We start from the raw sequence: 71,747 nt of genomic DNA, 5'->3' as shown, positions 1-71,747 counted from the left end.
CCACGTGGCCCCACAGCAGAGGGCAATCGATGCACCTTCCTGCTGATTCCTGCACATCCCTTGGGGGTGGGGTGCGCAGCGATCTCAGCACGCTCAGCACCTCACACAAGCTCTGGCTTTTTCCCTCTCAGCACCTGGCCCTGGGAAGGGGGCTATTCCGGACACATAACCTCAGGGGTAGCAGTCCCCATGAAACCTTTCCCTGTATTGACCTAGTACAGCAGCTTCCAGTCTGCTCTGCAAACTCTAGGGGGGCCCCTGCCCACAGTGACTCAGCTCCAAGAGCAGGAGTGAGAACACAGGCCAGCCCAGGCCTTGGTTCTGCACTGGGATGTTTGTATTTTGCAGCCAATGGAAAACAGACCAGAAATGCAGATGTCACACAGGTTTGGTTTGTTTGGGGCCTTTTGGGAACTTACTTCTTCTAACTGCTGATACACAACCAGAATCTTTTAATATTAAATACTTACAATGTCCCTCATGGGTAATTAACAGTTTTCCCCATTTTAAAGCTGAGGAAGCCGAGGTTCACAGGAGCTTGGTAGCTTACCCCAGGTCACTCAGCACGATGACAGCATCAGAACTATTGCTCTTGGACTTCCCCTACTTCCCTGGGCCCAGGTGAGCTCTGCAACCCAGCCAACTATGCTGAAGCCTGCTGAGAAGTCAGGACAAGCCCCAGGGTGGAAGCTGTTTGTGTGTGCTTGAGGCAGCCCTGGGTGTCCCTGCCCCAGGTAACTGGGGCCACAGCAGCTCTTGCAAAGTAGCCCTGGGTGCTCCCTGAGGGGATCGCCCCCTTCCCGCCCCTTGGGAGTTCTGGCTCCCAGACCTTGCAGAGGCCTACGGGAGGGCAGCTCGGGCTTTCAGTTTGTAATGCTTAGGCTTGGGGAAAATCACCTGCCAAATCACAAGCAGCAGAAGAGGGTACACCAGGAGTCAGCAAAATTGTGCTGGAAAGTCACACTTTGGCCAGATAGTAAGTATTTTAGGTTTTGCAGGCCACATAGAGGCTCTGTCACATACTCCTCTCTGTTTTTCCTTACAACCCTTTAAAAGGGTAAAAGGCATGCTGAACTCATGGCCAAGAGAAAGCTGGGATTGGCCCTCAGGCCCCACAGTTTGTTGACCCCTGGTCTAAACTGTCCCCATCCCCTGGGGCTGAAGCCGAGGTCTGGGCTTATATAAGTCCCAGGAACTTCTGCGTTTATCCTCTTGGCCAGAACTGCTTCACGCCAGCTGCTGTAAATGAAACGGTGTGTGGAAGCATTTTTAACTGAGTACATGGCCACCCTGAGCCAAAACTAGGGTAGGTGCTAGGGCGGGAGCTAGAGCAGGGCTCAATAGGCTGGAGGCAGGAGCCAGGGCAGAGCCAGGGGCTGGGCTGTGAGCAGAGCTGGCAGGGGCTGGGTGCAGCTGTACGGAGCCAGACCAGATCCCACACTCCCCTCAGTGAGAATCAATAACTATTTGAATTTCTTTCATCTGCTCAGGGATAGCAACACAGGCAAACATGGGAAGGGAAAAGACATTGATCCTTCCCAGCTGCTGCCAACCCCTCCCCACTGTTCTCACCTCCCCCATCTTGCCATCTGGCCTCCCCTCCCCCAGGCCTCTCCGCTGGACATCAGCTCACTATCCCACACTCAGACAACGGAGGGACCTCCAACGCAGCCAGCATATGAGGATATTTTTGTCCCGACAACAACGGAGCCCATCCAGTTAGTATACACAAGAGGACTCCACCTCTCAGCTCACCCCAAGACTGGACAAGCCTGGGCTTTTCTGGGTGAACCCCCACCTCCCAGAGCAGCCCGGCTCTTATGCCCTGCAGCCAGTCTCCCATCCTGCTAGCTTCAGGAATCCATTTTCATATTCATGAATCGGAGAGACAAAGCAGGTATTTCACGATCGGTTTCTTGTGCAGAGAGTGATTTCAGATTCAGCCAACACTGGAGTGGTTCCCTGAGGTGTTGGATAATGGATTTCGTGGGGAGAGGCTGGAGGCAGGGAGCCTGGTTAGAGGAACGAGGCAGAGGAACTGATGGGACGTAATGGTGGCCTGGAACAGGGTACAAAGGAGAAGAGGAAACGGATTGAAACATGTTTGTGATATAATGATTTGATGAGGGAGAGGGAGGACCCTAGAATGATCCCCAGGTTTCTGGTTTGGGTGGGTGGGTGGTAGGTCATTCACTGAGAGAGACAGTAGGAAGAGAGGTGAGTTTGCAGAGAAATAGGGTGAGCCTAGCCTCGGATACACTGAGTTGGAATTGCCTCGGTATCACGAAATGAAAAGGTCTCTAGTGGGTTGTTGCATGAGTCTAAATCTCAAGGGGCAGCCTGCACTATAAACATAAAATGGGCATCCTCGTATCTGCCCCGTCTTCTCTGAGACCCTTGCCATCTGGCTACCCGGCCCTTCTTGTTTCAGTTCTCTGCTGACCACTCTTTCTCTTTCGGGGAAGGCTTCAGACCCTGGATCCTGGCCTTTTTTCTGCCCAACCCATTCCTGATGTCTTCAGTGACCAGGTGGGGAATCCTTCCCACACCACACTGTCTTGTCAGTTCTTGACCTCATCACCTCTGGTACTTGTCACACTTGAGGGCTGTCACCACCAGGAACTACAGCACCTCTGAAATCACTTATTAAAATACCCACTCTCCAACTGAAATGTATTATTACCATTCTAGTTTTTATGAGTACCCTTCTTTGATCTAACCGAAACTGTAAGCCATTGGTCCCTCCACTTTCTTCCTTTTTTAATATGACTTAGAAGTTGTCTTTAGCTGCATGTAATAGAAATCGACCAACATGGCTTAACCAAATAGGAATCTACTTTTCCCTTCTCTAGCAAGATATAGATTTGAGGAGGTCATCAAACTCCTTATGTTTTGAGGGTTGTGTTCATCTCCATTGTAGTAAATAGTATTACTGACCCTAACGTCTTGCCCCTCCTTGTAGCCATGCCTTTTATAGTGTGACTTTACATTTCTTTCTACTAAAGAAGAGAATTATGTCCCTACCTCATGGCTGTGTGTAGGCCATGCTTTGGCCAATAGGATGAGGCAGAAAATGACCATGTGGCAGCTAATAGAGACCTTGTGTATTTCCACTTGGTCTCTTGGGCTTCTTTCATTTCCCGTAAGAACATGCCCCATAAGGAGGATAAGAGACACTTTGAGCTGCACCACCCAAGCTGCTGCAGCCCGAAGCAGAACTGGCCAACCCAGTCTTCCCTAGATCAGCTCAATCGCAGACAACCGGGAGGCTCATGAGACACTAAGTTTGTTTTGCAGCATTATTGTGGCAATGCTTAACAGATATGCTCCTGATCTGAAGATCATAGTTTTACCTACAGCCTCTCTATCTCATCCAAAGAAAGGAAGACAAAGAGCAAAAGGTGCATCCCAGATGAGATTTCCCCTCTTTAAAACCCCACACAGAAGCCACACCCAGCAACTTTTGCTGGAATCTCATTGGCCAGAACTATTTTGCAAGCTACTTTAAATTGAGAAAGGCTGTGCAGAGAAGGGAGTATTTTTAACTCAGCACACTGCTGCCCCAAGACAAATCAAGGTTCTTTTGGTACCTGACTTGACTCTCCTGCTCATCTAGCTTAGATTCCATCGTTTGTCATCACAGTTTGTCTTTTCAAATGTCCTCAGCTCCCTTCCCGTCCTTTCCGTTGTTATACTCACATGCTCACAGCAACCCAAACTTGAACTAGCCCAACTCTCCCCTTCTTTACAACTTGCCCCATGAGGCTAAATGTGCTGAAGAAATCACACAACTGAATAGCTCGCGTTGCCATGGGACGATGACCACCTCTTCAAAAGGCGACGCCTGGGAATCTTACTCCATGTCAGTGCAGTTCTACATTCCCCACACTCCACATCTTCACCCCTCTCTTCACACCTCCAATCTCCCCTCCACCCCTCCATCCTCAGCAGATCGATTTTTCCTACAGTTCACAGAGACACAGAAACCATCAGATTGGACATTTCCTCAACTTCCCACCACCAGATCTTTTAATTTGCCAGTGCCTGCCCTTGACTCACCAACTCCTGCTCATTCTTCGTGGCTAAGTCTATATGTGTTTTTTCGTAAGGTCTCCCAGGAGCCCCACTCTCAACGAGATGACGTTTCCTGGATTCGCATACCCATAGCACCCTGTATTTCCTCGTTACGGCACTTATTATCATTATATATAATCATATAAAGATTTGTGTAGTTCTTGCCGGTTATCTTTTTACCCCATTTATATACTCATTCACCAAATATGTGCTGAGTGTCTGGCTTTGTTTTAGATGTTGGAGAGGCAGCAATGAACATGAGGCTTACATTCTAACCTATGAGTTTCAAGAGGAAAAGGACCATGCTTATCTTTCTCATGTGCTTTCCAAGTGCCTGACACCGACCAGGAGCCCCCAAAATAGCTGTTGAATCGCACGGCTTTTAAGGAGGTAGTTAAAATCAAAAGGTTAGATGAGCAGGTAGTATGTTCCTGCTATGGCTGTAGAGAGCACGAATATTTAAAGATAAGGAGAAAGTAACAACAGCTTACCACTAACAGGAAAAAGGAGCCATTAGACAAATAGAGGAGAGCCAGTCACATGCAATGTCTCAAGAGCTAAGAGGGAAGAGAGTTCATGAGAGAAGGAGTAATCAACTGCAGTAACGGCAACTGCTCTCTCTCCAGTCATGTAAGGACTAAAGCTGGACTTGTCTACAGGAGAACATAGACTGCTTTTACCGGAGAAAGGTAATGGCAGCCAAAGTTAAACTGTTGCCAGGTGGGGGATGCATGGGAGTTCAGGAAATAAACTTCACAGGTGTGAAACAACAGCTCTCTTTAAGAAGCTTGTCCAGGTAGTTGAGGGAGAAGTTGGTGAATCTCACTCAGACTCATAGAATCATAGATCTGAAAGAGTTGGTCAGCAAACATTTAATGAGCAACTACACTGTAGCTGCTTATTGATACAGGTAGTGAACACTGATCTAGTCTGGGGTGCACAGCAGAGATGAACTCCCTGTGCTTTAGTGGAGAGATATAGAAAATAAACCCTCACATAAGGAAAAAGATCATATGAAGAAGATAAGAATGATGAGCTAGAGGGTGGCAGGCCTCTGCCAGCTCATCAGAGGGTTAGAGAAGGACTCCTTGAGGGGGTAACACTTGAGGTTAAACTGAAAGAATTCAAAGAAAGCAGACAGTAAAAATAAATTTTTTTAATTTTAAAAAAAGCAAGTGTGAAGGCCCCAAGGTAAGAATATATTCAGCATGTTTGATAAATAGTGAGGAGGCTATAGATCAACTGTTGGTCTATATACCAGCACTGAACAATTAAAATTAAAAAATTAAAGGAACCATTTATAGTAGCATCAAAATACTTAAAACACCATTAATCTAGCAAAGTATTGCAGTATCTGTCTGCTAAAAACTACAAAAATGGAATAAAGAATTAAAATATAAGCTGAGTAAGCGGAGAGATTTGTGGTGTTCATGGACTGGAAAAGTATTATTAAGATATAAATTCTCCCCAAATTGATCTATAGATTCAGCAAAATCCCTATCAAAATGTTAGCATTTTTTGTAGAAATCAACAATCTGGTTCTAAGCTTTATGTGAAAAAAACAAAGGAACTAGAATAACCAAAACAATTTTGAAAGACAAGGATAAAGTTGAAGAAATTACACTACCTGAGCTAAGATTTATTACCACAAAGCTAGAGTAATCGAGACATTTGGTGATGGTGAAAGGATGGGCACAAGGTCAGCACGCCAGAGTAGTGTCCAGCAATGAACTCCTACGTATGTGGTCATTGCTTTGTGACAAAGAGGCAAAGGCATCAATGAAGAAAGGATAACTTGACAAATAGTGCTAGAACAATTGCACACCTATGTGCTGACAAAAAAAGAAAGAAAATCAGTCCATGCCTGGTACCATCTACAAAAACTTTGCAGATGTGATACCAAAATAATGATGCATGAAAGAAAAAATTGAAAAATTGTACTTCAACAAAATTAAAACCTGCTCTTTGAAAGACACTGTTAAGAAATTTTAAAAAGCAAGCTTCAGACTGAGAGAAAATATTTGCATATTTGCAAAGCATATCTGATAAAGAAGTAAAGAACTCTTAAAACTCAGAAATAAAAAAAAATAAACAATCCAATTTTAAAATGGAAAACATTTTGAAGACATTTCACCAAAGAAGACAAATGAATGGGAAAAAAAACCCACAACACATGAAAAGTTGCCTACCATTATTAGTCATTAAGGAAATGTAAATGAAACCTAAAATGAGTCACAACTATTAGAATGACTAAAAATTATTTTAAAACAGGCAAAACCAAGTGCTGACAAGGATGCAGAGCAACTGGCACTCTCATACATTGCTGATGGGAATGCAAAACGGTATAGTGACTTTAGGAAACAGCTTGGCACCTCCTTATGAAATTCAACATAACTTGCCAAATGAACCAGCAATCTCACTCCTAAGTGTTTACCCAGGAGAAATGAAAACTTATGTTCACACAAAAACCTGTATGCAAATGTTTGTGTTAGCTTTATTTGTAATTGTCAAAAAATGGCAATCATCTAGATGTCCTTCTGTAAGTGTGAATGGATGAACAAACTGTGGTCTGTCCATACAGAAGAGCATTACTTTGCAATAAAAATAAACATATTACTGATACCTACGGCCACAAGGATGAATCTCAAATACATTAAGCTTAGTTAAAGAAGCCAGACTCAAAAGGTTACGTATTGTTTGATTCCATTTATATTATATTCTAGAAAAGGCAAAATTATAAGGAAAAAACACAGATCAGAAGCTATCAAGGAGCTGAGGATAACAGGAGTGGTTGACTATGAAGGGGTTCAAGTGATTTGGGGGGACTGGGGTGGTAGAAATGTATATCTTGATTGTGGCAGTGACTAAACAATTATATGGGATTGTCACAACTCATCAAACTACATCCTTACAAGGGTGAACCCTACTACATGTAAATTATATTGAGTTTTAAAAACTGATTTCTAGGTTTCTTGATCATTTCAACCAAATTCAAGCATCCAACAGAAGTTGGTTTCATGAGGGAGGGAGGAAGGAAAGGAAGGAAGGAAATGAATAAGTACATATTAGAATTGACTGATGAGTGGTGGCTGGCTGACTAGATGACCAGCTGGTTGGACAGAGAGATGACCGTCATCAGAGTGGAAGGATGGACTGGGATGGACAGGGCAGGAGGCTTCAGAGGACAAGCAGGTGGTCAATGGCAAGAGCCCTCACTGGACTCAGAGTTAAGCTGCTCGGGTTCCAGCCCCAGGTATGTGACCTGGGCAAATCCCTATTTCTTCTCGTGTAAATGGGAATAATAACCGCTTCTCCAAGTTGACTTAGAGAATTTAAGTGAACTTATTCACTTAACCAACATTCATTTAGCACTGGCTCTGGGCCAGGCTTCCTTCTAAGTGCTTTCCCTATTTTAGTTCATGTAATCCACACAACACTTTCATACTCCTGGTTCACAGACAGGAACAGAGTGACTTACCCAAGGTTACCCAGGGAGCAAGTGTCGAACGCTGAACACCATCCCACAGCTTCACCCAGAATGGGGTCATCACCCGCACTGATATTAGGTTCAACCAGAGGAAACTGCCGATATTTAGCCACTTGTGACTTACAAAAGTGGCATTTTTACCTGGTTCAACCTAATAATAATACTATTAGTAACCGCTGTTTATCCTGCGGGCCAACAGTACCCCTTGATTGGCTTGGCATGCATATCTTACTTAATGTTCTCAAAGAAACACTCTGAGAAAAGTATTAGTGTTCCCGTTTTACAATGAGGAAACTGAGGTTTTGAGAGACAAGCCTCTTGTGTATATTCCAACAGTAACTGGCAGAACTGAGGCTGAATTCTGTCTGTGACTTCAGAGCATAGAGGACTTCTTTCCCTGCCAGGGAAAAGGCAGGTGTTGAGCCAGGTGCTCACCTCCTATTCAGCAGTTTCTGGAAGTCCTGGAATCCACCCTAGTCCTTCCAACCTCCCCCCACCAAGCCCTACTCCCCAGAGGGCTCAACAGATAAGGGTGAGAATCCAGGAGGGAGAAGCTATTGGACTCCTCCTTTCCAGAAGTTTAGGGCTCTCTAAATTCTTTTGCCTAATTAATATTTCAGGGCCTGATAGGTCCAGGACTGTTATTTCGTTCCTTCACCTCCTCACATTCCTTAGCCCTCTCCACCTCTCCCTCCAGGGCTTTGTGGCCCTGCAAGGCCAGACTCCGCCTGGTTATGAAAGGTTTAAGCATCCAGGCGGCCCTGTTTCAGCAGCTGGGTCCTAAGCCTTGGCCTCCGCCCCAGCCCCTGGCGGCCCCCCAGCCCAGCTTCGGAAGATGACAGGAAGGCAGCCTTGGTGACTGCCAACTTCTTGTTCCTCCACTGGTGCATGCTGGGGTCTCAGTGACTCAGACCCCCCACATACAAGGCTGACCCTTGCTCCCAGCTTCTCAGGGCCCAAGCCCAGGCCGCTCGGAAATGGCTGTTGCTGCTATGGCAACAAGGCTTTGTACTGTCTGCCCTGAACAAAGAGGGTTTTCTTGTCCCTGTTTAGGTCCCAGAGTAGGGGAGCAGCTGCTGTAGGACGGAGGCTGGGAGGATGCTCCCCGGGGGCTGACAAGCCCTTTGCCCAGCGTGCTGTGAGCACCAGGCAGCTCAGAGAAGCCCACTTCATCCCGTGCACTTCGGATACTCAGAAGCAGGGAACGACTAATCCATAGTTGTCTCCTTTCTCCTGTGGCAGACCTCTGAGCAGCATTTTCCATGCCCATGGGGATGTCCCCTTATGTAGACTTGTGGAAGAGAATGCAGAGTATATAGAATCCAGCCCCTTTCTCTAGTCCAGTGAATCTAAGATATGTGTGCTGGAATGTATCCTAGCCCATCCCACTGAACATTCAGAGGGGGTAGGAATTTCTCCTTAGGAATCACACAGCCAAATTCAGCTGGGCTGGAGCTGGCAACTCTTTCTCCTGACTCTGAGTCCAGTCCCCAGCCCAAGTTCCCTACCACCTCCTTCCAGGCACTGAAGTCTGTGCTTCAGTCTCAGTGTCCTTCCTTCGGTTGTCACAGTAACCAGGTGGCTCCTGGGCATCCATCCTGACACCGAAGATCCCTGAGGGGCTCACAGTGCAAGATGTGTAGCCAAAGGATGACCTCTGAGCATCTAGCACATGCCCAGCTTTGGAAAGTCACCCAAGTTAGGTAGCAGATCCCATGCACAGGGCAGCCAAGAGGTTCTTGGGTCCAAAAGAGTCACAGAGGCAGAAGGATCAAAGATATGGGTCAAACCTTGAGCTGAGGACTGATGGCAGGTTAAGACCCAGAAATGGTGCAGGAAGTCAGCAGGCCCGGCAGAGGCCAGCATGAGCTGAGATCATCTTGTGTCTGAGGCAGGCTCCACCTCCCTCCAGGCCTCACCTGGTTGCACCAGCCGCCCCCCAGCCACTGATGGGCAATGCGGCTTCCTTCTGGCACCAATCAAGAGAACTCTGCAGGGAACCCCTGTAAGTGTCTAATTTTGAATGCATGGACAGGAATCGATCCTCTTCTATGATGTTTCTCTGTTGTTTCTAAGTAAACTGCACAGTGAGAAGTTTTCCTGAGCTCTCGTGAAAATAGCAGACCGCTGTGAAACAGGAGAGCGTGGTTCCTGCAGCAGCGTGGGCATGCCTGCATCACAGCAGCTCCTCCGTGAACTTGCATAGTGACTTTGGACAAGGTAATTCTCTCAGCCTCACTCTCCTCATCTGTTGCATGCAAAGGTCTAGGAGACCTCTGAGCTCCCTCCCAGCTCTGAAATTCTGTGGGACCAGGATTCCAGCTGTTTCATTTGCTGTTAAAATTTAAGTGATTTGGGTCTGTTTGGGGAATAGTGTATGAGTATTCAGCTAGGCTTTAGGCTTTTGTATTTTCCATATATATATTCCATATATATATGGAAAATACAAATATAAACATATTTGTTTGAATATATATATAGTCTCCATATCTCTTTTCTTAGAGTCAACAGTCCACTGGCTCTGAAGTCTGAGTTCATATCCTTTCCACTACTTTCTGGATACGTGACCTTGGGCAAAGCACTTTCTGACCTGTTTGGGCCTCAGTATCTTCTGGAATCTCTGACCCAAGACTCCTTGGCTCAAGGGGCATCCTCCAGCTGCCATGCATGGAGAGAGGACCACAGGAGCAAGACACAGCAAGGAAGACATCGGTGGGTGGGTGGAATGTGTGGGGCTGAAGTCACAGGAGGAAAAAAGAAGCTCTGTTCTCTGGGGACTCTTCGTCGCCCTGTGGGTGGACTGCACCCAGTGACTGTGCAGGCAGATGACCCAGGCTTGGGCAAACATGGTCTCTCTCCTGAGATTTGGGACTTGGGGGTGAGGTCAAGCTAGTCAGTTCCTTCACAGGTCTGGAACTGTATCTGCGGTAAGTAAACATCCAACAGGGGTCCAGCGGATGGTCAGCCAGGGCCAGAGCACGGAATTCTGGGGCACAAAGTACATGGAGGCCCAGGCTGCAGGTCAGGGCCTCAACATGTGGACAGGGGATCCAGGGCCCCCAAAAACAGGCATGGGACTCAGGGAAAGCCTGAGAGGACCCACAGCCATGGGACAACATGTGAGTGCTGGTGCCCAACCTCTGGGCTCCTAGACACCTTGTCCCAAGCGGGGCCAGAGCAGAGGTGAGTCTATGAGTGGGGGCAGAGCAGCCCCCAGTGCAGAGAAGAGGCTCCAGGGCCAGGACAGGTGAGGAGATGGAGGACTGCCCCATGCAGGTGAGACAGCCTGACTGCCCAGCTCAGGCCGCCTCCTCGGCCCTCCGGAGCCCTCCGGGGTCCGCAGCCCAACAGCCTCGAATTAGCCTGCCATTAGTGGTGATCCGTCCCTCCTGAGCGCTGTGCCATTCCATCACACCGTCTCAGCAGCCAACATTAGGAGGTAACTGCGCTCACAACATATGTCATTACTCATTAAGGGACTTTTTCTGGATTATGGCTGGGGCTTAATGACTTGTTAAAGATGTTTAACACTTACAATTTTGTTTTTAATTTAGGAAGCAGCATGATCAAACTGCGCCCTGAGACTCTCTGCTCGATTTGGTGAAATCTGGAGATGGGCCGGCTCCGAGGCTGTCTGTGCAGGGGAGGTGATCTTAAATTGAATTGCAGCCCTCCAAGGGGTGTTTGCCCCGTCAGCGGCTGCCAGGAGCTGACATGTTAATGGGGCTGAGGAAACAATGGGTTTCAGAGGTAATTGCTGAAGCAATGACTTGCAGGCAACATTTGACTTAAAAAGAAGTGCTGCCGCCGCCGCTGGGAGGGGCAGGCGGGGGGGCTCTGCTGCAGGCCTCTCCCCAGATCCCAGCCAGGTTTGCTAACCTGCAGAGCTCAGGCGGGTCTGTACTCCCCTGCAGCCCCAGGGCTGGCCCGAAGCTTCCTGTCCCACTGCCCAGTCACTGTCTATTGACCACACTGGGGGTGTTTCTCAGGGGATGGCCAGGCAGAGGGACTGGAATGTAAAGTTCCTGGTGAAGCACCCCACAAGTAGTGAGCTCTGGAGTGGGCCGCGACTGAGTCCACGGTGTCCCTACCATGCAGGAGTTAGTTAACTCGGTGGTTTGGGCTAAGCCACATGGTCTCCAGGCCTCAGAGGGCCCCACCTGTGTGACTCCATAGACCTGTTGAGAGATCAGTGACATACTCTAGTCAAATGCTCAGCCCTAGGTCAGGACCCTAGTCCGTCACAGGGAAGGGTAGAAATGGCCGCCATTTCAGGAGCACTTTCTAGCTCCCAAAGTCCCTTCTGAGCACGTTATATGTGTTAACTCCCTGAATCTACCTCGTAACCCTCCCAGGTAGGAAATAGCAAGCCCATTTTACAGATGAGGGAACTGAGGCTCCAAGAGCTGAAGTGCTGAAGCCAGAATCCAGCTGACTCCCAAGTCCTCAGCCAGCACATTAGAGCTGTTACTAGCCAGTCTGACTGGCTAAGTGGCTTACTGTGTGCACATTGGGCAATGGTTACGCCACAGCTGGTGGTCCTCCCCGTCACAGCACAGTGGGGCTTCTTGTAGAGTCCCAGCCTGTCAAGAATACTAGGCCCTCTAATATGGAAGAGTAATCTGAGGTCTTGAAGCCTCTTTGCTCATAAAGAAAAAATCTGGAGAATCATACAAGAAATTTCAGTCAATGTGCAGCTGCCTGCAATAGGAAATAAGTCAGAAGTACGTCTGGGCTTAGTGAGTTTAACATCAGCCTTAGACAAGGGAGTGGGAAAGAGGAATGGACCCTGAGCCTGGCTCCTTGGGAACGACATGCCAGACTCAAGTTGAGAGAAGCAGACAGGGTTGGGGTTAAGGCCCTGAGTACAACCGAGGCTCATCGGAGGGGCTGGAGGAAAAGTTCATTAAGTCATTCGTGTATGCACGTGTGTATTCATCCAATAAACATTCACCCAAGTACCTGCTAAGCATGTGACTCTATGCTGGGGGCAGTGTAGAAAGGCAGAGGTCCCTACACTCCTGGAGCTCACAGCTACCGTCAGCCAGAGCTTAGTAAGTGCACCAAGGGCAGGGAATCCAGGGGAGGGGAAATCCAGCCCCCTCCATCAGGTGTAGGGGCAGAAAATATACTCGGGCCATGGCTAAGGCCCTTTGCTTCCCACCCCAAGGCCTCTGAGGAGGAGTGTCCCCATCACACTGATGGCCTCGTTTCAGCCGTGGGAAAATGACTGCAGGGCACCCAGCCAGAGCAGAGCTTCCTGACTCAAAGGGCAGGGTTGTCCACATCCATTTGCCAACCTCTCCAGGCCCACTCTCCACCATACACATACACACACAGACATAGACACACATGCACACAGACATAAACATGCATGCACAGGCATACATTATACACAGACATACTCATACCAGACGTACACACAGACACACACCCAATCAAGTACACGAGCTTAACTTCCATGCTTTTGTACCTGCTTTTCTTTCTTCCTGGAAAGCTTCCCTTCTGCCACTCATCCCTCCAACCACAACTCGAAGTCACCTCCTCTGTGAAGCCTTCCCAGCCCACCTCTGCGTTTTCACAGAACTTTGCACCAACACCTGTGACAGGATGTGACTGTTGGTTCATGAGCTTGCTCCTCCCACAAGACTCAAGCTCTGAGGGATCAGAGCCCGTACCTTGTTCACCTTTGTAGCTCAAGCATCAAGCACCAGGTCGTGCAAATGGGTGTGAAGGAGAGGGAAGGAGGGAGTAGAAGGAAGGGGAGAGGAAAGAGAGGAGAAAATGGGAGGGGATGGAAAGGGAAAGATAAGCAGCCAGCTGTAGCCACTTTCTGCTGTGGCAGTCATGCCATTAGCTCAGAGTATTGTAACAACCTAATAAAGTTCAGGGGGGTTGTTGGGGTTGTTTATATGGAGAGGGAGGGAAGAGCCAGGTGCACTTGTAAGTATTTATGGTTCCAGTTCTAGTTCATGGCTGACTCCTGTTCAGCCAGTCACAGTTCTGCCTAGTTTTCTTTGTCTTTACTTGTCACCTTGATGGAAAGAGAATAGCGTTTACACGATCGCAGAGCAAATAGAACTATGACTGCTGTTTCGCTGGTTTTGTGTGTGTGTGGCAATGTAGAGGGGAAAAGTTAATTTAAACTTGCTGTGTTACAACGGTAATGTACCCTCAAAGAAAAACTACGCCTCAGCAGTGCGCACCTTCATTAGGGAAACGTCGGCACTGCCGTTGCCAGCTTTTTGATAAGAGAAAATTGTTCTCATACATGTGTTCCTGCTCTTTCCTAATTCGTCCTTACTAACTGTTAAAATCATCTGTTGCACTATTTATGAAGCAAATTTCTTCTTACGTGCTATTGCTTTTCCCACCGTTACACTTTGCTTCTCTCTGGCAATCTGCAGGGCAGGTGCAGGCCTGTGCTTCCCCACACTCCTGCTAGCGCTCTGTCCGTGGCTAGAGGGAAGCAGGGAACAAACGATCCCCGGGGAATCTTCCCACTGGGCCAGTGATGGGCAAGGGGAGGTCCCAGGGGAGGAGAGCGGGGCCCCAGACACTGTCTTCCCACCCAACACCACCCTCTCTCCCCTCAGGGAGCCACAGGCGCCAAAGCCTTAGAGTGTCTGAAGTGAAGCAGGAGCCTCAGAGAGGAGCCGGAGAGCTCCCTAGAAAAGGGAGTAGGCATTGTTCTGGCATGAGTGTGGGGTGTTGAACAACATTATTTAATCCCCCCAACAAACCACTTCTACAGGCAAAGAAGCCAAGGCTCATAGAGGTTAGAAAACAATAATCACTCAGTGAATGTGTTTCGATGTTCACTATGGGGGCCACTGGGGGTGTTCAGGGAACAAAGCAGGCAGATTTCGTCCCTATGGAGCAAGCATTCTGCCTGAAGGTAGGGGCAGGAGGCAATAAAACAATAAACTTAAGCAATACATGCACTCAGGGTGAAGGGGGTCGGAGGTGCCTGTCACGGGATGGGGGAGGAGGGCCTAAAAAAGGATAGCCATGAGGGAGGTAAGCAAGAGAACCTTGTGGGTATCTGGGGGAAAGTGTTCTGGGCGATGGGGCATGAGGTGCAAAGGCCCTGTGGCTGGAATAGTGAATAAGGGAGAGCGTCTCTAGAGAGGGGGTCAGGGAAGTCAAGGGGTGGGGGTAAAGACCACAGGGAGGCTGATCCTGGAGACCTGCAATCCACTGCAGACTTTGGCATGTGTTCTGAGTGAAACGGGGGGGCCACAGCAAGGTTCTGAGCACAAGAGAGTTATGATGTGTGTTGTATTTGGGGGGCTCTCTCTGGCTGCTGGGTTGGATCACACTGTAGAGGACTGGGGTCGAAGAAGTACAATCAGTTGGGAAGTGAGGAAGGCTGTTGAGATCAGCCAGGTGAGATAAGTGGTGACTTGGACCACGGTACACCCCACGGATGTGACAGGTGAGAGCAAGAGTGGAGTCCGGTGGTCTCCAAGTCTTTTTGGCCTGAGCAACTGGCAACACGTATTTGGATGAGATGCTACTAGACACCCAAAAGGAGATTTGGAGGTAGTTAGGTGTCTGAGTCTGGGGTTAGGAGTTCCAGGTCCTGAACGGGGGCATGTTTGCAAGTTAGGAACTCAAGGTGGTACTTAAAGCCATGAGGCTGGGCGAGATCACCGGGGAGCGAGGGTAAGAGAGACAGGAGGATGAGCCAGGACTGTGGCACTCCACGGTTGGGAGGCTCGGAGGAGAGGATGAGCCAGCAGAAAGGACCAGAAGAGTGGCCAGTGCGGTGGGAGAAAAGGCTGAAAACAATGTCCAGAAAGCCAAGTGGAAGAAAGTGTTTTGAGGAGGAGGAGGAAGTGGTCCGCCACGTCCAAGGCTGGCGAGATAAGACTAGGCCAGGACAATAGGATTGACTCGTGAGCCCAGGGTCACTGAGCCAGTGGTGCCCCCACCATCAAACTGCAAGGGAGCATTCAAAGAGTCCTCCTTTTTCACTTATGTGATGTTCTCACTCATGCCTGGCTAGGGGTCTGACATTTCAGCCAGACACCCGGGAGGCAGTTTAACAAAAGAGCAGACTTTGGGATCAGACACGCTCTGGTCAAGGCCCTGTTACTCACAGTGATGGAACCTCAGCAGGTCACTTCACCTCCCTGAGCCTTGGTCTCTTCATTGGGAACGAGGGAAGAGCGGACCCCCCTCTCAGGAGTGATGTTGAATGCCGAGCACAGTGTCCAGGTCCGTGGTAGACAAGAACGGCTAGTGACAGCACCAAAGCCCCGTTACTGGTGAGGCCTGAGTGGCCCCCTTCTTCCCTATTCACACCACAAGTCACTTGTGGAGAGCGCATTGGCCATGACAAGTGTCCTGAGTGCCTGTCTGGAGCAAAGCATACACCACTGAGGCCCGTGGGCAGCGGCAGGCCAGACCCATGGGGACATCTGGAGGGACGTCTGGACCGTGGCCAGACCCTGCAGGGAATTCTGTTCAGAACCATGCCTGGACTGCTGCTTTATGGAGGGTGTCAGTGAGTGGCACTAGCCTGCCTTTCCTGGAGGGAATGGAGGAGAAGAGCCCTTGGGCTCCTGCCTCCAGAAGGGTGACGTGCTCAGGCTTACCCCCAAGATTGTCTGGGGCTGTGGGCTGGCGGTCTGTGCTCCCAGGGAACAAGAGCAGGGGGATTTCCAGCCTGAGCGCTGTGCGTAGGGGTAGATGAAGATGTGTGAGTGTGTGTTCATGCATGTGTGTTTTTACATATACACGAGTGTGGGGTGTTCAGGGCGTGCCGCACGTACACATAGCTATTTGTGGGTATGCAAGTGCCTTCTCAGGTGAGGACACGTGTGTGCTGTGCTGAGCTCCATCGGCTGTTCCTCGCACGGGCTGGTATCTAACAGAAGTGTGGGGCAAAGGCCTGTGGTCTGAGGGCAGCACTGCAGGAGGGGCAACCTCGTGGGGGAAGTAAAATACCCAGGGCCCCTGCCAGCTGGGCCGTCCCCTGCACCACACACAGGAACACGCCTGCTTCCTCCCCAGGCCTGAGCAGCGCTGTCCTGCCAGCAAGTCAGCGGATGAAGATTCCCGCCTTGGTTTCTGCGGCCAAGCCCCAGGAAGCCTGTCTCTGTCCAGACCTGGTGATGGCCTCACAATCTTCACACCATGAGGACACAGAGTTTGGAGGAGTGGGAAATACTGGGCAACACCCAGGTGCCAACCAAGGCCACCGAGGCAGGGACTCCATCTACCCCAACAAGCCTGGAGCTCTGTGCTTCCCTCTGCAATAAACCAAAGTCACAGCTTCCCACCTCCTGCCCTTGGAAATGAATCATTTAAGATTCCCCTTTCATTCTGGAACCTCTCAAACAGCCTCACGAGCTGCGAGCATGTCTCCCAAGGTAAAATTTAAGGCAGCTGCAAAATGCCTCGATATTTTCAGAGGCCTTATTGTGCTTAAACTCGTTAGAGAGGCCATGGAGTTAATTAGTATATAGATTTTCCCATAGAAAGCTAATCTTCAGAATGATTTGCAGCCACTGGGTCTGTAACAGACTGCAATCTATTTTCTTCTCAACTTCATTTTTCCCAAAGAAAAGCCCAAATTGCAGTGACCAGATGACTTCCATACCTCAGTCCCAGCCCAGCCCCTCTGGGGTCCAGAGCCCTCGAAGGCCAGCTGCTTCCCCACCGCCCTGTCAAACTCCCTACTCTCAGCTGATCACTTTCATTGCCCTAGATGCCAGGGCTGGCTGGCCGAGCTGGTTTTGAGCAAGGGGTGCAGAGCAAGTGGGCCGAGGGCTTCCTGCAATGTTGCGCAGTGCCAGGGGTGAGTGCCTGAGCCTGGGGTCAGGTAGTCCTGGGGACAGCCCAGGCTCTGACCTGCTGGCACGTGGTTTAGCCCCTCTGTACTTCATTTCCTTCATCAGTAAAATTAGGATAGGAACCATTACTTTATAAGGAGTAGTATAAAGATCATTATTAACATTGATTTTTTTTTAAAAGCAACATTTATTAGTGTTTCCAGTGTTCTAAGTCCTGTGCTGTAAGTACTTTATATCATCTCATTGAATTCTTATTATCTTCTTATGTCATGGGAGAAACTCAGGCTCAGAGAGGTTACATAACTTGTCCAAGGTCACACAGCTAGTCAGGACACAATAGGGCTTTGAATCCAAGTTTGCCTGATTCCAGAGCTATAAATAGGTGAAATAACACAGGGAAAGTGGGAGTTGCTATTATTATTATTATTTCTAGGAATACAACTACTCCTACTCCTTTTTTCCTAAGGTTCTGAGGCTTCCCTTACATTTCATAGCAATGAGGTTCTGCCCTCCCATTCTCTTAATGGCAGAAAAGTAAGAGAATCAGTCTTGACACTGGAAAGCCCCTCAGGGATTTTGAAATCCATCCCTCCCCCATTGGATAGGTGGGGAAGTTGAGGCCCAGATCCACCAAACTCACCCACAGAGGGCAGTAGAGGCCCCAGGACGGCTGACCTCCGACCAACCCTCCTCTGCACAGGGGCTGCTGCTCTGCTGTGGCCAGACTCAGAGGGCCCGGGAGGGCCCCTCGAGATTCCAGATTCGAAGCCAGGGGATGAGCTAGCACCTGACAGCTGGGTGATGGCTTGGATGGTTTCTGAAGCCCTCTGCTGAGTGAAGGCGATATTAGTCATCAGAGATCTGCACACGCCTGAGCATCCTCGTCAGAAAATGTGATGACTTAGTGGACTGAAAATGTATTTCCCTGCCTTATCACACATCTGGAGTTCCGGCAGAGCAGCCCCTGGGCGGGGAGGCACTCAGCCTCAAGAATTTGCACAGAGATTGGTGTTTATCAGAAGAAGTACAAATGAAGGCTGGGCTGGGAGGGTGGCCGGGAGTAATAGTTTGAGAACATACCAGTGGAGATAAGCAGTATCTGCTCATTACCCCAGGCATCTCTCCCACCACCTCAAACTGCTGTTCCAACCACTCCTGGCTGGTGATGACATTTACTCTTTTGACCAATGATGAAGGGGGGGGAAATACTGGTTTCTTTGGGGAGAAGCCAGCAGCTTTCCCAGAACTGGGCTTTCATCCCATTGAAATTCCATTTAGCAAAAATTTACTGACCACCCAAGAGCCAGGTCCTGTGCTGGGTAAGGTACTACTGTATGGCCATAAATGCCTATTTTGTGCCATAGTTTAGGATGGGGGATCACCTGCATACACCAGGACCTACATTAGGTAGGCACCTACTGTATGCCAGAGCCTAGAATGGCTGTGCTTCCCTGGCGTGCCAGGTCCTCTGTTGTGTAGGAACCTCCAGCCTGTGCTGTTAGCACCCAGCACTGGGACAGAAAACTCAATCCCACCGTCCTGCCCTTAAGGCACTTGCAATTTGGGAAGAAAGACACTTGACCCAGTAGCTATTGTAAAATACCCTGTGGGCCATCTTTTACCAGTTGGCCTACAAAGTCCTATAGATGCCTAGCGGGGTGAGAGATTCATTCTGCATGGGGCATCGGGGAGCTTCCAGAGAAGTCACCTTGGGCAGACCTTGAAGGGTGTGTTGGAGTTTGCCAGACAGACAACAAGGAAGAGAGAACAACTTGAAGAAAGGCACGGGAGAGTGGCAGTGTGTGGCAAGTGTGGGGACTGGCAAGTCGGCCACCGTTAGGGGGAGAGAGGGGCTAAGTGAGGAGATGGCAGGAGATGAAGTTTCCAGGGGAGTCCAGGGCTGTCTCGTGAGGGGTCATCCATGCTCTGAGGAGTCTTACGGGTCTGCAGAGGAGCCTTCAGTGGGGTAGGTTCTAGGGACCCCGCTCACACCTCAACCAGATGAGCTCTATATTTATTCATTTCATATACGAGGCATCTAAGTTTACACTTGAAAATTAGATTTAGCAGCTAAAATTGAAGGAAGGAAGGAAGAAAGGAGGGAAGGAAGGAAAGAAGGGGAGAGGGAAGGGAAGGGAAGGAAGGAAGGAAAGAAGGAAAAGGAAGGAAAGAAGGAAAAGAAGAGGAAACAAAAGTGTCGAGTCCAAATTCCACAGGATATAAAGGTGAAGAATATGAACCCCAAGAAATTAATTGACCCACACAGGATCACTCAGGGACTTCACAGCCAAGCTAGAAGGAAGTAGAACCCAGATCTGCCAGCTTTCAGTCACTATTTCAGCATTTGTCCTTCAGCCTGTCCATGGCTTCCGCTGACCATGCCGAATTAGGGCACACCTGCTGGGATGCAACAGTGGCCATGTCTCCGAGTCCCGGCAAGCACTAAGCCAGTGGACAGAATGCTTCCTATTGACAATATTTCTGCCATGAAAGTCTCTTAAGCCTTTGCCTGGTCATGCCTCTGTTCTCAGGCAGGCCTGATGCAAATTGCATCCTAAGAGGCAGTTAGTTTGAGGAATTTTTCTGGACTCTGAAGCAGTGACTTCCAGCTCCTCTCCCATTTTCAGATGAGGAATCTGAGACCCAGAGCAAAGAGGCATTATATCCAAAGCCCCACAGTGGACAGTGCAGAGCCAAGGTCTGTGGGCCTGGCCCCAGGCCGCCCTCCCCCACCCCGTGTCTACCATCACCAAGTCCTGGGAGGCACTGAGGAAGCCCACTGAGTGCTAGCGATTATGCCAGTGAACAGGTCTCACTCACCCTTTTTGCACAGCCTGGCGCAGGTGAACATTTGTACCAGTGCCTTCTTGGTACAGTCGGGTCTGTACCAGGCACATGGGCACTCCAGGCGAGTTAGGATTTGCCCCACCTTCAATCTAATAGACTTGAAGGACTTGTTTAGCATTTATTTGGGAGACAAACTGAGTACTGCCTGATGCAAGACAGGCAGGCAGATGCTTGGCCCCCTTCTACTTTGTGTCTTCTCCTTCATTGTCCCAGCAACTCCACCCTACCCCAAGTGTGCATACAAAAAAGACCCGGAATTCAACTGATCCATCCCCCCCTTAACAGGCAGTTTAGAAGCCATCAATTTTTCTTTGATTTGGGGGCCACACTTAATTGCCCCCATCCAGTGTTTTCGGTGCCCTAGCCTTGACCAACAGAAACTACCACAGCAAGGTGGACCAAACCCTGACCTCAGGAATGAGTATTTACTGAGCATCTACTATGTTCCGGGAACTAGCCAGCAGCTTTCACAGCAATTCGCTCTTCAACCACCCACAATGGCCCCTCAAGGCATACACATTGTCTTTTCAGGTATTCTCATTTCACAGATGAAGAAACTGAGGCTCAGAGAGATGTCATCCCTTGTTTGAGGTCCCACAGCTCAGGACCTGGGTTTATTCCCATTTCTGCTATTTCCTTAGCTTGCCCCACCCCAAGGGGTGGGACTCCTTTTTCCCTCCATATCTGAGCCCCACTTCCTGGATGATGCAAATGGGCTCTGTAGATATGGACTTGCCTTTGAGTCCCTTTGGGGCTGGTTAGCTCAGAATACCAACCCCTTCTCCCAAGGTCACTCAGAATTCTGCGGTGGGGGTACAGCTCTCACAACTGCAGACGAGGTGGGCTTTCTGCAGGCCCCTACCCTATAAGCCCCAGCTCCCCATGTAGCCCCTCCATTCCCAGAGACTGGCTCCCTCACTCCTTCCTTGCCATTTAGCACCAGTTCCCCCCAAGGGTTAACAATTGGAACCAAATAATTTATTTCAAGATCTTCAAAAACAAATTCAAATTTTTTTTAATTATGTCAAATTAAGGCCATTAAAAGTTAAGCTGTGTACCAAGAGCATTTTCCTGGGAAAGGTGCTGTAACATCATTATTTCTCCCCAAAACGCACTTACTGTACATTTCTCAAAGCCATCAGCCTTGATTGAAGGCTAATGAAAAAGCTGTCCTGCGTCAGTTTATTTCTTGTATCCATTAAGAATAATTACGGCTGAACAATTTTTGATGCCTGTAACCTTCGAAAGCGTTGCTAATGGCATTATAAATTGCTCCTTGTCCAATGACTACTGCGAGATGCTTAATTCAAAGGCGCTCTGTCAACAGGACTGATTTGTGTGGCTAATGAGTGCCTTTAAAACAACAGCCTAGGCTCATGCCTCCGAATGTCAATAAGAGGACGAGGTTCAATAAGGAGGCTTGTCCGTAATAATTAGCAGGGACAAGCGCTCCAGATCAAGCCCATTGTGGCTTTCACAGCCCTGTTCTCAAGACATCACCAGCATCCCTGGGGCCCCGACAGAACTCTTGGGTTGGGGCTGGAACCAGGACCCAGAAGATCAAAGCAGAAGACAATGGCAGGGAGGAGGTGTTGACCAGAAAGAATCTTCAAGGCAATGATAAGAGGAAGACCAGCCTCCATGTATCAAGTACTTAAGCATTAATTCTGCAGACATTTATTGAGCACCTACTGAGTGCAGGTGCTGGTGGGTACAGGGATAAATAGGACAAGCCCAGACCCTGGCTTCCCTGAGTTTACCAACTGGCAGGGCCAGCAGACCCTGAACTAAGCCCTAACCAGCAAAACTGGTAAGTGTTGTGCTAGGGGAAGCAGAGGATGCAGTGAGAACAGCAAGCAGGGTGGCTGAACCAGCCTGGGGCTGGAGGAAGTGGTGTTTAAGATGAAACTACAGGATTGTTAGGAGTTAGCCAGGTGGCGAGGGGCGGGGGACATCCTGCCATCAGGGGCGATAACCCACTGAGTGGAAAAGACATGATGAGGAAACTACAGGAAGACTCACCTGCTGGAGCAGTGGGAGTTGAGACTGCAGGGATTGGCAGAGGCCCAGAGACCCAGGGATGGAGGAAATGCGGTCTGGGTGGGGTGTGGACCAGAGGGATGAAAGCATTTTAATGTGCAAATCTCTCCAAAATTTTGAAGTGCCCTCTCCTTTCCCAGTCCTTAAAAGGCTCAATATCAATACATCCCCTCCCCCACCAGGAAGTCTGCCCTGATTTCTCCTTATTCTCTTGTCAAGGAATAACCCCCAGCTAGCAACAAGGCTGCATTTGTTCTTACATCCATGTTTCCTGCATATCATACGGTCTGTCGTCTCCTAAGAATAGAGACAAAGGGTCTTCATTCTCTCTTGCCCCAAAGAGCTAACCACAGAGTTGGGTGTATTGATGGCCCTCACTCCGGGCTTTTTAGCTGCTCCATCAAACTTTTCCTGGTATTTCCACTACTGCCACTACTTCTGTGGTTAGCTTCTACTGCACAAACATTTATTGGAGGTTAGGATTTGGGGAGGAGAGGGAGTGGGAGAGGGAGAGAAGATGCTGGAGCCAGAGGAAGTGCTCAGAGATGAGACACCCCGAGCCCAGCCGTCCAGGACCCGCCATCACCCTCCTGGACACGAACGCAGATTTGTGACACAGCACATCTCACCAAGTGCTAGGTTTCAAGGTCTAGGTCAGGAAGGGTGAGAAATGAGGCCTTGAAGGCCCAGCAAAGGCACTTGGCCTTTAATAGGGCGGCGGAAGGAAAGCCATGTGTGGCTTTACCCGGGGAGTAACGTAAGCAACAAGGAATATAAGAAGATGCCTCTGAGCACCTGCCCCCCGAGAAGTGGATTAGAAAGAGAAGATCACAGAGAAAGAAAGTGTCCAGGAGCTCAGAACCCAGCTGCCTGGATTCAAAGCCCAGCCCTGCCACTGACAAGCTGTGAGCTTTGGAGCGAGAGTCAGTTACCCTCTGGAGCCCCAGTTTCCTCCACTGTGAGATGGGAATGGTAACTGAACACACCTGATGGGGCCTTGCTGAGGAGTAAATGAGAAAAACGTGTGTAAGAGTTTTGTGTAGCCCAGGACACTTAATTAATACTGTTACTGCTATCAGTCACCCTAAAAAAAACGGATCCTCATTTTGTCAAATAAGGAAACAAAAAGGCAAAAGGGTGAAGTAACTGGCACACTGAGCTGGTATGAAGTCTGGGAGCTTGGATCCCAAAGGAGCACAGTCCTCTACCCCAACTACCTCCCTGGCACAGCGGGTGATGGAATGCAGCAACCAGGGCTGTGCGTATGTGTGCCCCGTGTGTGCACATGTGTGCGTGTATGGGTGTGTTTGCAAGTGGCAGGATGCATAGCGTGAGGGCTGGATACCGTGCAGCCACACACCACTATCAGACGTCGGGCTTTGTCCCAGGACAGCCCTGGGCCTGCCAAGAAGGCTCCAGGTGTTTGCCTGCAGGAGCAGAGTGGATCAGGTGTTGTGGGGGGCCGCTCCTCCGCCCGCCTGTGTCCTGAGCCTCCGGGGGCTCTCCAGGTGCGGAGGCAGCGGGCAGGTTTCAGAGGACAAGCTGTCATGATCTGTCTCCTACTTTTGATGACAAGCCTCAGATTTCTATCTCAGCGGAGAGATGCTAGGGAAATCCCGGGAGGAAATGATAAGCAGGGTGTTTGTTCCAATCTCCAAAGAGATAGTGCTTTGTCCCCAAAGCCCTTCACTTCTGCTCCTGCCAAGAGAAAGGGAGGAAGCGAGCGTTTAGGTCTGTGCTTGTCTTCCCTTTTCTCCAGGACAGCAGGTGCTTGTCCCATCTCTGCCTCAGTGAATGGAGGACAGTGTGTAGTCCTCATCTTAGTAGACCACTCCGCAGCATCTGACACTTCTAAGCTTAAAACATTCTCTGTCTCTGGCTTCCATGGCAATGCTTCAGAGTTTCCTTCAAAATCTCTGGCCCATCTTTCTTGGCTTCCTGGACAGGGATTTCTTCCTCTGCCTTTCCCTTACCTCCTGCGTTCCTCTCCCATCCATCCTGTGTCCTCTTCTCACTCCAAGCCTCCTCCTCGGAGAAATTCAGCCACCCCCAGAGCATCATTTGTCACCTAAAGGCTACTGGCCCTCAAATTTCCCACTTCACCCCACATGCATCTGACCTAGACCCATAGACCAATTACATCCCTGTTCAGATGACTTAGGGAACACAGGGCCATCATGTCCAAGGCAAAGGTCACCGCCGTCCTCCCAAACCAGCTCTCTTCTCATGTTCCCTTAAGCAATACCATCATCCATCCAATTGGCTGAGGCCGAAATTTGGAAGCAAGGAAGTCTGGGTGTAGATGCAGGCTTCCATCACTCACCAGCTATGTGACTGTAGCAAGTTACTTAACTTCTCTGAGCGTGTTCCTCATCTGCAGTTTGGGGGTGATGATAGTTCCCATCTCATGAGTTATTGTAAGCCATAAACGAGTTAGCACATGTAACGTTAGAAGAGTTGTCTCCATATCCAATTCATCACTAACTGATCAGTTTCACTCCTTGAAGGTTTCCTAGCCCCTCTCGCTCACCATATTGCCAGTGCTCATGAGTTCAGGACTTACTTCAAAACCACAGAACTATTCTGCTTCCCATTGATCCTGCGCCGCTCATTACAACTGGAGTGAGCCTGCAGGACAAATGACATTACGACCCTTCTGTGCCTGCTCATTGTCACTGTGACAAAGTTCAAGTTTCTGTGCCTGGTTTTGCCCTTACGTACTCAGCCTCTTCTTTTCCCACCCGCTCTGGGCTCTGAGCTCGAGCACCATTCTTGCTATTTCCAAAAGGGAGAGACCTCTGGGCTTTGCACATGCTGTTTCTGCTCCCTCACCCACCTCGCCTGAATCACCCCTGCTCTCTTCAAGTCGGGGCATAGGCGTCCACATCTGGGAGGCCTCCCGCGGGGGGTGCTGTGATATGCCTCCCAGCACCCCTGTCAGGATCACGGCACTTAGTCCCCAACGACCTGGAGCAGGAGCATTGGCTGCTCACAGGTGCCCTCCCTGGCGTAGCCCCCAGCCAGTGACTGGTGGATGCAAGGCATAAAGGCCCACAGGTGTGGGTCCCCAGAACACCACCCTGGAAACTGTCGCCACTCAAATACCCTGCTCAGAGTCTGTCTCCAGGGCGCCTGACCTAAGATGCCTCCTAGAGTGTCCCTGCACCCCAGGCTGGGTTAGGCTCCTTTCTTGGAACTCCCAAAGGCCCCTCTGCTTCCCTCTCAAAGGTCCTTCAACATAGGATAAAGTTACATGTCCTTGTCCATGCCCCGCTGAGTGAAGGCTACTTGAGAGGGACCACACTTGTTTCTGTTTCTACAGCATCTGGATCGGTGCCTGGAATGACCCCTAATCCTTAGGCTCAGGGTTTTTTTGTAGCCATTTCAAGAAAAGTTGTTGATATGGTTTATAAAACAAGTCCTTGAACACTCCACTCTTTGTTATTACCAAATGATGGGTAAGATAGGCATCTGAGAGCTTCATATCATCCTTGAGCATGGAAGAAGGGGCAGCCTTGGGGATAAGAGATAGGAAGAGCCTTGAGAAGAGATGGAGAGACCAGAGAAAGCATAGGGATCAGGGAGGAAATGGGGTTCAGTGGGCCATGCCTGCTAGTCACGCAACTTGGCAACAGAAAATACCACCTTCATTCACTCTTTGATGCAGCTTCTTGGGTGGCAAATAGGCATGGCAAATCTGCCTATGCTTTCATTTTGCCTGGGACATGCTGGTGCTCCCTAAAACTCTGTCAGTGGCTCCCTGTGGCCCCGGGAAGAAGCCCAGACTGCTTAGCAAGTTCCATCGTGGCCCTCCATCAGCTATATCCCTTACCTCCTTTTCCCAGCCTTGTTTCTTGCCATGCCTCCCTCGTGTATCTTCTGTTCTGGCCTCTCCTCGAACACACCACCCCGGTCCATACCCTTCTGCTGATGCACAGGCAGCGCCTGCCTGCAATGCCCTTCCTAGTCAGCTGAAGGGCACTCCTCCTCAGCTGAAGCTCTCCTGGATCTCTCTAGGAGGACCCAGGCACTGGGTCCACGTCCTTTCCTCCTCTGATTCCTTTTGTACCACTTTGTGTTGGGATCGTCTATTGTCTTGTCTATCCCCCTGAGCAAACTGTGAGCTCCAGCCGGACAGAGAATATGTCCAATCTGCCTCTATACCCGGCACAGCACTTGATGTCACCCACAGCAGAAGCTCAGACACTGCTAGTGGAGGGGCAGAAAGAAAGTTCTCTGCATCTGAGCTGGCTTGGGGCATAACTGTGGGTATGATCTTCAGTTCCCTGGAACATGGGTTGAGAAAGCTTAGAAGACCCTGGTAACTCTGGAGAGCATGGAGTTACGGGCCTGGCTAAAGTCTCCAGAGATAAAGAAAGGAGAAAATACCATGGGCTGGGTGGTCAGAGCCACGGGTGTCCATGTAGATCCCCCTTGGGGAAGGTGGGGACTGACAGCCTTGACACCCACCTCACTACCATGGTGTCCAGAGGGCATTGGCCCCAGCATGTCCCAATCAATAGTAGTTCTACTTCATTACAGCCCTAAAGCCAGTGTGAATGGTAACCCTATTTTACAGATGTTAACTACAGACCAGAGGTGTCTTAAGTTCCTTTCAACTCCAAAATTCCTTGGTTCAATGACTCTTCCTAGAACGTATGGGTTCCAGGCATGACTTTGGCCATGAAGTGCCATGGAACCCACTGCTGACCCTGGCTCTGTAGTCCTCTGCTGGGAGCCTAAGTCCTGCCCAAGGAGAGGCCACAAGACAAGGGACAGAGAAGGCAACTCTTCCCTTTAGAAGGGCTCATCCTGACCCTCCAAAGTTGTTTTGCACCTAGAGATCCTGCCAACTTGCCCTTCCGTTGGGGCAGGACTAAAGCTACACTTGGTCCCATAAACCTCCCAATGGCCCTAAAGGCCAACCTTGAGATGCTGATTACAGGACGACTGGCATACCATGCCTGCTTGGACTTTTGAAATTGCAGAGTTCCATAGATACGGACGTTATTATTATTGCTGCTGCTGTTGTTATTCTGTATTTTTTTTTAAAGAGGATTCCTGGCATTCTCTTGTTTATGGAAATATATTCAAGAGTCAGCCTGACTATGGGAGATTTCAAATAAGCCATTGAATAGAATCTCTGACCATTTTTATAACATTGTTCTTTATTCTAGAAAAATCTTACTTGTCGGAGATTAGAATACAAAGATACATGATAGGGATTATTTTTAAGTTTTGTTTTCTAATTAACAAGTGTAAACATCTTAATTCAGAAAGCATGTGTGGGTGCCAGGGAGGTAGCATGTGTGTGTGTGCACACATGTGAGCTCACGTCATGAACACACCTTGGCCGCAATGCCTAGATTTCGAGTTCCCCAAGGGCAGGGGCTGTGTCTCCTTTCATGTCCCCCACACAGAACCTGGCACATGACTGATGCTCAATAATTACTTGTTGAGTGAAAGAAAGTGAAGACAGTCCAGTCAATAAGAAAGAGCTGATGTAGCAACCTTCCCCTGGGCAGCGTCTTGATGGGCCAGTGACCTTCTGTCAGTTTCCAGCAGTGGGGATGGGGCAGGGCAAAGAAAGGTACGGAATCGCTAATGCTGGGATTCTGCCAAGTACCAGGAACTGCTTCCCAGGGTTGTCACTGCCACCCCCTCAGCCCATCAGAGCTTGGCATCTTTTCTACCCCCCACACATCATCCCCCCACACACACATACAGGCACACACAGCCGCCCCTCTGCGGCCCTGAGCCGCCTCCGTTCTTCCTGACACCATCATCTGCAGCACTCTGAGTCACTCCTGCTCACTCTCTGAAGAACTTAGAACTGGATCTCGGTCCATATCCTGGAGGAACTCAGTGTTGGAAGCGATGATCTAACCCCTTGAACTCTCAGGGCCTTCACTGCGCCATGAGATTGAAAAATGGCAACTGTTCTTTTCAGCTCTTCCCATAAAGAAGAGGAGCCAGTTTCTCTACTCCTTGATTTGGGGCTGGCCTTATGACTCACTTTGGCCAATAGAATGTGGAAGAGGTGACGCACACATTCTCAAACTGGGCCTGAGATTGATGATGAGAGACATGATATCTGGTCACCCCCAAAACCTTAGCCAACAGCCAATCAAACCTGATACCTGTGAGAGAGGCCATTTTAGACCAGCCAACTTCACCCAACATGTCAGCTGGGCTCAGATACAGGAGTGAGCCCAGCCAAGATCAGCAGAACTTCCCAGCTGACTCTAGACTTGGGAGCAATAATAAATGATCAGTGGTGGGTTGAGGTTTTTTTTTTTTCATTTTAAGTTTTTAATGAAAGTTGTGTATAAGAGTGCTTTATTCCTACATCTTCTCAATTGTTTCTTTCTTGTATTTGCCCTTTTCCTTTTCCACTTGGTGAGATTTGGCTTTACCTTCGGGATTTTTTTGCAGTCTTTGTCCAGGTTTAGTCTAGTGATAACCACCTTGCCGGAGTGAGTGCCCACATGCACAGTTGTACATTAGCTTTCTCCTGTTGCCCTCATTCAACGTAGAAGACATATTTCTTCCTGTAAACCGGGACAACTTGGCCAATTTGCCGCCCTTTGTAGCGTTCTCACACAGCCTGAATTTCACCACCCTTTCAGATGGGCATGGATTGAACATTGTATTTCTGTCTCAGCTCTTTGGAAGGGGGAGAAGACCTAATCTTCCTGAGAATGTGAGAAGGTGCATTGAAATGCCTTTCACAGTTCTTGCTCTGGTCAGAAGTCCAAAGGGATTGAACTTCATTTTGACCCCTGGCGCTTCTACGATGACCACAAAAGGGAAGAAATTGTTGTTTTAAGCCACTAGATCTGTGGGTGGGCTGTTTGCTTCAGGGGCCCCCTGCACTGCACCGCGGACACTGCCCCATGACCCTTGTACCAACCCATTACAGAACCACACATCTCTGAACCGCCCTCTCCACCCTCTCCACCCTGGGGCTGCTCATCCTCCAGGCTCCTCACCTTCCTGTTTTCACAACACCTCTCCTTCAGTTCCATTACCATCACCACCATTTGCTTCCCCTTTAACTTTTCCCCATCTGCCCTTCTTGTCTTTCTTTCCTTCCCAATCCCACCAAGATCCCATGGTCTATTACATTATCTACTCTTTTGTCAAAGTCTTCTTTTGACCCTTGTCCTGCCATCACACCCTTAGAGAAACCCACTCCTGGATCAGTCCAACTGTCCACCTTCTATACTGCCAGACACTGCTGCAGGAAATCACCCAGCCACATGGGTGGCCCTGCCACAAATTCATGGCCATAGCCTGGGGCCCTACTGTTGCCCCTGCAGGCCTCCAGGATTTGTGTGGTTGACTCTTGCCATTTGACCCTCCAAGGCCTCTCCAAGTCTTCACCCTTTTCCCCCTCCTTAATGACCTACACACTCCGCAGGCAGTGACCTTACTTCCTGCTTCACCAAGAAGTGGAGCCACCAACATCCTGCAGCCACCTGTAAACTTGCCCGCATCCCCATGCCCCCGTCTCCCCTCTCACTTTGCACGCTCAGAAAGTTCTCCTTCCTACCTCAGCTCACTCTAGCACAGTCAGCGTGTCAAGCTGGTTAGGAGTACAGGTTCCAGTGTCAGACAGTCTGGGTAGGTAGAAAGCCCCTGAACATATGACCAGGCCCTGCAAGGGACAAATGGCCTAGAGAGCTAAGAAGTGAAGGACTCACTCCTCTTCCAACAGAGCATCTCGTCTGTCTCTGTCTCTGTCTCTCTCTGTCTCTCTCTTCCCTCTCTTCCTATCTCTCTTGTCTATATCTCTCTAGGAAAGTGTGTCTCCTTCTGTGTTCTCATTCTGCATGTGTACGTGTTCTCTCTATACACACACACACTGTAGTGTGGAGCCCAGGGTGGTAAAAAGAGATGAGACTGGAGAGGTAGATGTAGTCTGATCAGGGCCTGGCATGTCTAAATAGGAGTCTGAGATTAATCCTGAGGGCAGTAGGGAGCCTTAAAAGTTTTTCAGCCGGGGAAGGATATGGTTCAATGTGCATTTTAGATAAATTGCTGTGAGAGTAGAGAATGGGGTGAGGCTGGAGACACGTAGCAGGCACAGGGCAGTTATAGGGATCCTAGCAAAAGACGATGGCGCTGTCCTGGAGTGAGGTGGGCCAGTGGAGAGAGTAGATGGATTGGGGAGGTGTTAGGGAAGGAGAGAGTACGCAAAGATGCAGAGACAGAGGAAAATACGTAAGAAGAGACAGAAAAGAAAGAGACAAAGTTACAGAAAACAAGAGACCGTCCATGAGACCCAGAGGACACAGAGAGAAACAGAAACATAACAGACAAATGGGGAAAGGAGGAGAAAGACAGAAGTTCCATCCGTGCAAGGAAAGTGTCTGAGGGAAACCTAACAGGAAATGTGGGGGGGGCGGGGCTGCAGGATTCTTGGCTTCCCCCTCCTTGTGGGGCCCCCTGCCACCCACCTCTGTGCCAGGCCTTGGGTGCTGAGTCCGAGGGAAGGAGAGAGGCAAAAAAGGAAGAACAGAGGAATGGGAGAAAGGATGGGGTGGGCGGGAGGAAGGACCACCTCCACACAGGCCCACATAGCCCAGTGGCCGTGGCCTCAGCCCAGCCCCTTAACGGGCTTGCATCTGCAGCTCCAGAGACAGATTTATAACTAGAAGCATGTTTTAGTTTATCAAGCAGGGGAGCGAAGCAGAGTTGGACATTTCGTCTTCTGGTGGTCCCGAGAGACCTGAGTCTCCATTAGTGAACTGGAGAAATTATGGGGGATTCATTCCCCCGCCCTTCCTGCTAAAGGTGAGGAGAAAAAGCTGAAGGAGAGAGGTACCTCAGAGAACCACACAAAATTCAGCTGGAATCAGGCAGCACAGTTCTAGAGAGGGATGTCGTCCCTCCAGCTGGGGCCCATGACATGGACACCCTCCCCCCAGGCCCTCCCCAGCATAGCTTCACCTCCTCTGCTCTCCTCCTGTGTGAGAGAGGAGAGAGACTGCCATCCAGGCTCTCCCAGACTCTCTCTGCTCCCAACAGAGAAACCACAGTTCCAGGAGCTCCTGACCTCTGGGTCAGGCCAGGTCTGCGGCTCACTCTGCCTTCCACTCACTGGGTGACCCCAGGCAAGTCACTTGGCCCCTCCGAGTTTACTTTTTTTCATCTCTAAGAGAAGAGTGAAACCTCATGACTGAACCCCGTAGATGCCACGTGCCAAATGCATCTGCTGAAGTCATCTAGTAAAACATTCCTCTGTGACCTGAAGAGTGCAGGGCCCTCTTGTCTGGGCAACTGAGGAGGTGACAGAGCCCCTCCTCCCAAACAGTGCCCATCTCATTCCCTCAAATGTAGGCCAGTGTATCAGACCTCTCGCCCTGGTCCCTGGCTCACGTTCTCCCTTGTTCTTTTTCTCATGGCTAGATAGAATGTCAGGGCTTGGGGAGAAAGCCTGGAGACTGGGGGAAGAGGGGGGAGGGTGGCCTACATTCAAGCTGCCTCTCAAAAAGCTGGTCAAGGCAGGGACCTTCTGCTAGGCCAGTGCCAGGGCTGGGGTCAGGGCAGGCCTGAAGGGAACAGACAGGGGAATCCCAGGAAAAAAAAACCAAGTGACAGACACTTGCGTGGAAAGAGCCTGGCCCATTTTCACAAAGGAGAACCAAGCCTTGGGACCATCTGCTGGGAGAAGCATTTAACTGGAGGCCTCTGGCCAGACCCCAAGAAGAGCGGCAGCCAAGGAAGGAGACCAGGCTGGTGATTAGAGAGGGCCAAGGAGGGGCCCTCGCTCAGCTGGGAAGGCAGCCTGCTCGCGCCCTCACCAGATTCTCGGACAACAAAAGGAACACCAGCCGGCCACATTTGGGCTGGTGGGGGCAGAAGGCCTGAGACAAGTGTGCGGAGGAGTGAGATTCTGTCCATAAACATCTCAATAGCGTGATTAACTGAGCATCGCAAATTGTAACCCTTTCCTTTAATGCACTTTCCCTGAATTACCGCGAGGAGCTGACGGCGGAGGAGCCCGTACAAATTGCTGGAATGGGCAGTTAAGCGGAGAGGTCGAAGGTTAAATGAACACGGTTGTTTATGAAGACACAGCCCGAATCCATTTGCATTTTAATATTCTCTCAGTGAGACGGAAAGCCACTCTGAGGACAGCTTGTTTGGAAATCCCATTAACGGGTTATTTATGGGGCTCGTGGCTGTGTGACCCTTGCCCTTGTTTTGTTAAACATGAACCAGACATGAATCAGACGGGCAGCGGGCTAGCTGCTATTGTTTCCCGTAGCACAAAATGTCATCGGATTCAATTATTCTGAAGCTGACACTTTCTGAATTATCACCCTCATAATGCTCAATTTTCCCTTTTTTCCCCTTTGCTCAACCTGATTATTTCTGTCTTTGTAGAAAGCTGCCTCTCAGAGCGGCCATTTGACTGCCATCAGCCGTCAAGGGGGCTGGGGATGCCACAGCCTGGGGTCGGACAAGGCCCTGAGAGGCTACCAGCCTGGGGGATGGATGGCTCAGGTGGCACTAGGGAGCGACCCACACCCTGGACAGCTGGCAGCCTCTACACTCTACTTTCCAGTCTGGGAACCAGCTCTGGGGACTCGCGTTGGTTTCTTCCAGAACTGACTTCTTGGGCTGTCCCCCAGGCCTCTCAAAAGCCTTTTTGATCAACATTAAAATAGATTTTTCCTGAAAAAAAGAAACTGGAAACATCGTAAAAGAGGTAAAAAAGAAGAAGAAACCAACAAGAAATATTTGGCATTGGGGGTTTCTTCCTGAAAAGTTCAGTGGATTGAAAAGGCTGGTAGGGACTCAGGGAATCTTCCATGAGGCCGGGTAAGCACCACTCAGAGAGGTGGGGACGTGCCCCCACAGAGCTGAGTCTCATGCTCAATGGTTGGCCACTTGGAGACAAATCCATCAGCTCTCTGATGGGTTCACCTTGAAGTGTTTGTCACTTTTAAAATAACAAGGGATCCTGATATCCTGGTCCCCAAGATGAGGCCTATGGCTTGAAACCCTCTCTCCCCAGCACTTTCTGGCCCCTCATTGTGGGTACTAGCAGAGCCAGCAGGGACATTCCACTGGCCTGGTACCAGCGGCTTCTCTCTGCTCCAGGACATCAGGAGCCTGTCCATCTGGCCAGCATATGACAACAGCCAACATAACAATAGCTGTCTAGTGGAAGCGAATCAAAATTATACCTATTTTTTTTTCAGATTGGCGAAAAATATATATTTTTTGGTGTGCCGCAGAAATTTAGTCATTACTTTATGTGTTCCACAAGATGAAAAAGGTTGAAAATCGCTGATCTAAGCCACTATTTCAGGTCAAGGTAGGACTTGAAAGGGCATCCCAAAGTATGAATACATGGGGACACTCTGACCCAGAGAAAGGGACAGAAGGAGCTCAAGTTTACAGTTTGCTGGGGAAAGAGCTGAGGCTGGAACACAGAGCTCACTGTCTCCTTGGGATGGCACAGGCAGCTGGCACGGCACCTGAAAATGCTGCAGTGCAAAGGAGAGCTCTGGGGTGCAGCCTGGAATAACAGCGCCAGCAGCAGGGTAGCCAACGCCCGTGTCTTCTTCCCTGACTCCCCATGACCTGCCTTGTCCTGCCTGGGGGCTTTCTTCAGCTCCTGGCACTCACTTTGACAACTTCGAGGTAGAGACAGGCCAGAAACACCAGGAAATTATTGGGTTAGCCAAAATGTTAATATGGTTTTTTTCCAAAAAATAAAAGACACATGTTTCATTTTCACCAATACCTTTATTAATTTGGGTATTTTGAGTATGTTAGCTATCTCCTGCATGGCAGAACGTTCATTGTTCTCAATGTCTCAATTCGATCACTATCAACTGCAACTGGTCTACAGACCATGGAGCATCTTCCAGCGAGAAATCTCCAGCGTGAAACTTCACAAACCGCTTTTGACACGTTCGATCAGTCACAGCACCTTCTCCATACACTGCACAAACCTTTTTTTTTTTTTTTGCGTTTCGGTTGCGTTTTTAGCTTTCTTGAAATAATAAACCATAGTGTGGTGAAAATGTTGTGTATTTTCTTCCATTTTCAACACTAAAATGGCGACACAAAAATTCACCAATTTTGATGTTTTTTTTAAATGCACACTGTTATGACAGCTGTCACAATATAATCTAACAAAATTGTTTTGAATGAAGTTAAAGACAACTAAGCACTCCTAGAGCCCTCTTAGGGAAGAAACACCAAATGAACTTTTTGGCCAGCCCAATAAAGCCACCTGGAACAGCCCAGCAGTGACTTCGGGGACTTGGTGTGTGCACACTCCGCCTTCCCACACTTCGTGTCCACTAGCTCTGAGATGCATTTTCTACAATGCTACCTGAGTTCCTCGGTGGGATTAAGGTCCACTTGCCCACGGAGGTAGCCACCTGGCCTTGGGCATCTCCTGTCCCCTCCCCGCTACCTTCACCTTGTATTTACACCCTGTCTCAGGATCCTCTTCTGGGAGATCCCAAACTGAGACAGCTACCCTATCTGAGTGCTTCCCATATGTCAGGCTCTTTATATGCATCTCCTCTCAAATGATCCATGAAATAGGTGCTATTATTTCTCTATTTGCAGATGATGAGACTGAGGATGGAAAGTTAAGTTCTTGTTCAGGGTCACAGAGCTAATTGGGGGAGGGCTGGGATTTGAATCCAAGTAGCTTGACTCCAAAAGCTGTGCACCTAACAGTTTCATTAGACGGTAAATTCGGGGTCCCCAAACATGAAGGGAGATGTCCCCACTGTCTGGGGGGCATGCGACCTCAGCAGTTAGACCATTCAAGGCCGTACCCACAGGGTATCAGCCCAGGGTGCCCATGAGCTGGCCCCGCCCTCCATGCCCAGGTGCAGACTACACCGTGAGCACCTGCTTTTCCTTGGGAACTCTCTTCTCACCACTTTCTGCAAAAGCCTTTGACCAAGTTTAAAATAGATTTCTCCTTATGAATTGGCCGTCTGAGGAATTCTCCTCCAGTGGTTAATTCAATCTTCATAGAAGCTGATTTTTTTCTCTCTCAGAAGAACAGGGAACAATACATCTTTAGAACGGGCTTATAAGTGTCATGATTTTTCTACTAATTTACGCTGCATTCTCTGCTTTAAAATGTGAAATTACCTCATTGTGTCTCTGAATATCCTCTGCGCTTGGGCCTGAAATTAAGCCCGCCGTCGAGAAGCCTAAATGACCACAATTTGCTGTGTGAAATGCCCTGATTGCAAGAGCAATCCAGGCCCCAGCAAAGCCCAGCTCTCTCTCACTCACTGATTGGCCATCCCCATTGGCTTCACCAGATACACCTGGTGCTACCTGCCACGTGGGGGAGGGGAGGGGGGAACTCACCCACCAGGCAGCTCTCTTGTCCCCCAAAGCAGATGCTGCCACCCACCCATACCACCTCCCAGGAACCAAAAGAGCATATGCTCCCTGCTCAGCCACCAACACATGTGTTGGGTAAGCAGGGTGGCCCACATCCAATACAGCTTATAGGTCACCAGGGCACTTTGGACCAATGTCTTACAGCCAATGTAAGTTTTTCACACCCTCAAAGACCCTCACAATTGTCCCTTGCTCTTTCTGGTTTGTTCTGTGGTCTCCAGCTTCCAGACACTTATCACAAGATTTGGGGTCACCATGTTCCAGGCCCCTGAGATACCATCAGACTCCCCAAGTTCAAGTCCATGCAATACCACTTACTGCCTGTCCGTGCAACTGTGACAAGTCACTTTACGTCTCCGTGTCTCAGCTTCCCTGGCCTGTAAACACAGACAGTAAAGTCACACACAGTTACAGAGCGGTCAGTAGGGTTAACAGAATGCAGTTAACGCAGCGTCTGTGCTGGGTGGTCAGGCCCTGTTCGGGTGTCCACGGATTCCAACTTTGTTTCTCTATAATATGCGCTAATGTCTACTTCCAGTGTATACATTCCCATGCAATTTTTAAACTTTCATTTGGAGGTAAAACCAGTTGACCCGGGAGGTGTCGAGGAGGTTGGCCCCATGTATCTGCTTTGTCCCATCTGTCCAGAAGCAGACACCCCTGCTCCTTGCTTCTGATTTCCAGGGGGAAATTCCAGGTGCTCTATCCTGAGACCCAGATGGCCCTAAACTCGGCACCAGAGCTCTGCCTGGGCTCCTGTATTTGGAAAGCAGCTGCTCTTCCAGCCAACTTTCCCCAAAGGACCAGCAGTTTCCCCTGGGATCCTGGGTCTTTTTAACAATTTTAGTTTCAGTAACAAAGACAGCCAGTGGCTTCAGCTCCACCGTCCTAGAGTAGGAAAGAGCAGATTCACTGCCCTTCCCTCCCACCCCACGCCCCTACACCCCTCTACCCTGCAGCAGCCCCTGCCCCAGCTGGTACCCGAGGCTGAATCCCAGCAACGCAGACTCAGGGAGCATCAGAGTGGGAGACACTCTAGCTAGTGTATTGGTTTCTGAAAACTACTGTAATGAAGTGTCACAAACTGAGTGGCTTAAACAACAGAAAGGTATTGTCACAGTCTGGAGGCTAGAAGTTCAAGACCAAGATGTCAATGGGACTGGTTCCTTCTCAGGGCTGTGAAGACTCTGTTGCATGCCTCTCTCCTAGCTTCTGGTGGTTTCCTGGCAATCTTTGGTGATCCTGGGCTTGTAAAAGCACCACCCTTATCTGTGCCTTCCTTCGTCTTGACAAGGCATTCTCCCTGCGTGTCTGTGTCCAAATCTCCCCACTTCGTAAGGACTCCAATCATATTGCATGAGGGCCCACTCGGAGGAGCCCATTCTAACTTGATTTCCTCTGTAAAAGCCTTATTTTTAAAGAAAGTCACAATCTGAGATACTATTGGCTCTAAGACTTCAACATATCCATTTGGGGATAACACAATTCAACGCATAATACCTAGCCACCCCCCCACCCTTATTTCACAGAGGACGACGCCGATGGCGAAGGGGGAAAGGGTTTGTCAAGCGCAATCAGCAACCTGGTTACAGAGGTGAGAATCCTATTCCAGACTCTCATCCTGTGTTCTGTCTCTGACTTCTTGACAACAGAGGCCCAGGGGAGATTTGAGAGGCCTAAAGGAAAAGACTTGGCCATGACCCAATAGGGCCAACAGTGAAAACATCTCTGATGGGTCCCATTCAGACCCAGAAGCTGGGCCCACGCTTCCCAGCTCCAAGCTGAGTGTTCCTAATGGTCATTCAGGCTGCACCAAAGAGCTTTTTAACAAACATCATTCATCTTATTCTGATGCCAGCGATGGGACTGGCTCGCACACAAGGAACGCAAACCCTAAATGCAGCATTAAAATGATTTTAATGCTCACCATCGAGTGCCAAAGCTTGGGTCTCCCGTCTCCACCACAGCCCGTCTTGACATGGGAGTTGGGATCCTGAAAAGCAATTTTGTTAATGCTACTGGGAGGAGCATGCAGGTCTGGAAACTCATCCATCATCTTAACACACTTCAGGATGGACTGGGAAGATAAAGCTTTCATCTTCTCTGCCAGGCGGAGCCTCTTCAATTAGGCTCTGGGGGATGAAGGGGGGTGGGGTGGGGAGGGGAGCAAGGAAGGCGCCTGAGAGTGGAGGGAAGGGAGAAAAGGAGATGGAAATTCCTCCTGTGCAGAAAAGCCCAGGCGGGCGTTAGGAGGGTGACCCCTCCGTCCTGTAAAATAAGGAAGCACAATATGGAAAATGAGGGGTGGGACCTGCCCTGGCTCTGGTCAGAGAGGCACAGGGTCCGAGTTTCAGAGCCGCCCCTGGGAGAGTGAGCAGAGGAGACAGGAAATGGTAACAGAGGGGAAAAGTGTCCGTCTTCAAATCACCCAGAGTTCATTGGGTCCCTTCCCCACAGGAAACTGATGGGACAGGAGGGGGCTCTGCCTTAAGAAAACCACTGGCCCCTGCCCTAGCTCCCACCTCCCCCTAATCCCAGGGAAGGGTCCCAGCCAGCCCAGAGGCAGGGCTGGGAACAGGACACAGCTCAGAGACTCTCTGCCGAAGGAGGTGCCCTGCTGATGGGCTGCCTAGAGGAGACTGCAGGTCACTGCGGTGGGGTCAGGGAGGAGGCGACGGAGGCGATGGATAAAGACAAGGGGGCTCGAGTGCTTTTTAAGGATTCCCTTGCCCCACTGTCATTCTTCCCGAAGCCCTCAGACCTGCAGGAGCAGCCCCGGTGCTCACAGTTTGTAACAGCTTGTAACAGCTTGTCTAGGCGCACAGGATGTCAGTCCCAATTGCTCAGGCCACCCTCACTCAAAGATATCGCCCTTACCTAGCCCCCATAGAGTGGGCCAGGGACAGGAAGCCCGTTAGCCTCCACCTAGCACTGCAGAGTCACCAGGACTTCCACACAAAGAGATGAGCACAAGCCTTCTCTCCGCACAGCAACCCTTGTTCCTCTTGGGGGCAGCCCCCTCTCCAGGACAGAGATAAGTGGAGGACACAGCTGTGCCACAAAGAGAGGCCACCAGAATCCGAGGTGACCAAGGATAGGCTGCAGCTGGGCCTGAAGCAAGCAGGAGGACTTCCTCAGAGAAGGGGCTAAGGAAAAAGTGAAGTTTACTTGAACTTGAAATTCAGGTAGGGTGTCTGTACTGCTACTTATGTCTTTGTCCTGACACAATGTCACCTGCTATGGCTGACCTCTCCCAGAGTCAATTGATTATTGATTAAGCTGCCAATAAGTCACCTAGGGATTTACTGAGCAGTATCCACCGGGTGCTTAATGGGCCTTGCCCTCTGCCAGTCAGCCAAGAAACATTTATTGAAGCTCTCCAATAATAATAATAATAATAATAATAATAATAATGGCAACTACTATTTATTGAGCACTTGTTATGTTTTCAAGTGCTTCATATGTTCTAATTCATCATCTTTCTCAACTGCTTCACCCCACACGGCTCCCTGCCTCCTGCCCTAAGCTCCAGCCATGCCTACCCACCTCCTATGTTGTTTCACATCTCACATCTGCTTCCCTGCCCGGGGTGCCTTGCCTGTTCTTCAGCTGTCCCTCCTCTACTCACTCTGCAGACACAGCTCAGGGCCACCTCCCCAGGAAGCTCCCCTGAGAACCAGCTTGAGCCCAGAGCCCCTCCGACGTGTTCCCAGCTGCACCCAGCGGAGAAGGCAAATGGAGTCTCGGCATCCTCGCAGCAGATGTCACAAAAGGATCCTGACACTTTCTGGGAACTTTCGGGGCTCAGTGGGAATGCCTGCCAGGAGCGCAGAGTGGGCGATAGAACCAGATAGTGGGTGTGCAGAGCTTAGCACAGCACCCGGCTCATGGCAGCACCCATTTGGCACAGTGACACAACCAGGTCCCAGCCCTGCCTGCCCCTCACCTCACCATGGTCCACGCCTGTCGCCTTCCTAGGACAGAAGACAGAAAAGGACACAATGGATAAAGAAGAGCAAGAAGACAAGGACCATTTGTAGAGAAGAACGGGAACGAGAAAGCAAGGGAGCGAATGGCTGTAACCTCTGCCCGCAACTGGGGCGGGAGGGGTATCTATATGTGCCTGGGTCAGAACAAGAAACGGGGGCTCTTGGAAGGGGGGGAGAAGGCTAGGGTGGGGCATGTGGTATTGAGTTTTTCTGTTTGCTAAACTTTAGCAATACAGCTATCACATACAGGTCCGTACCCGCCCCCCAGCATGGCACGGAGCGCTGAGCCCGTGTGTACCCTGTCTTTCCATCCTCAAGCCCACTCGATGGAGTTGAACTCATTATCCCCATTTTACCAGCAGGGAAACTGAGGTCCTGAAGGAGTCCTTTGTCAAATATGGTGATAGGATTCAAAGAGGGGGCTTCTTGACACCTAAGTCCCTCCTCTTCTCCACGGCGCCCCCTGCCTTTCTGCGCTGTGGCAGCTAGACTATGAAAGAAAAGCTAGAAGGCGTCAGGAGTGTGCGAAGGGAGAAGGGGGTGGGGGAGACAGGGTAGCAGTGAGGGCTGGGCAGAATGAAAACAGGTCCTAAAGATCTCACAAGGACATATGTAGATAAGAAATAAAAATTACTCTAAAAATCAAATAAATAAACACAGACAACAAAGTAGCATCTGCTTGCCCAACACCTGATTTCTTTTTTGCTCAATCTAATTTCAACCTCCTCCCCCTCTCCCCATCCCACACACACACACTTGGCCTGCTGGCCTGTTCAGAGTTGCCTGAGAGAGGGAGGAAGGGCAGGAGGCTCTCTAATCTCAGATCCACCCTGTCTAGGTGACCGGGTGTCTCCTGTTTTCCGAAGACAGAAGCTATTCCCTTGTGCTCTATGTAAATGAGCTGTTTGTAAATGTGCATCCGTAATGGGGAGCTGTCGGGTCGGGCTGGGGTTTGGCTGGGATGGGGAGGACAATAGATTCCATGCTCTGGGGTCAGGTCTGGGGGAGGGGCCTGTGGGGCTCAGGAGGCAGGGAGAGAAGGAGCCAGACACTGGGTGGGCCTGAGCAGAGTGGAGAGAAGGAGTGATGAGGCCCAACCCAGAGCCTTGCTGAGACCTGGAGCCTCAGGCACAGAGCTGACAGGAGCAGGGAGCCTGTAGTGACAGCTGGGGTGGCGGGAGTGCCATGTGCCAGGGTGCGAAGGAGAGGCCTGGGGCTCTGGGGCAGCTGGGACACCCCCTGGGTGACAGGAAAAAACCTCAGGGCAGCCTCAGAGCAGCTGCATTGGAAATTGGCAGGAAAGACCCTCCCACATGGAGGTCTGTGCGCTAACCATGGCTCTGTGTGTGACCAGTGCTCTGCAGGGCCCGCACCTGCAGGAAGTGGTCCGCTCAGGTCCCACACAGCTCCCAACACACATGGAGATGATCAGTCACTGGCAGTGCTGATATGTAGACTTTAGTTGCAAATAAAAACAAAACACTGTAGTTAAGCAGAAAAAAGGAATTTATTGTAAGGTCCTGGGGTATCTCCTGGACCCCAAAGGGGAAAGAGAGCCACCACGGCCTCTCCATTCTCTGCAAGGCTCCTTAGTCTCCTCTCTCTGCACACTGGCTCCTCCTGCTTCTTTGGCCCAAGGTGGAGAGTGCCACCCTGCAGCCCCTGAATTCACAGGTCTGAATTTCTGCCCCTTGACGAACCTGATCAGCTCGCAAGTCCAATTCCAAATTATCTGTAGAGAAAATCTGATTGGCCCAGCTTAGAGCAGGGGCTCTTTCTGGTCTATCAATCATAGCTGGGGAACGAAGATCATGTAGTAGTCATTCATTTTAATCATTCATTCATTCAACAAAAGATGTATGGAGCAACTGCCGTGTGCCAAGCTCTAATACAGCTGTGGGGGTAGCAGAAAAGGCCCTGCCCTCACAGAGCTCACATTCTGATTCAGGGGAGACAGGCTAAGAGCAGCCGAGTCAGTGTGGAAGGTGGCAGGACAAGTGGCAGGGGAAAGGGGAAGTGTGCTGGGCTGGGGACGGGGCGTAAAGTACTCTTTTGTATTAGGTGGCCCAAGAAGGCCTCATGGATAAAGTGACATCCAACAAGAGACCCAGAGGGAATTAAGGAGACAAACAGGCAGGTATATGAGGGGAGTTCTTCAGGTGGCAAAAAACAGGTACCAAGGTGGAGGGAGGAAATGGTGGGTTTGAGGAAAGGCAGGGAGCTCAGCACCCTGAGCAAATAGGCCTTGTGGGGAGTAGAGGGGGCGGGGGCAGTTGGGGAGTGTCTGTGTGTGCCCAGGAGGTGAGAAGCCTCAAGGGTTCGGAACCAAGGAGTGGCCTAATCTGACTGTTTCTCAGGGTGTCTCGGAACCTCCTATGTGACCCCAAATTCTCTTGACCTTGCAGTCTCTAGCATCCTTGACTTCTTTCTTGTTTCAATTACAGTTTACATTTAATATTATTTTGTATTAGTTTCAGGTGTGCAGCATAGGGGTTAGACAATCATATGCTTTACAACGTGTTCCCCCGATATTTCTATGCATAGTTATTACAGTAGGATTGACTGTATTCCCCATGCTGTACTCTACACCCCATGACTGTTCTGTACCTACCCACTTGTACTTCTTAATCCCCTCACCTTCTCACCCAGCCCCCCAACCCCTCCCATCTGGCAACCACCAGTCCACTCTTTGTGTCTGTGAGTCTGTTTCAATTTTGTTGTTCATTTATTTTGTCCTTTAGATTCCACATACAAGTGAACTCATATGGTTTTGTCTTTCTCTGACCGAATTATTTCACTGAGCATAATAATACCCTCTAGGTCCATCCATGGTGTCACAAATGGTAAGATTTCATTCTTTTTTATGTCTCAGTAATATTCCATTATGTGTATAGATATAGATATAGGTATAGATATAGATATATAGATATATTATAGATATATTATGGCTCTTTTATCCATTTGTCTGTTGATGGGCACTTGGGTTGCTTCCATGGCTTGGCTACTGGAAATAATCACACTGCAGTGAGCATAGGGGTACATACATTCTTTTGAATTAGTGTTTTGACTTCTTGTTTTGCCTCAGCTGCCACCACATCGGCCCACTGTCCAGGTGGGCTGCCCTCCAGCACAACCTCAGGGACCTTGCTGCTCTGTAGCCAGAGACCTCCTTCAGGGCTTCTGGTCCCGCAAGGCAAAATAAGGTTTGGCACAACTGCTGATATATACCGTGATGCCCCATAAATGTGAGGGTGCCAGGAATCCTCTGGATTTTCTCTCCACTCCTGCACCCAGAGGAAAAACTCACACCAAAAGGCATGGTTTCTGGTCTTTTCCAGGGTAGGTGACACCACCCAGAAGTCCAGGAGGATTGACATTCCATGGGGCAAACTTCGACTGGAGACGGGAGGACACTTGAGGATAAATTCCCTCTCTGACCTCCCCCATCACTAGAGATGTACCAGTCTATTCGGATAGTAAGTGTGGTCCTGTGCATGAGACGCACCTGAACCCAGCCATCCGCTAGCTGCACTTGCTATAAAAGTGTTTTATGAAGCTCAGAGCTGCACTCCTGCATCGGCTCCCCCACTTGCCTGGCCTCACTCCCCACTGCCCTCGCTCCCACTGCCTTGAGGTCTCACCCTCCATTAGCCTGTCTCAGGCTCTGTTTTCTGGAAACCAGGGTGAAGGTAGCTGGTACTGGAGAAGGTCCCAGAGAGCAGACCTTCAAGATGGGATTTAGAAGCTGAGTTGCCCATCCACCTGAAGACAGTAGGGACCCTCCCCACCCCCACTGCCAGTGGACAGTGGAGTGGAGATAACTCTGGTATCCAGGGCTCCACAGATGCTAAACTATGACCTGTGGTTAATGAGATAAGGTATGGGAGGAAGGTGAGGCATCGGGATATCCGGTGGCTTTGGGGCTTGATCAGTCTGGAGGAAATGATGAAGACTGTGGTGAGGACTAGCGGCTTTGGATAGCCTTGAAACCATTACAAAAATAAAATGGTGGGACCAGGGAAGCTAACTGACAACTTAAGGTGTGCTTTGAAAGCCAGAGGTCACATGACATCTGTAAAGGAGATTTATCTCCCAGTGCCGCAGGGCTGAAAACTGGGCCCAGGATTTGACTTAATAATTGATTATTAAGGGGAAGAGCTACAAAGGAAATGAATGCGTAGTCTCACAGGTGTCCTTAAAGTCGGTGACAGATAAAGAGTGGGACCCTGACATATGGGATGAGGACATTTGTGGACACAAGCCTGAAAATCTTCAACCTTGAATTCCCCCTTGAGCCTTCAGTGCCAGAAGAAGCAGCCCCCACCTCCCTCCCCACCCTCTGCCTCCTCTCACTCGGAGACCACCCCATACCACCTAGAGGACAGTGAGCTGCAAAGGTAAGATAGTGTTTAGAAAGCAGAGGCTTGGGATTTGGGAGGGCGTATAGCGATGGTGCGAGGTAAGCACTCGTGCGTGGCCGCGGGCCCGGGCGGTAGGGTAGCGGTGAGGTGGAAGAAAGGAGGTCAGGGCAGTGAGAAGGCGGGCTGCTGGAAGGATCGTCTCTGTGTGTTGCAATCACCGGGAACTGGCCCGACGGTGCTGGGGGACCAGTGGGCCAGGGTTTCTACATCTTCCCAGAATGGAAGTTGCAGGGTTTGGGGGTCTGTAGATAACCCCAAGGAGGAGGAGTGTCAAAGGGGTGTGGTCTGAGGGCAGGACTTCAATGCAACAGTTCTGGGGGTGGGGCACACAAGAAAGAACAATTATCTGGGTGGGTGGCAATGACCCACCCGGATAATCCAGGGTAATCTGTCCATTTCAATATCCTTAACGTAATCACACTTGCAAAGCTCTTCTGCCATTTCAGGTGACATTCACAGATTCCAGGAATTAAGACACAAGGGCCATTATTCAGACTTCCACAAATAGTAAGTGCATAAGGCCCTGAGGCAGGAGCTTGTCTGGGGACAAGTGTGACCACAGTGGAGACAACTCAAGAGAGGACAGTGGGAGATGAAGTTGGGGGTCTGGCAGAGGCCAGAACAAGCAGAGCCCTTTTTATTGGTCAAAGCCAACACTCGCTGAGGGGTTACTAACTCCTCCAAAATCTCAGAGGCAAACAGAGTAAGGGTGTGTCTCTTCTTGTGTCCCAGCCTGATTGGGGCCCAACTCATCTTTCTAGTGACTCCTGGATCATCCAGGCCTGAGAGTGCTGTTTGGGGTCCTCCACACCCACCTGGCAGGAGAGAAACGGTGGGGATCTCTCCAGAAATTTTAGGCCCTAGGCCTAGAAGAGGAGGACATCACTTCTGTCCACTCTCCAGTGGCCAGAGCTAGTCAAGTGACCTGTCCCTAGATGCAAGTGATAGGGGACTTAAGAGTTGGAAAATTTTAGTTTAAGTAATAGCTAACAAGCTTTGTAATCAATGCATGTAGAAGTTTTGTTCCAGGAACTGAAGGTATGACCCACCCTGACTCCAGGAGATCATAAGCAGTTCCACCTTTGTGCCTGAGGGCTGCAAGCAATTCAAGATGATATCTGAGCCATTGTGCTCCTGGGTGAGATGACCACCGCCCAGAGTGAGAATGCTGAAGTTGGTTTTTTTAATCCAATTAACTTTTCCCTGAATTCCAAACCCCTTACCTACATTTTGTTCTCTGTATAAAAAAGGCCATTTTAAAATGGAATTTAAGATGGTCTGTTAGGGTATGCACCCCATGATATTCTCAGACCACTGGCCATCTGAATAAAGTGCCCAGAAAGATTCAATCGCTGTCAGTGCTTGTTGTGTTTGGTAGTGACAGGCAGCCCGAACTCCGGTGTCTTTTCCGGTCTCACAAGGACAATAAGAAACACTGTCTTTCTTTGTGCCTAGGGGGAAAATGAAAGGTTTGGTAAACGTGTGGCCTTTCCTTTGCCATGGCCCTGTAGGACATGGTAAGAAATTTGATTTTTACTTAAGGGAGTTGGGAACCCTTAGAACATGTTGAGCAGAAGAATGATTCAACTTCAAATTTTTATTAAAAACACACTCATGGAAATGTTCCATACCTTGGTTGTGGTGGTGGTGGTGAATTTGACTGTTTATATTTGTCAAAACTCATTGAATTATATGCTTAAAATTAGTGGATTTTATTTTTGATAATCATACCTCAATAGAGTTGGTTTTTCTTTTAAAGAAAGGATTCCGCTGACCACTGTTTTGAGAATAAAATATGGCAAGGAGTTGCAGGAATAAAAGCAGAGAGGCTAGTTGGCAAATGTGGCTACAGAGTTGGTAAGAAGTTGGGTGCAGGGAGTGGGTTTCAGGCAGAAACAAGCAGGATTTGCTGACACAGCAGATATAATTAAGTGGATTAAGGTGCCGGCTTCTTAGGACTAAATCGTGGCTGCACCACTTCATGCTGATCATGGGCAAGTACCTTAATATCGCTGAGCCTTAGTTTCTTCCTCTGCAAAATGGGAATAACAGAAACGGCTTTATGGAGTCATTGGAAGGTTACAATGAGACAATGTACGAAAAGTCTTGAGCACAGGGCCTGACCTAGTGTAAGCCCTTGATTCATTTCAGCAGAGACAGTAAGTACCCCAGGATGCGTGCATAGCCAGCCGGTAACACGTAAATGCTTCATTTTCCTTATCTCTTGGTGCGATGGCCAAAGAGCTGGTCCCCATGTTTTTCTAGCTCCAGGCTGAAGTGACCAGAGCTGGTGGTTCCACTGGCCAAAACCTGGGGTCAGAGTTCCCAGTTCAGACCTCATGAGAGTCATAGAAAACACCTCCAGAGAGATGCAGACCCCCATGCCAATGGTATAAATTCAGATCAGCCACCCAGCAATGAGGGCCAAAGCACACTCTTCTGCAGGAAAAACACAATTCTACAACAAACTCTTAGAGGTTAAGAGGAAAAAAAAAATCCTGTAGAAGAGAGACAGGGGGAACTTATCACGTTGATTGCCAGGACAAGGCACGCTCCTTGTTTCTAAGCAATCCACAGATCCTCCAGGAACGGCTGGGGGTTGGGGGGGGAGGGCAGCAGTTAGCACTCTCCGAGCACCTGCTATGTTCCAGGCCCTAAATAAAGAGTTTTTACAATCCTGAGAAGCCTCACAAAAGCTCTGTGTGATAACTATCATCGTTCCCATTGCCCAGCAAGGAAGCCAAAGTTCAGAGAGGCAGGTGACTTGCCTGAGGTCGCAGAGCTGATAGGCCGTAAAGGGCGACAGGTGCCGTTTTATGAGGAAGATAAATGGGAGGTAGTAAAAGGCTGGTTATGGAGTGGTCGGCAGCACAGACTCCAAAGCCACGCTCCCTGGGTTTGCAGCCAGCCCCACCCCTTACACGCTGCATGAACCTGTGTGAGAGACATAACTTCCCCGTGCCTCGGTAGCCCTATGATATAATAGTATCGGTACCCACGTTGACATTGTTGTGAGCATTAACAGAATTAATGTATATAAAGAGCCCGGAAAGGTGTCTGGCACGTAGTAAGAATTATGTCAGGTTTCACTCATTTTCATTGATTATGGCAGGCCCCGGTGGCAGCGATCAGCACAGCATAGTGACTAAAGGGACAGGAAAGGAATTATAAAGTTTGTCCTTAGAAGAGCCTAGAACAGGGCCTGGCAAATCATGATCTGCTCGGGCCCTCCACCTGTGTTCATAAATAAAGTTTTCTTGAAACTCAGCCACACTCATGAGTTTATATTCTGCCTTTGGCTGCTTTTGCTCCGGAAGAGTTGAGTAGTTGGGACAGAGGCTAGGCATGGCCTGCACGTCTAAAATAGGACTTACTGGTCTTTCACAGAAAAAGACAGCTAATCGAATTCTTTATCATCTAAATCATCTCCACAATCGGTCTTGACTGAACACCTTCAGGAACGGGACATTCTTTCCCTCCCGAGGCAGACATTTTTCAGATAACTTTAATGCTTAGAAGGTTCTTCCCTAAATTGATGTAATCCATCTCTCTGCACCTTAGAATCATAAAGCATTACTCGGTCCTTCCTGTCGCAGAGAGAGCAGGAGGCTGCCCGAAGTTTACCCTGGAGCAGGCTTTGGGGCCGGGACAGCAACTAGCTGCTAGTGTTCACTACGTGAGACCACAGGCAGTACACTGCAGACTGTACGGCCAGACTGCGGGTTCCCTCCGTCAGACTGAGCCTGGAGACCAGTTCTGAGTCCCTGGAAAAGAGTTAAGTTATGTCCAAAGTACTCTGTTTCCTGAGACGGAGAAATATGTGACATACTGGAGAAAAACTTTCACCTTCCAAAACTGTTTTAAGTTTACAGTTTCAGTGCTCAGAGGGGTAAAGCTTCTGTTATTTGGGAAGCTAACTTCACAAGAATAACTCATTTTAAAAATAGAAAATGAGACATTTTCTAAAAGGACACAGAGAGAGAGGACGGGTAAGTAGAGTATTTAAGACCTAGGGCTTAGGGGTCAGGTAGACCTGGCGTTCGGTCCTGGCTCCGCCACATAGTCAGCCCAAGACAACTCTGGGTAACTAACTTCTGTAAGCCTCCTCTTTGCCGTCTGTACAAAGGGACGACGAGAGGGCCTGCCGTGGAGGTCCCGGTGCTCTGCACCTGCTCAATAAAATTCGCTACTCTTTTAACTGAAAATGGGCAGTGTGGCTTCTTCTCCCTTTCTGTCCTTCTACTTTCTTTCCCTTCCCCAACTTGGCATAAAAATTATTTTCGTTTCCTTGCCTCCAATTAGCTATTGATTAGAGTATCTGATTGGGAATGAGCACTTAATAAAAGTAAATAAGTTCTGACATTTTATTTTTACTCTTGAATAAAAATGCTCCCCATCCTCCAGAAAATGAGCCGTCACATTTTATTTAACAGCAGAAAAGATTTGTACATTTGGCCCTGAAGGAGCTGAGGAATCTATTTTCATTATAACAAACATTGATTTTGCATTAAAAAGTCTCATTATTTGAGATAATGACTGCTGGGCTCCTTAGTTATTTTTTTGGTTCCTAAATCATTAAAACTCCAGCATTTAAAGAGCAAGTGGGACGGCGGTGGCTCCCAAATTATCTCCAGTGAGTTGTTGCCTTGGAGCCCTGGTCACCGAGAAGATTCAGGCCTGACGGAGACCTGGAAACGCACACAGCTACGTCCAGTGCTTTCTCAGTTCTGAAGGCCGAATTCCACATTGCCGATCAGACTTCGAACCTGTTTACAACATTAAAAAAAAAAACCCTCTGGTCTCCATATTCATGTTCAGTCAGTTCTTTGAACAAATCCTAATTCTAAAGGAGCTGGAAAAAGGGAGGAGTGCCCGTCCCCAGGACTGGGAGTGGGGTGGCATTTGCGGCTGCCCTGACGGTGGCAGAGGTACGTGGTTGGCCGACCCTCCACCAGCAGCCGTATGAATTAGTGACTCCAGAAATATTCCCTAGTGGATGGCTTTCCCCCGTTATACTCTCTGATCCTGGGCATTTATGCCGCACGAGACGCCCGGGCTGGACACCTCATTGGCAAGCCACATGTGATACTACAGAGTTTTGCAGAATTTCAACCACATGCACCAATCTGGATAATGTATTCTTTCAGAAGCCCGGGCTGAGCTTTAAACAAAGCATAATCCTGCCTGCATATCAATTTCCCCAGGACTGTGAGGAGGGAAAGGGAAAAAAAAAACCGGATCCACGATGCTTTCAGCAGCAGCAGCGTCTCCATTTAGGGCTCAGCAGTGGGGACGGTGGAGCAGTCTTCTCCGTCTCCACGTTCATTAACAGGCACACAGGGAAGGGAGGGGGGAAAAGCTGGGGGACGAATCATAAAATATGAAAGGACTGCCCTGGAAATTGGCATCAATGTGATTTATTCAATCCAGACCTGAGCTCAACTATTTGAAAATAATTGAATAGTTGATACCCACTGCCACTTGCAAGCGACAAGAACATGGGCTGGGGGTGTGAGGAGGACGTGTGGGGAGGAATTTGAGATTGTGCTGGGAGGAATTTGAGATTTGAGAAGCCCGGATCTCGGCCCTGCCCCACCCCTCCCTGGTCCTGGCCTAGCCACCGGTCCCACCTCCTTATCCCATCCCTGTCCACTCAGAGGCAGGTGTCTGTAGAAGTGTACCCACTGTGTGTAAATGGTTTTACCTCCTACCCTTTGGACGTGGCATTGTGTTGTCAGCATTTTGTCTTTGCCTAAGTTATTGTTTTTTTAATTACATAAGCAACACCCGCAGTAAGACATTCAAACAATACAGAGACGCACGACAATGTAAAAGAGAACATCCCCCTCGCAGACACCCACCCTCTAAGACCACCACTACTCACAATTTGAGGTCTGCCCTTCCGGATAATTTGCTATGTCTATAAACACACGCTACACATACGTACACTTCCAAACTTCTTTACAAAAAAAAAAAAAAAGATATGTAGATCCTGTTTCACAACTTTCTCATTTCACGATGTTGTGGACACATTTTCGTGTCAGTGTACCCAGAGACTCCTGCCTTTTTATCAGCTATATCAGCTCATTGCTTATTTTACTTATCCCTCCATTGCCAGGCGATTAGGGTATTTCCAATGTCTACCGCAAGCAGTGCCACCAGGCCTGTACGCTCGTGCGCCTGTGCCAATGTTGCTGCAGAGCTGACTCCCAGGAGCGAGAGGGCAGGGCCCTAGCACGGAACCTGGAAGCATTCTCCATATTGTCTCAGGCATCCCGATTATCACGTTTAGTATCTGCACAACCACCTTTTAAACCCAACTTAGCCAACTCGCATAGCAGAAAATAAAATCTATTTAAAGCCAGCCTGTCTGTAACTGCCTTCATGGAGAGACAGGGAAATAACTGGGTGAATTCTGAGGGCCCCCCTCCAGGGCACGGTCGGGAAAGAGATAGTGTAGAGTCAAGAGAGAGATGAATTATGCCTGGAATTCGGAGTTTCCCAAGGGGTCTGGGAGAGATGGGAATGTACGGGGCGTTTACGGGAAGACGGGAATGCCAGCGACAAGACCTAGAGCTCAGGGTCCTGTCACTTGCAGACTGTTTTGTACTGTGCTGCAGTCAGCTGGGGGCTCATAGATGTTTCAGGATCAACCGATTGGTCTGCTGATTTCCCAGGTGTATATATTTCTACCTTGGTGTGAGCTGGGCACCAATAAATACCCCAGATCAATGGTCCTGTAAACCGCTGGTGAAAGTCCGCTCCACCATCAGCCTCTGGCCGGTGGAGGCTTCCCGGAGCAGAAGTGTCTGGGAGTGAATCAATCACCAAGTGAGGGCGGGGCCTCCAGGGCCCAGGAGTGGGTGTGGAGGCCGCTTAGAGTGCAGACTGAAAAAAAAAAAGACAACAAATTCCCCTTAGGGAATCCATGGGGATACTTAGGGGGACTTCACTATGGGGAAAAGTTTGGAGTTATTTTTTTTAGATGTGAAAAAGACCCCAGAACGCTGAAGGATGAGGGGATCCCTGGTGCCTCATTTTGGGTTACTCCCCACGAATTGCTATTTCAGCAAATGCTGGATGAACACCTTTAGCATCCATTTGAGGCTCTGCAAGCTAGTCCTCACTCCTTCTCCACCACACCCCTTCTTCTCCTTACCACCACATCATACTCCTTCTCTGCCCCCCACCACACACACACCCTGCACCCTCCCAGCTGCTGATCACGGCCCTGGGCTTCTCTTCTCCTCTTCCCGAGGGCTCTTCCCCTCCATCTAGGCTAGTCACAGCGATGTCCATTCCCCAAGGCGCGAGTCACATGCTCCCTTTCTACAAGCCTTCGTCTCCCCCCCCAGAGCCCCACCACGTTCTGTGTAAACAGCTTCCAAAGCATGAATGAGCCCCTTGTCCCCTCGCAGGACAGAGAGCTCCCTGGAAGAGGAGACCGCCCTTAACCATCTCCCTGTGCACAGCACTGCGTGTTCGTTCCTGCAGAACCAGCTCTGAGTCACCATCCGAGAAACCTGGCGTACATTCTGAGCGCTACTGCAGCCCCCGACATCTGTGATGCTCATCCGAAAGGTGAAAAAGAATCATCCCTACTACTCAGGGGAAGAAGCCGGGTTCAGAGAAACCTGGCCGTTTTCCTTGCTCGGTCTCCCAGCCAAGCTGGGGCTCAGGTCTTTGGACTGTCAGTGCCTATACTCCTACTGTGGGGGGGGCAGGGGGAGGTGGGATCTGCGAGATGATCAGCCGGGTGCTCCCACCTGGGGCCTCGGACTTCTAGGGATCTGCAGATCAACTCCAAGGAGACCTCACACTCTTGTGCACACAAAGGGGAGAGGAGAGAGCCCATGCCTCTTAGCCTCTTTGTTTGCTTTTTTGTTTTTGGTTTCTTGGGGTGTGTGTGTGTGTGTGTGTGTGTGTGTGTGTGTGTGTGTGTGTGTGTGTGTGTGTGTTAAAACAGGAAGCACTGAGGAGTCCATCCCTTCATTTTACAGATGAAGAGACTGAGACTCAGAACGGGACAAGGACGTGGCCAAAGTCACCTAGTGAGTGTGAGGGCTTTGTACCGTCAGCCTAGCAAAGCTGGGATTCTACTTCCCAGAATTCCCTTTCCTGCGTGGTTCTGCATTAGGGATGGCCACAAGAGAAATCTGCATGAGATCTGGAAGGTGGCAGTGGACGGCAGCCACGTTTGCAGTCAGGTCTGCGTGAGATCAGACAGTGGCCCTGTTCATGCGTCTCTTGCCTACCTGCTGGCTGACCTGTTGGCTTAGGCCAGCAGCCAGACATGTGGCAACTCCCTACCCCCTGGATTTCCTTCTTCAGCTTCTCCGAACTCGGGGCCAGGTGTGTGTGCAGCGTCTGATGAAGCGGGCCAGCTCTGCACGTCACCCATGTTATCGCCCTGTTATTGATACCATATCGTCGCTTCACTCGTGCCATCAGTTGGACGGTTAGAGGTGGCAGGAGACTAACGAGGTCCCAGTGAGAGACCAATGTGGTTCCCAGTATGTCCTGTGGGCCCAAAGTCATCCTTTCAGGTTCTACCCTGTCCTTGTTCACCTCCTTTTCACGTCCACCCTCCCCTCCCAGAAAGCCCTTCCGATTCCAGGCTGGGAGCAGACACGTGGGTCCAGACTGACATTCCTACCCACCAGCTCCCAGGACCACAAAGGCCCGTTGCCAGCAGAAAGCCCTCAGAGCACTCCACGAAGATCTGCTGCTCCAGAGGACCCTAACTGACACAGTGAGCTGGCTGCAGAGCTGAGTGTGGCCCCCTGCTCCCGGCTCCTTGTACTCTTAGGAGCCAGAGAGAGGCTGCCTGAGCCCCTCGCCTCACCCCTCCCCATGAGGTCCCTGCCCCCTTCCCCACGGCTGAGTCTCTCAGAGCTGTTTCCCCAGGACAGGGGCTGAGGGAGAGACCTGTGTCTCTCTCATCCCCAGATCATTAGCATTGTCCCTATCAGGCTCCAGGGACACGCCGTCCTGCCTGCTCGCTTTATGTAGCCCTGGAGGACAGGCTCCTTACCTTGTCTCCGCATCCTCCCCCCACCAGGCTGGGGCATTTGAAGGCTATTTATTTCTCCTGGTCCCCAAGCCCATAACCTTGGAGCTGCCTCAGATGCCTGCTGTCCCCAGAGCCCTATTAATCAGACAGTAAAGATGTCGCTCTACCAGCTTGGGCCATTGTCCAAACAAGCCCTGGGCTGGCCCTTCCTCCCCATCACTGCCTCCTGCACGCTGAGCTGGGACTTAAGCCCGCTCACCGCATCCAGGACCCTGATGCTGTGTCGGGACAGAACTTCTCCACACTGTGGCACTGAAGGGGGGATTTCAGAATCAGTTGTTCTTTCCTTTCCTCGCCAGTATCTGCTTCCTGTGGAAGGTGCCAAGTAGCCCAGGAAACTCTCCTCTTTCAGAAGCTGCTTCTGAGGAAAAAAGTGATAGTGAAGCTGTGGAACTAGATGGATCTGTATTGAAGTTTCTCTACTGCTACAGATTAGCTGTGTGACCTTAGGAAAGTCACGTAACCTCTCTGAGCCTTAAGTGCCTTATCCATAAAATTAGGATATTAACCTCATAGGAATATTGTGAGGATTAAATAAGGTACTATATGTAAAGCACTTGGTTCATACTCTGGCGCATTACAATGTACTTTGTAAATGAAAGCTGCTATTATTATTATTAATGTTGTTTTTATCATTAGAGTCACTAAACTGTACTCTCTGTAAGGATGGGGCCTATGTCAGGTATGTCCTCTCCCCTGGCTGCAAGTGCGGTGCACACACTAGCACGCAATACCTATTTGTTGAATGAATGAGTGTTTACTGGCTAGGCCCAGTGTATGTCATGGATAAAGTACCCAGGACTAAGGAACATTTAGAGATTTCTGTAGTACGCTTCTATTAAATGTCTCCTGTCAAATCTAACCATCTGTGTCCTCTTTAAAGTTTTTCTTTTGGCACTCACCTAGTGCTGGCCCCCAGGCAGAGGTAACACTGGAAAGCCCCCATGGGGTGAGGGCTTCCTCTCCTGCCTGGGAGCAGACCCAGACCCGAGCAACACCTCCAGCTGCAGCACCCACCGTTAGGGGGCTCCGACCGGAGCCCAGCTCTCCCTCACAACAGAAAACAAACAGGGTTTCATTTGACTGAAAGACAGACACTATTCATATCCTCGACTAACCAGATGAGGAAACTGAGACACAGGAATAACTTGCCCAGGGTCTCGTGGCTGTTACGTGCTTGAAAGTAGGGTTCACACTCACCTATTGCCTCTTACGTCCGTGATCATAGACAGATCTCCTATGCTCTGTATGGTAGCTATTAATATCTCATATTCTCGTAAAGAAACGGAGGCTCAGACAGTGTTAGTAACTTGCCCAAAGCCACACAGCTAACACAACAAACTTATATGAGCATTAGCTTCTAGAACTGGCGCACAGGCAAAAGTTGCAGGAGGGAAGGGAGCGGTCTTTCATTCTCTAGGGGCACTTCTTCCTTATTCAATTTCCTTCACAGCACAGCCCTGTGAGTTGGTCCCATGTGTCCCCATTTTACAGAGGGGCCCTGAGGCTCCATGTGGGCAGTTCACACAGCAGCCCCCCTCCGCTGTCTAGCCCAAGGTCACCTGTGAGTGGCACAGCTGAGAAGCCAGCCGGGTCCCCACGCTCTGAAAGGGAGATCCCCCATGTGGCCAGGGATTGGCTCCTCTCCACGCCATTCAGGAGTGGTGGTGCGTTCTGCCCACACAGCCTGTAACCTCCTCCCTTCACGGCCCACGCGCTGAGCTGGATGCAGGCAGGGAGCGAGGCTGGGCGCTAATTTACACTTGTTTAACTACAGCTGCCGCCCTCCCGCCATGTGTCTACCCGCCATTTATTGCGCTTTCCCAAGCCCTGCCCGGCACTCAGGGGCATTTCCTGCCTGCGCTAATGGAGAATAGACGTATTATATGTGAATAATGGATTATGATGATACAATTTGGGTCTCTTAGCTCTCACCGAGCCTAGGCTGGCCTTGCATTATTGATAACTTACACACACCTTCCTGAGCGTGTTTATGTAAATATTTAATAGGGAAAGCAAGTTAACCCATTGGTTTCAGCCATTTCCAGTGCACTGGCAGTAAAGGCTATGAGGAGTGACAGGTGGACCCCCAGGAGGAGATGACATGTCAGATCCCTTCGAAAAAGTCAGAAAGTTCCCAAGACGCTCATTTGGTCACAAGAAGTTTGTGGCCTCGAGATTCACAGCTTTCCAAAAACCAAGAGAAAAGCATAGGTCTGCCTCACCAGGGAGACCCACCTGGGGTGAAGGAGACAAGTGGCTAGCACAGGCAGAGCTCGCTGAGAATGATGGGGTGGTGGGGGGTGGGGGTGGGGGCCGGTCAGATTACAGGAATGCAGCAGTGTGGGTCTCCCTGTAAATGAAGAGGCCTGCTTCCCATTTGCATGGCTGATTCCCTGTACTTCCACAGGGCTTCCGCATTTCACACTCCATTTCCTACTGGAAGACAATGCTTAAGAGACTGCCTGGGTTTCAACCTAGGCTCTGCCAATACTAGCGGGATGGAGAGTTACTTAATCTCTCTGTGCTCATTGGTTGGTGCAAGAATTCAGTGAGACCACATATCTGAAGTAGATTGTACAGGGCCCGGCACATGTTAAGGGTTCCATACCACCCAATGATCACATCGCAGCAATTTTAAGATGCACAGGTTTTCACATGGGCGTTAAAATAAATGCCACGATATGCATTAATTGGCAGCGATTCTCTGTAGTGAGGAAAATAGTAAGTATCGTAGATGCATTGAAACATGGCTGTTATTTTGCTTATATTGTGTTTCTGGCAACTAGACCACACCTTCCCCTCTCGGAAGCCACGAGGGTGGGAATGTGCCCCGTCTGCTTAGGCTGAGGGTAGAGGCCCAGGTAGGATCGGAAGGCCTCAGTGGGCCTCATCCCCACCCACCACTGGCACCAGCATCCTGGCCTCCCCTCAGGCTCATCTCCCCCACACGGACAGCCTTCTCTCCTCCAAGCATACTTCCTCTGGCTGCCAAGCCTTTGCACTTGCTGGCTCCTCTACGAGAGTGCCCCTTTCTTCCCGGAAACGCTGACTGTCTCAGCATGCGTTTCCGCCTCACCTCCTCCCTGGAGCCCTCCCTGCTTCTTGACTGAGGTATTCTTAAAGTTGAAATGGCCAGTTTGTTCTTCTGCCTGCCCACCAGACTCTCAGGTCCAAGGTCCCAGAGGCAGGGACTGTGACTGCCTGAGTCGTATCTGTGTGTTCAGGCCCTGGCATTCAGGCCGCTGGGACCTCAAGCAACAGGGCCCCGTACTGGTGGCTTGAGAATATGGCATGGATAACAGTCTGTACGCTAGAGGGAAGGGGCAGACAGAAAGACAAGAAATAAGAAACTGGAGTATGTGAGAAGATGCTAAGTGCTGTGGAGGAGGGAAGGAGCAATAAGGAATACGGGAAGGGAGTATACTTTTAAATAGGATAGTCAAAGTAAGCCTCGTTGACAAGGTGGTGTCTGAGCTAGGAGAAGAGTGAACAGCCAGTGCGAAGACCCTGCTGGGAGAGTGAGCCTGGAGTGTCCAAAGAAGGGATGAGGCTGGTGTGCCTGGCACAGAGGGAGGAGGCGGGGCTTAACAGGGCCCGTGGCCTTAGTAAAGACCTTACCTCTAGCTATAGGGGGACAGGGAGCTGCTGGAGGATTATGGGCAGAAGAGTGACTGAATCTTTGTTTTATTATTATTTTTTAAATTTTTCTATATTTTATTTTTTGTAGTGTCTTCATTTATTTTCCTTTTTTAATTATATTTTATTGATTATGCTATTACAGTTGTCTTAATTTTTCCCCCTCTGCCCTCCCACCTCAGTCCCCCCACCATTGTTCATGTCCATGGGTCATGTGTGTAAGTTCTTTGGCTACTCCATGTCCTGTACTGTGCTTTACATCCCCATGGCTATCCTGTAACTACCTATTTGTACTTCTTAATCCCCTCACCTCTTCACCCATCCCCCCATACCCTCCTCCATTCTGACGACCATCAATGCTCTTGGTTTTCATGATTCTGACTCTTCTTCTTATTTGTTTACTTTGGTTTTTAGGTTTAATTGTTGATAGATATGTCTTTATTGCCATTTTACTGTTCACAGCTGGCACAGTGCCACAGAACTGGCAGGCAGGAGCCATATCTGAGGCCCCATCAACCTGGCTAATAGGGTTCTCCCCACCCCGGAGGTCCCCTGAGTCTCTGTCCCACCCAAACTGTTAACCATGACTCTTCCACATGAATGGCTGGTCTTGGCTCATTCTTCACAACTTCCTAAATCCTATCAAACAAGCAACAGCTGGCCTCAGAGAGCCCCCAAACTCCATGCTTTTTACTGAGTGGCCCCAAGCCTAGCACTAGCAGCAGCCAGCCTAGATTCACAGCTTGGTTTTGCCTGGGAATCTCCAAGCCCAGCACGAGTAGCAGCCATCTCAGATTGCTTTATAGCTCAGGCAGGGTGTCCCTGGGCAGAACACAGGTTGGGGCTGACCTTGGCCTGCATCACCCAGAAAACCCCGGAGCCTGCACACCCAGTGGACAGCTACAGACCATGTGGAGCACCACCACCCTGCCCCTGCACAGCTGATCCTCCATGGAGGGCAGAGGTTGGTGGTCAGGGGGCACAGCCAGTCCTTGCAGCTGACTGGCCTGGGTAAATCCCTCCCATTGACCTGCCAACAGCAATCAAGGCTCAGCTACAAGAGGAGGGTGTACTCGGCCCACACAAAGGGTGCACCTCAAGTACCCAGCGTGGGTGATAGGGGAGGTTGTGCCACTGGACCCTGCAGGACACCTACTACATTAGGCCATGCTACCCAGACAGGGAGTCATAGCAGCTCTACCTAATACATAGAAACAAACACAGGGAAGCTGCCAAAACGAGGAGACAAAGAAACATGGCCCAAATAAAAGAACAAATTAAAACTCCAGAAACAGAACTGACTTTGTTTTAAAAGGATCATTCTGGCTACTGTGTGGAGCCTAGAGCACAGGGGGGCAGGTGCTGGAGCAGGGACGCCAATTAGGCGACTGCTGCAAGAATCCAGAAAAGGTAAGGCAGTTTGTCCTAGGGCAGGAGCAGAGAGAGTGATGAGACACGGCCAGGTGGTCAGGTTCTATCAGAAGGGGAAGGTGGAGCTGACCGGAATTCCGGATGGTTTACGCATTTCATGTAAAAAAAGAGCAGGATCGAAGAGGACTCCAAGGTACCATCACTGGCTGGAAGGCTGGCATGGCATGAACTGAGGTGGGGAAGACTGTGGGGGGACAGGCTTGTGGGAGGAAGGTCAGGAATTCTGTTTGGGGTGTGGCAGTAGACATTTTAGACTTGATATGTCCGTTGGATATCTGAGGGGAGGGTTTGAATGGGCAACCGGACACAGGGTCCAGCTTTTAAGTGAGAGGTCTAGGCTGGAGTTACAAGCATGGGGATCATCGGCATACAGATGGGTGAGAATGCAGGGAGAGAGTGTAAAGAAAAAAGGAGACACCAAGGCCCAAACCCAGCACACTGCAGTGAGTAGGGGTCAGAAGAGGGGAGAGCCAGCAATGGAGGCAGAGAAGAAGTGCCTGTGAGGTGGAAGCAGAATTAGTTTGTTGAACCCTCAGTTGTAACAAACAATTATAAGTTATAATAAACAATTGTAGTGAAATAGCTACCATTAATTGAGCACTTACGCTGGGTGAAACACTTCACATCACGTTTCTCCCTTGGTCCTGAGATTTAGGAATGCTCATTCCCAACATACAGATAAGCAAACTGAGGCTCAGAAAGGTTAAGCTGACCAACATTTCACAGAGAGGAAAGTGTAAAGCAGCAAGAAGCCCACACTTTGGCTCAGCTGCACTGACATTTATTGTCCATCTACTAAGACCTGGGTAGTCTTATAAACAGTATTCTATTTAACACTCTCAACACCCTTGTGTGGCAAAGTAGATATTCCCACCCACTTTACAGATTGGAAACTGAGGCTCAGACTCACTCAGTGAGCTATCCAGAGTTACCCAAGCTGGAAATGCCAGCAGAGATTTGCATCCTGGCCTCCCACTTCCTTCAGGCACTTGGGATTCTCCCATGTCTGCATTTGGGGAAGGGAACAGGGGTGATGGATTAACTATAGCTCCTCAGCTTGAAGTCCAAGGCCTCTTCCAGGGACCAGATGTCCAGCTGGTGCTACCAGCCCCTCTGCTGAATCGGAGGCTGGAAACAGGGAGGGAGGGGTCTCCATTACCAAAGCCCAGGCTGGGCACTCCCAGGGAGTCCCCTTCTTCCCGCCTGGCCAGCATCTGCCCTCCACCAGCCCCTGCCTGGTGCCAGATGTGCCAGCTGTGGCTCCTCTCCACAGAGAGCCTCATTTATTAATTAACATGGATGCCAAGGGGGCAACTTCTCAGGCCCAGCCTCAGAGCGGATCTTGGCACATTTTTTAGACTTTGTTTAATAATTTATCATCTTTTAATCATAGAAATAATTAGCACAAGAGCGATAATCTGTACTCTGCCGAGAGCAGACTGGCGGAGGAGTTTTCAGACAGTGCCAGAGCCCAGAGAGCCGAGCTTTGGCAGAGGAGAGAGGGATGGGCTGGCTCAGGGTGCGCTGTCCACTCCAGAGCTGAGGGGCTCCAGGGCTCTGGAAGTCATGGTGTCAGAGACACCGCCTGGCTTTGAGAGGGACTTGAGGACTCACTTGGCTTTCCTAGGAACTGAGGTTCCTGCTCCTTTCTGACCTGTCTCAATAGCTAACCTTCTGGGAAGTTCCTTCTCTTCTCTGGATCTTAATTTTCCCATCTGTAAAATGGGAGTTAGATTAGACGATCCCCAAGGGCCCTTTTGCTGCCACCATCCAATGAGGCAGCAAATGTAGAAGCAGTTAAGAAAGTGAGCTGGAGAGCTTAAGAGGGTCAGGAAGCCTTCCAGGGTCCTCCTACCCCCAGACACAGGTGTGCTCTCTCCCTTCCCCACGTCCCCAGCCGCGGAACGGGACAGCATGCTGAGCATGTGCTGTGTGGACTGGAGCAAGCTCTGCCCCTCTCTGAGTTTCCCCATTTGAAAAGTGGGGGTGGTAATTCATCCTGCAGTCTCCCCCAGAAGATCCCACTGAGGGTGGGACAGGCGCCTTGGAAACACTGACCCCATTTTGTCCTGAACTGAACTGCCGCTCCCTGCTCAGACCTCTGGTCCGGACGCAGGGCAGGGATGTCCTCGCCCCAGGTGCCTCATACCCCTGGGAGTGAATGACCATGCTGAATGTTTTGCCTGTTCCGGTGACCTGTCTAGAAGTGGCTGGACCTGTGCAGACAGACACACCCTCCCCCAGGGTGACAGCAGAGTCTGGTGGTCTGAGAAAGACCACAGCAGATCAGAAGGCAGCTCTGCCCCTTCTCGGGAGACCTCCAGGTGCCTCAGTCTCTGCACTTGGCATACCTGTCTGAGAGGGGACCCAGAAGCAGATCCTGAGACAGGAATTCAAAAGCAAGTCATTTATTTGGGAAGACACCCAGAAGCCCCAGGAGGGAATCGAGAGGTCAGACAGGAAAGGGGAGGAGGCCAACCAAGGGTGGGTCAAGGAGCAGGTGACCACTGTGGACCCCTGGGCCTCAGTCCTGCTGGGGACACCCTGGGGGTGGCAAACTGCAGCCCACGGGCCCAGTCCAGCCTGCCTCCTGTTTTTGTAAACAGAGTTTTTGCAGAGTCCACACAGCCGAGCTCTTTCACTTAAGTGTTGTCTGTGACCACTTCTGTGCCTGAATAGTTGCGACCGAGACCATGTGGCTCTCAAAGCCTAACATAGTTACTATCGGGCCCTTTTGCAGAAAACATTGGTGGCCCCTGGTCCAGAACATGGTGCAGAACTCACCTCAAAGTTGTCTCCTGGAAGGAGAGGAAGCTGGGCTGTTCATGCACAAACTCCAGCCTGTTGCTGGCAGCTCCCAGGGGCCTAAAACTACCCCCATAACACACACGGCCAGGTCTGAGGCAGCAACCTCCTGCAGCCAGAGGGAGCCCTGGGGAAGGGTCCAGGCTGAGGGGAGATGGGGCCAGGGCCTCTAGGGCGTCTTCCCCAATATCTCACTGAGCCATGATGAGGACCAGATGAGATCACACGTGGAGCACCAAGAACAGGGAGCGCCCTAAGTTCAGGCAGCTTTGACCTTCTCTACCCGCCCCTAACCAAAGTCACCTGTGGCTCATTAAAATGAGCAGCCTCTGCCTCCTCACCAGGCCTCTGCCTATCTGTCTCTCTCAGGCACCACCAATTTCTGAGCCCACTTGGGTAGAGAGCTAGTTCCTCTACAGACCCAGTTCTGCCTATCCGAGCCTTCCCTGGTCTGACCTGGGAAACCCTGCCTATCCCTCCTTTTCTGAGGCCCCGTGCCTCCTGCTGCTCCAGACCCTGTAAGCCAGAGTCTGTCAAACTCATTTCTACCAGGGGCCACATCAGCCTCTGGGTTGCCCTCAAAGGGCTGAATGTAATTTTAGGACTGTATAAATGTAACTAGTCCTTAACTAAGGGCAAGAAGCTCAGCACTGCCGCTGGGTAGAAACAAGGTGCCAGGCCAGATAAAACAAGACAGAGGGCTGGATTCGGCTCACGAGTTTTGTGTTTACCACCTGTGCTTAAGCCATGGACTCGGGCTCTATCCTCAGGCCTAATTTTTGGACGTGTGCTGGGGGGACTGCCCTCTGGTCTCCATCCCAACAACGCCCCTCTCCCTGATCAGTTCTGCACCCTGGATGCCTAGAGGCCTCTGGTCCTCGCTGCCCTCATTCTCCTAGGCCCTACTGAGGCTGTCGGTTCCAGCTGGACCCCATCCTTCCTGGGGAGTATTCTGGGCAGCTGGCTCTGGGCTCCTTTTTGAGAAGGACATAAGCAAATGAGTTTGGTTAGTGAGCAGTCAAAATGACTAGGGCTCAATGGGGGACCGGGATCAGGGCTCAGTCTGCTCAGTCCAAGACCAGGTTCAGGGCTCTGCTGGGTGGGGGCCAGAGTCAGAACTGAGTCTGGGTTCATTCAGGATTCAGTCTACATCTGGCATCAAAGAAAAGCCTGAGATCAGGATCAAGACCATTCAGGGCCAAGACCCAGGGGTCAGTCTAGCCATGGAGTCCAGTACACGCAGGTGGTTCATCTTACAATCCAGCCCAGGCTGCAGCACCTGGCCCTTGGCTCAGCCTCCCAGCTGCCTCCGGGAGCCTCCAGCCCACCTCCAGAAGCCTCCAGCCCATCTCTCCCCACTGGGACGCCTACATTCCCATTTATGGGTACACCCTCCTGGCCAGGCGGCAAGGATCCCCAGGTCCATCTGTCTGCTGAGCTGTCGTGGGAACCGAGCTCGGCAAACGGGCCCGAGCCCGTCTCCCTCCGGAGCCTGCCTCCAGACTGTTGGCGTTCGCGGCTCTGCCACGCAGCCTCCGAGCTGGGCTCACACTGCCGAGTCCAAACGCCGTCCACTGCTCAGTTCCAGCCAACCACCAAGCACTCCCCAGATGGGCAGGGACCACGCTGTGCCTGCCTGCCTCCTGCCTCAGGCACTGCTCACTCCCTGCCAGGGGCCCAGGGGAAGGCCCACTGCCCAGGCTTACAGCCCTGGGGGCCAGGCAGGGCAGGGGAAGGGAAGGGCCCTTGGCATCATCTAACCAGTGTTCCCTCCAGCCCTGCCCCCAGTCCCGTGAGATCTGTCCTTTCTCCCACCAGATGCCCATTAGCCTCCATCCACTGACCTCAGAACTGCCAGAGGACTTAGGGGACCCGAGGCGAGTCATGGTCAGTGTGTTTCCCAGGGCCTCTGTCTGAGAAGCTCCAGGCAGCACAGCGTTTCGGAACCGGGCGGACCTGGGCTTTGGTCTCAGCAGTGACTCTTCAGGTTGTGTGAACTGAGATAAATCTGTGCCTCAACTTCCTCATTTATAAATGGGCGCAAGCTTACAGGCTGCAGTGACAGTTTATTTTTTTTTTTTAAGGTTTTATTTATTTTTAGGGCAAGGGAAGGAGAAAGAGAAGAGAAACATCCATGTGTGGTTGCCTCTCACACACCTCCTGCTCGGGACCTGGCCCACAACCCAGGCATGTGCCCTGACTGGGAATTGAACAGGAGACCCTTTGGTTCACAGGCTGGCAGTCAATCCACTGAGCCACACCAGCGAGGGCTGGTTGTAATGACAGTTTAATAAATTAAAAGATATAAAGCCCCAGGCATAGGAAAGGAGCTTGTAGTGACATCTGTCATATTTGTCTGCTGGCATCCGTGGCCCTCTCCTTCTAGTCAGAGCACCCCGTTTCTGTGCTGAACTGGCCCTGCTCCACCACACAAGGCTCTGGTGGGGCGGCCGGTCCCAGGATCTGGCCCCCACAGTCGGAGAGTGGGCACCAGCTGCCTCACAGATGGAGGCAGGTCAGAGCGCGGGGCACACGTGAACAACCGAATAGCAACCCCACTGACTTTGTCTGGAGCCCCTAGAACTCCCGTGGCCAGGGCTCACTCTGGACCGCCCAGTCGCTGAGCCCATAAATTCCTTTCAGCTGACACTGTTGGACTCAGGTTTCTGTTTCTGGCAACCAGGTTCAGAAACAGAGAGTAAGCACATGTCATGGTCAAGAGCCTCGACCCGAAGCCAGACTATCAGAGTTCAGATCCCAGCTCTGCCACTCATTCCCAATATCATCTCAGATTAGGTTATTACCCCAACTCATCTGTCAAGTTTCCTCATCTGTAAAACGGGGTGATACTGGTACCCACCTTCCAGGGTTGGGATGAGAATCCAACGAATTTATATAAAACACTGAGAAGAATTCCTGGCACTGTATAAGTACCGTATTTTTCAGACTATAAGACGCACCCCCCCAAATTTGGGAGGAAAATGGGGGTGCGTCTTATAGTCCAAATGTAGCCTACCTGGCTCGAGGTGGGGAGGCGGGGGAAGGGGGGAGGTGGCGGGGGCGGTGGAGCAGGGTTTTTTTTCCTATTTTCCTCCTCTAAAACCTAGGTGCGTCTTACAGTCCGAAATATACGGTATTTGCTAGCATGTTATTATTTAATTCCCCACTTCCGTACTCAGCTCCTGCCTTCTCCAATGCGGGAGCCATCGCTTTTCCTTCTCTCTCCTTCACCCCCGCCAATCACTTTCCAAGTGCACATTATCTCCTCCATAGCCCTCACCATCTCCACTGCCTTCTCTGTAATCCAAGCAACGCTCTTCGCTTTCTGATACTTGTTTCCCCGCCAGTCTCCATGCTGGACCCCTTTCCAATTCCGATTTCCTTGCAGCACACAGAGTGATCTTTTGAAAAGACAAACCTTATTTCTCTCTACCTCTTGGCCCTGATCTCTTCCATGTTGACTTTACCTTGGGCTCAAGGTGATGGTAAAACAGCGGCCACCGCTCCAAGCCTCATATCCTCTGCCTTTCTGTCCAATTGTCTCTTACCCAGGATTCCCTGTGAAGTCCCACAGCATCTCAATAGCTCCAACCTGACCTACTCTGAAACCAGCTGCTATGGTCAGAGGGATACAATGCCATGAGAGGCTTCACGTGGGTCATGTGTCACTCCTGGAATTGAGGGAGAGACCCCTAGTTAAACACGTGTGCTGAAAAACTGGGGAGTGGTGGATCTCCGAATACCTGTCTCTTCAAAGAGAACCAAACCAAAGGCTGCTAGACCCCCAAAATCATATGGCGTCCACACGAGTCTCTGCAACATAATCTGTTACCTGAGTCAGATGTTACCTGCAAGGCTGGCGATTCGAGTTCACGCAGGGATCCTTCTTGCATTCTTAGAAAACAGACAGCGTCCACTACAGCCACCGGTACAAGCATCAACCGTGGTATATCGGTATTTCCTGGAGTGTGTTCAGTTGAAACTAACCTCTCAAAGTCCTCCGGGATAAGGGCTAAGTGAGAAAAAGATATTCACGGGTAAGTAAGTTTGGGAAAAATTGAATTCTAGCCTGCTGCCCTTAGAGATGCACAGTGCATATTTGCATAGTAAGGGCACTGAAACCTCCTACGGCCACAAGACCTGCGGGGCTTTCTTTAATCCAGTGTTTCCTAAGTGCGTTTGAGTGCACACCTCTTTCCCCCACGTTATGCTGTGAAACTCACTCTCCAAACCCTCACTGCCTTCGCTGCGTTTGTCTGCTTTTAGGGTTGTTCTCTCCTCCCTCACTTTCAGCTGTGATTTTCTGCAGCTCTGTGTGCTTTGGATTCTAGAAGCTACTCTCCATCTCTTCCTTCTCCTTATAAGTCCTCTGGAGGCTGGATAAACAATAACAGAGATCCTCAAAACGGAGAGGGAAAGGAGCTCTGGGCGAGATTCCGTTGCATCCTCTTGTGAGTGTGTGATTCTGTGATCTTAGCTCCTGACCGTTGGCTATGTTCGGGGAAGGTGGGCCTGCCTGAGAGCTGAGTTCAAGATATGAGACTGCTGTTCTGCACTGACCCCTCCTTGCAATACAGTGCTCTGGGCCCGGAGACAGGAAAGTGTGGTAGGGCAAGGGTGCAGCAGGGCTCTCCTGAATCCTCCAGGTAGTCCCTGTCAGCAGCCACGGCAGCCCCAGACACCCAGACAGGCTCAGCTCTAAATGCTCAAGATGCTCTTCGACAAGTCGGCCCTCAGTCAGGCTCAGGAGAGATGGATCTGGAAAGGGGACAGAGCATCCAACACAAGGAATGATTGTAAAGCAGAGTCCAAGAGAGATTCTGTAGGCATGTGTGTGTGTGTGTGTGTATGTGTGTGAGTATATGCCTGTAGGGAAGGGTGCTTTTGGAGGAACATATGGACACCGATACGGAGGGCTGCGTGTGTGGTAAGAGGAAGGCAGAAAGAGAATCGACCCAATTTGACTAGAGGAAGGGTGGGTCTCGGATGAACACAAGGCATGAGCTACAGCGACAATATTTCCTGGCTCCCTAATCGGGAGCTGTGGATGGCTCTGTGGTGTGCCGTGTGGGTTTCTCTCTGCTCTGTCTCATGAACCTCTGCATGATCTGATACGTACTCTGACCCAAGGACTGGCCTGTGGGCTGATTTGTGGTCTGCCAGTGTGGTCTGTTGCAGCTCTGCAGGAGACTGAACATCCAGAATCAGACCAGGCACAGCACACCCAGGTTGCCTGGGCTGGGACGCACGGTCCTGCTGCAGTCTGTCCAGGCCCCCTTTCACGAGAGAGGCGTTGGCGGCCCCCGTGAGTTATGACTTTTATTATGCAGAAAACAGGCACATTAACTTCAGGTCCTTTGAAAAATGTGGTCCTGTAATCACAGGCTGTGTCTGTCCTGATGCACAGTGGCACCGGGCCAGAGAAGTGCAGAGATGAAATAAACATTTAGAAAGACAACTGCATTTGCAGATCTAAGAATTGAGTTATATTCATTTCTGACAGCTTCCTGAATCACAGCCCACGTCTCCGCCCGGCAAAACTGGGACCTGGCCCTTTAACTAGACTCCATTTCACATAATTAAAGACTCACAAAATTAAATGGCCTGCATGGAAAGTGGCTTTCAGTGGACTAAATGCCGGGAGCAATCTCCTCGCCAGAGTGGAGAAGTGACACTAGCTTGCAGATCAATATCATCTCTGTTATTAATATCAAAAGCACATTACTTTGTTTTTGCCTGGCTCCCCTCCAAGCCTCCGGCCCCGCCACAGAGCAGCCATTTGCTCGGGCCATAATTTACTTTGGTGAGTTTTTAAGGTATTGTTTTGTCAGGACCAATCACCGTGACGTTATAAATGGCTGGGAGGACTTGCACTCCCCCTCAGTGGCATATGCAGTGAAATTAATTTTTAAAAGTTTCACGTCAATTACTCCTGTCCTTGAGTTATGCAAGGGGACAAAGGAGCAGAGACGTAAGGACGTGAGTGATCTCAAACAGATGAGGTAACGACACACAGAAGCCGGGGCTGCAGACCAGAGCAGACATTACACTATCTTTAATTGATGCATTGAATTAAACAATCCCAAAGCCAAATAAATATTGACCACTTAGCAAAAGAACCATTGATTTCTATGATGGACAACAAGGCCGTCCTCCATTGGTTGGTTGGGGGTTTCAAGCTGGGGTCTCGTCGGTTCCAGAGCAGCCACTTGGCTGGATGACACTGAGAGAGGCCATGGCTCTTTGGTGGGACTTGGCAAAGTGGATGTAAACGTTTTCCCTGTTTTTTGCTCTGTCTGGCTTGTTCTTTCATTCAGGTCTAACCATGTCTTCCTCCTTTTGCTTGTTCTTAACGCGAGCCCAGGCTGGGCCCTGCCGCCCACTGCTTCAGTGGTGTCTCCAGGACAGGGGCACCAGGCACCCTGTCCCCCAAGAGCTCCTCATTTCCTACCCCTCCCCCAGTGAGCTGTCCCAGAGCCCAAAGATGTAGCTCAGCTACAAAGATGTTTAGGGCAGTGAAGATGGTCTGTATGATACTATCATGATGGATATATATCATTATACATTTTTCTAAACTCATAAAATGTGCAACACCAAGAGTGGCCCCAATGTCACCTGTGGATTTTGGGTGACCGTGACATGTCGGTGCAGGCTCATCATCAGTTTTAGCAAATGTACCTCTCTCGTAGATGTTGATAATGGGGAAGGCTATGCGGTGTGGGGGCAGGGTTATCTGGGAAATCTCTGTACTTTCCTCTTAATTTTGCTAGGAACCTAAAAGTACTTTAAGAAACAAAGTCTTAAGAAAAAGTGGCTCACCGTCAGCCCTGAGCATGAAAAGTATCTCTCACATCCCGTTCTGCCCAAACATCAGGGCAGGGAGGAAGACACAGGAAGGCAGATACAAGAAGATGTGTGTTTGGAGAAAAGAAGGAATCTCCAGCTTAGGAAGCCCCCAGGGTGTGTCCGATGCTATACCAGACACTACATGGACATTACCTTCATTTATTCTCTCAGACACTTGAAAGGTGGGTATTTCGGGGTCAGACCCAAAGAGGGACATTGACTTTAGGAGGGGGTGTCTAAAGCCTGTGGGCCGTAGAGTGAGACTCTGTCAGCCTCACCATCCCCAGCTGCTTGTGGTCAACCCAAAACTTCCACGCTTCTCCCACGATAATTCAGGCTCCGTGCAGGCAGGGACTTGTCCGTCTTTTTCTGATGGGTCCCCAGAGCCTGGCACAGTACTTGCACAGGGCAGGTGCAGGTGACTACTTGTGGGATGAGTGAATATTTCAGAAGTGGCAGGCAGTGGGAAGTCAAATTCAACATCATCATTTGAGAGGGATGGGTCACCATTTGGAGCCCAATCACACAGAGCCCCCTGCCAGGCTACCCTCCACCTGGAGGAGTAAAGCAAGAAACAAGCCGTGTAGCAGCTGTGCTCACTCCACACAGGCTCTTTGGCTATCTGCACTGGAGTTAAGGACTGGAGGCTCTGGTCTGGCATATATGTATCATGATCGCCATTTCACAGATGAGAAAAGTGAAGCTCCAAGAACCTAGAGAAGTTGTTCTTAGCGTCTTCACCCAATAGTCTCGGGACAACTGCACATTTCAGTTATCTGGTTGTTACCCTGTATCTCAAAGCTGGGCTTTGCAGTGACCAAGTATGCACATCTTGGGACACAGTTTTTAGCATTTACCCAGAGGTTCCAGGCCTTGCACATGTAACCCAATCTGTGCCATGCCCACAGGGCTGCCCCCTGCAGGCCATTCTTGGAGACTATAGTGTGTAGGCAGCTCCGTGCCCAGGATGATCTGAGGGTGAGCTGGATGCCCCCTGCAGTAAAATTCATAAGCCTCAGTCAAGGCCACACTCTGTGCATGGTCGGGGCAGGGGCAGTTGAGTTATACAGGGAGTTCTGTCCTGGGAGTCTCCGAGGCTCACCCGTTTGCCCACCAACAAGTGTTTGAAGCCTGCTCTGTGGCAGGTGGGGCCAGACTGGGGATGCTTCAGCAAATGAGGCTCCTGTCTCTTATCCAGCTTACTGTCGGTAGAGAGCGAGACATTGCATTGTTTCAAATTCTTTAGTTTTTATTTGCATAAATCTCAAACAAGGAAGACAGATTTTAAATGTGTTCCTAGCTTAAGAAGAAAATGCACAGTTCTTCTATACTAGTAGGTTAATTAGAATCAAATCGGTCAGCCTTCGCAGCATCTAGTGACAAACACAGGTTTACAACTGTGAGCTAACTGAGTACTTATGGGATATATTCTAACAAAATAGTTCTTTCAAGCACAAGTATTTATCTATAAGAAGTATTTTAACAAGTGTATTCTTCTTTAACAAGCATTCATAGTCTCAAGGTAACAAGAGAACAGACCTTAAGAGACAGCAATTCAAATTTTAACTATCACGGACTATTGCTGCTTTTGGTAAATACTTAGAAACTTGACCTCCAGAGGTCAAAATTCCTAGTAAGTATAGATTGAGTGTAAATAGTATGGTAAATAGTATGTTTCCATACTTCTAATCTTATTATCTATTTAAACAAAGGATGCTTTGCTCACCTAGCACTTTGTCAAGGACTTGGGAGCTCAAAGAGTTCTTGTCAATCAGAAGGCGTTTGTCAGGAACCCACACTGGGCCAGGCTCTGTGCCAAGGACTAAGACAGCCACAGTCCTGGTACCCGAGGAGCTCCTTGTCCAGTGGGGAGAGGAACACGGAAACAGACACCATGGTGTCTGGAACTGGGTAATGGCAATAAGAATGTGAATTTACCCTGCCTGGGGATGGAGGGGTGGAATCCCAGGAGGGTGTCTGAGAGCTGAGTCCAAAAGAGTAAACCGACCCCTCCAAGAAGTAAATAAAGGCAGAGGATTTGCAGATGCAAAGACCTAGAGGCAGGACAGAATACAGTCTAACTGGAGAAGAGTCTGGTGGGGGTTCGGATTTGTGGCTGTCTGGGTAATCTACTCTCTGTTCCCAACAGGAAGGTAGATCCTCTACAAATGTAAATCAGATCATGTCTCTCCCCTGAATCATTCCGCCAAGACCTTCTCATTGCATTTACAGGGTAAAAGCTAAAGTCTGACCATGGCTCATGAGCCTCTGTGTGATCTGACTCCTGCCCGGCCCTCCTCCCAGATACCTGCTACTCTGGCCCTCACTCTCCAAGCTCCAGCCTCATTCCTTGAGCCGGTAGAGCTCATTCTTCCCTTGGCCACTGCATTTCTTGTTCCCTTGGTACGGGATATTCTTCCTTCACTTGGCTTCTTCTCATTAAAATATGGTTCAGATGTCCCTTTTTTGAAGCAGATTTCCCTACATGCCAACCAAAGCAGCATGCGCACACACACCCTCATTCACTTCCTGTCACACCAGCTTGCTTTACTGACACCAAAGCACATGTCACTCTCTAAAATCATCTTGTTTATCCACTTGTTCATGGTCACCTCTGTGAGGACAATGGCCTGTCTGCTGTGTTCATCCCCTAGAATAATACCTGGAACATATTAGGTACTCAAAAAATATTTGTTGAATGAATGAATAAATGACTAAAGAGCCTGGAGAAGTCTTTGGGCTTCAGATCTTGGAACATTTGAGAGGCAAAGAAAGCAGAAAAGCAGGCTCCTTCATTTACCATACCCTGGCAGTGGGGAGGCAGGGAGAAATCCCTAAAAGATGGATGGAGGGACAGAACAAGTCTGAGAGCACTGGATTGAATCCAAGTGCGGCCCAATTCATCCACCACAGGCTAGCAGCAGGCAGCTCTGCACTTCCCTGATGCTCAAAGGAGGTGAGCAGGCCAGGCCCCAGAAGAGAGAAGATGGGGTGTGGATGGAGCTGATGGGGACCTTGGGGAGCAGTTTGCACACAGCCTACCTGCCCCTCCCCTACCTTGAACATCTCTGCAACTCAGGGACAGAGTTAGGAATAAGGTCAGGGAATCCAAGAATGTCTCTGGCCAGGCTGAAACATTCACACCCTTCAACCAGCCTTGCCCTTTCTTGCCTCCATGCTGTTCCCTCCACCTGGAAGATGATTCCCCATTGTTTACCTGGCAAATCCCTACTCGTCCTCTGAATGTCAGTTTACAAATCACCTGTCTAAGAAGACCTCCCAACACTCTCTGCCCGCTGCCAGGCCGGGGTGGAGATCTTCTCTCATGAGAGCAACTATCACCCTGTATTATCATTGTCTGCCTCTGGAGTCACACGCACCCTGGCTTGAGTTTCAGCTCAGCCCTTGATTGCTCAACCTCTTTGAGCCTCAGTCTCCAGCATCTACAAAATGAGGCAAATAATATAGATCTTGCAAGTATGTTAGGAAGATTATTTGGCATGGTATTGGGAGCTGGTGAGTAATAGGTATTTAAAAAATAATAGATATGACAATGATGAAAAAGAAAAATTTCTGAATCTACCCCAAATGCCTAACAGGTAGGCAGCTGGGCTGTGGTTAAACACACACATACACACACCACTGAATTTGGAATTCAAAGCCTGGCTCTGCCACTATGAGTATGATTTGAGTAGGTGTCAAATTCCCTCTTAGCTTCCCAGTCTTTCTCTGCAAGATGGAATGCCTAATACCTTCCTCATGGGGTTGTTGTCGTGAGGGTCAAATTGAGTCAATCATTTTTCAACTATGTAAACAGCTCCTGTTAGTGCCCACTCCTGGGCTCAGTACTAGGTTTGGACAAAACAAAGTCTGATCCTTGTCCTCATG

General features: G+C 49.9%; 1 pseudogene; it reads right to left on the bottom strand.

The window, feature by feature from the left end:
• Positions 1 to 28,596: 28,596 nt before the first annotated feature.
• On the bottom strand, positions 28,597 to 29,025 carry LOC112299575 (large ribosomal subunit protein uL24-like; annotated as a pseudogene).
• Positions 29,026 to 71,747: the final 42,722 nt, after the last annotated feature.

Source organism: Desmodus rotundus, chromosome 3 (assembly GCF_022682495.2).
Source record: "Desmodus rotundus isolate HL8 chromosome 3, HLdesRot8A.1, whole genome shotgun sequence".
Lineage (NCBI taxonomy): Eukaryota > Metazoa > Chordata > Mammalia > Chiroptera > Phyllostomidae > Desmodus > Desmodus rotundus.
The sequence above is the reverse complement of the archived record's forward strand: the minus strand, read 5'-3'. Positions and strand labels throughout refer to the sequence as shown.